Source organism: Pseudopodoces humilis, chromosome 3 (genome assembly GCF_049639895.1).
Source record: "Pseudopodoces humilis isolate 2021_Gansu_Grassland_sample_001 chromosome 3, ASM4963989v1, whole genome shotgun sequence".
NCBI lineage: Eukaryota > Metazoa > Chordata > Aves > Passeriformes > Paridae > Pseudopodoces > Pseudopodoces humilis.
Window position 1 is genome coordinate 38,750,390 of NC_142202.1, and position 72,089 is coordinate 38,822,478.

Below are 72,089 nucleotides of genomic sequence, written 5' to 3' on the forward strand. Positions count from 1 at the left end.
TTTATGACTGTAGAGTCACTTCTGCCTCCCTGGCTGCTTCACGCCGAGTGTGGAGCCAGCCCTGGCAGACGTGAGGCGGTGCCAGCAGCAGCAGGAGCTCTCTGGTGGGTGAAAGCCTTCTGCTCACACAGTAAGTCCCAGCCCTGAGCTGCTGGAGACATGGGGTGTTGCAAACTCCCCGGCTCCTGGAGGCAGGTGCTGCTTTAGAGATCAGCTCTGAACGCAGCGGCAAGCAGTGGGTGAGCATTTCTTCTGCTGCTGCCTGATCACAGCCATGCTAATTTTAAAGTGGTGAGGAAGCGCAGGGAGGTGATAGCAGGATGGTCCCAGCTGTTCCTCCCAAGGATGTGAGTGGCACCTCTATCTGAGAGGGAAGGCAGGAACTCCCATTTCACTGCACAGACTGGGAGAGTGGAGAGAAGAGCGAGAAGAGAAAACCTTCCCTAAATTCCTGTTTCACTTCAGAAAAGAGTTTTTGAAGGCTCATCCTCTCTTCCCCTCCTGCAGGTTATATTTAGTTTTAAGCTTTCCTGGCTGCTGCACTGATAGCTCCTTGCCATTTCTACCACAATTAATCAGAACAGGCTTGATTATGCTTTTGTCTCTGGTTGTGTAAATCAGAATCCTTCTGTCTAAAATGAGGTGACCTTTGTTGCCTGGGTACCCTGCTTTTGTCCATCCCATGCCATCCCATCTCTTCAGCATGGCCAAGCAGCCAGGCCCTCCTGGATTCATGTGGCATATGTTGCTCCTGTGTTGAAATCAGGCTGAGGAGGGCTGAGGTGAAGGACTAAGCAAGCACAGGGGCTTAGGTGAGAGGAGCTGTGAGATGGATGAAGCCACCGTTTTAGGAGGCCTGCTAACCCACTTTCATGCTGTGGTGCAAGGGGGAGATGAGAGGGGCTAGAGGGCTTTGGCTCACTTGCTCTGCAGCACAGCCAAGCTCAGCACTTCAAGCGTACTTCTTCAAAAATCTGCTTGAATAGGGTAACGCTCACACAATATGAACTGAGAAGAAAAAGTAGGTTTGGATAGAAAAATATCATAGTAAAGAAAGCAGCGTGAGGTCCCAGCAGTCTCTTCCAAGAGCCCACAGGGTGCTTCCATCCCTGTTTCACACAAAACATCGTAAGGTGATGTTAGGCTCTCACTGTGGGGCTGTCTGGGTCACCTTGAGGCAGCCAGGCTCTCATTTGAGATCACTGGTCACATTGGGACAACACGAGCACAGAAAGAGCAGTGAGGATGTGAGACACCTTTTGTGTGTTTGGAGAGGTTAATTGAAAGAACAAACCAATTGTAGGAGTCCCAGCACTACAGACACTATTGACTTTGCTGGCTGCTCAGTTTTTTAGCTCTTTTCCTTCCTATGTCACAGCCTACGAGCCTGTCCAGAAGATATCTTCTGTTTCAGAGTGAGCTGTGCCTGCAAATCAAAAAGCTCTTTAAAAATATGTATTTAGACTCAGCACTCCTGTGGGAGCGACTGCTTTGCAGGTTTGTAGTCTCAGGTGCAGAAGGGTTAAAATGATTTGCTCAAAGACTTCAGACACAGAGCAGGCAGCAGGACCTAGGAGCTGCAGTCCTTAAGGGGCTACTCCAAACACTTGTCCATAATCCCTTCTTTTCAGTTAGTAGCAAATGATAATTTGTAATATTGCCTCTTAGGAAAGCAACTGCAGCTTTGCTCTCCAAACCAGCCCAGGTCAGAAATCTTCCAGTTACCCCAGCTAAAACTGCAGGAAGTATTCCTGAAGGTCAGATACACTCTGTGTCTTTTTCTTCCACCTGCCTAAACATTAGGCTGTGCGTTTCTGTTCTGGTCTTAAAGAGGAATGATGAATTGCATCTCCAGCTTGCAGGGTGTAGCATTTGATTTTGCTGTGTGTGTGGTTAGCAGATCACATTCTTAATGCACCCTTACTTGTCAAACAACAGCTCTGCAGGCAGAGATCAAAGGAGCTGGAGAGAACACGTTTCCTTCACTCATATGGGAGAAGATGAGACGTAACATGATCGTGACCTCTGAATGTCAGGGACAGCTCTGAGACTGGGTGACATGAGCCAGGACTCCTGTTGATCATATAACATCAACAAATACTGGTGCCATAACACAGACATGAATTAATTCTTTGGAGGGCATTGTATTTTTGCAGGTCCTAACCCCTGTAAAACTGGAATAAACTGGATAAATGTATACTGTATTATTTGTAATTTTAACTATTTTTTACTATATATTTTTATGTATACAATATAAAATACAAAATATATTTACTGTATTTTTACTATATATGAGCAAAGCAAGCTGATTCTTAGTAGATTGCATTGCTAAATTTTGAGTGGAGAAGAACCAACTCCTTGAGTGAATTACATGTTCAGATTATGTCACAAAGACTGTCTCTGCAGGGTTTTATTGCTCCCTAAGTAATGTACCGTCTGCCCTTTCCCAGGAAGGTTTTATGCCATCAACAAACAGCAGGGGAGTGAAAAATATCATCTGTAGGACATAGTAAACTCACACAAGTAAATGTGGCTATAAACTATAAGTAAGCTAGCACATTTACAGATGTTCATTCTAATCCAGATGCAGCTACTGTACCTCCAAGGCCTCACAGACGTAGTGCAGAAGCTGCTTTGACATGTTACATGGAGAATTAACGAGGTCACATGATGGTGGTGTTGCCATATTTTTTTTTCCCCAGCTGCTAAATTACATTAAAAAGCACTAAATAAACCCTCAATATTTTCCTTAAATAAATTTATCGTGTAGCAATTACTGCAGTTAATCTCAGTCTGGGTATGTGACTGTAAGTGGGAGGTGTCAATCAACGTAATTAGAAAAGATGTGCCTGAAAAACAACCTCTGCACTACAATATTGCCCCCACTATAAACACCCTACCACATGGTGTGTCCCTTCTTAGTTACACAGTGTAAGTCCTGTGTTGATTCAGGCTTGAATTACACAGTAAATCTTGTTTGTGAATTTATAGACTGTCCCTTTGAAGGCAGAATTGTGCCAGCCTATTTATTTAAAGTCCTTTTTTCACAGCAGCAGCATGCTTTGGAGATGTAATACCTTATACACAAAATCCCTGAGTGACAGCAGCTCTGCAAGCTCATGATACTTATAATACATTACATATTATCAATAAAAAGTTGCAAGACATGTCATAGATCTTACTAACATAACTTTAAATTATGGGTGCAAGTTTGACCTATCTATTGATGGATAAGAAGGAAAGCTTAGATTGTTAAACAGAATTAAAAGGTTCAGGGCATCATTAAACAAACTGTTTCAAGTAAAATGTCTGTATTTCACCATAAAAAGTCAAAGAATACCTGAAAAGCTAGCTGTCCCCAAGGTAACTTATAAAGTTTACAGATATCCATAAATAGCTCTCAAGTATTATTTCAAAATTACTTTTGCCATTTTCCTCATCATATTAATTATGCACATCATATTAATTATGATGCAAATTTCTCCCAGAAACTTTGGCCACCCTAAGACATTTTGATCTGTGTCTCTCCCAATCCCCCCAAAGCAAACCAGAGAAAATAAGCTCTGAACTGCCAGGAGATCTAGGCAACACCCAAGCCTTTGGTATCAGTAACATGTAGATTGCCTGCCTGTTGTGTCCCGTTTCTGAGCTGAGATTCATTATGTCAAGACCGGAGAGTGCAGTGACAATGAGGCTCCAAACAGAGATTTACAAGTGACTCCTCAGACATGCAGGAGTCTGTGCTGGCAGATCCAGCTGAAGACTTTGTACATTAGATCACAAATGACTCTTCCGCAAATTTTCAGAGACATTTTGTAAGGTTTTTTTGTTTGTGCACAGTTAGGTAGCTTGACTAATTTTTATTTATGGAGTGGGTTTTGGCATTTTAACTGTGGATTCTTTTCCACGTCTTTTTGTGTTCTCTCTTTGTGTTAGCACTTTGGCAACAGGGAAGAAATTAAGGCAAGTCATTTAAGTGACTTGCCTGAAGTTATGTAGAAGATCAAGGATAGGGCCATAAACAGCTCAGAGATGTCCTGTTTCCTAGCTCTCCACTTTTATCCTGGAAATAGTCCTTTTTTTCCTAGTGTCATTAGGATTGACGGCCTGTAGCAGGGAAAATAAGGCTTCTTCCCTCCACACTTTACTTGCTTAAAACTGAATTTTATTTTTAGACTGCGAATTTCTGTGTTGGGGGGTAGTGGGATGTGCTTAGTCTAATAAAGATGGAAGGCAAGAAGCCCAGAAATTACTGCCTTTTTTTCATTATTTCTATAATATAATTGCTGGATCAAGTACAAAACCATGGCTGAGAGAGAAAGAACTTTTCCATTGACCTGAGAGGGAATGGAGAGAGACATTTAAAAGAAATGTGTCCTGATGATGAGTAAGCTGGCATGCATCACTGATTTGTTAGTTTATTCTATTAGAGTGGACAGTATTTTACTGTTGATAAAAAAAGTCCCAAAACCCAACTACTCAGTCCACTACACATTAAATTAAGAGAACATACATATGCCCCAAATCAGAACTTTCTTTACCTGAGCACTGATCAGTAATAGTGACATTTTGAGTAAGGGGTGGAAGGTGATAGCCTAAATAGTTTTGTGTTAATTATTACTCCTCTGTGCTCTGGAAAATCCTAAAATTTTAACAGCTTTGCTGTGCCTCAGGTCCTCCCTTGAGACCTGACATTGGCAGCAACAAAAGAACATATATATTTAGACAACAGTGCTATAAGTAATTCTGCTGCTTTGTGTTTGTTTTGATTTAGGTTCTTTTGTGTGTTTGTTTGTTTTGTTGTAATCTCTCCTAGAATGAAAAAAAAGCTTTATTTGACAAGTTTAAAAAAAGTTATTTTTCACTCTTATTTATTCAGTCTCATATACTGAATAAATAAAGGCACAAATAAGAGCAGCTTGAGCTCTGCAGTGGACTTCCCTGACTCTTTCAGTTAACCTTAAAGTTCACTGCGCTGAAAACTAATAGCATTTAGCTGTCAAGAAGCCAGAATAATGGCATTTTGTGCCATTATTCTAATGCATTTTTCACTGTGCATTTTCTTTAATTATTTCCATGAGTAATATCATTATGCATTCATGCCAATACAATTCTGATAATTAATTTACATGATGGCAATTTCTTAATGATTTTGATGTCAAAGTTAATAGCAACATCTGATAGTGGATCTGTTTGAGCTGACATAAATTTAACTTTTAATGTATTGATGCCAAAACCAACAGCAGCATCAAATTACATTGCAGAAAAATAAACATCCACAGGGTAAAATCCTCCGTAGAAAAGTCTTGATCCTTACCCGAGGTTTATAGGTTCAAAATAAAACCAAGGCCCCTAGATACGATGCATGTCAGATTTTTACTTCCTCTTGATTTATTTATTTATTTACACATTAATGGTATTGAGATCTCATATTTAAGAGATCAAATTATATGCTATCATATAAAAGATGTTTTACTCTTGCCTCCAGCTTGGTGAATGCATTCCATATATTAAAATTAAAAAAAAAAATGCATTAATTAAGCTTTTATCTTTCTAGTTCTTTAAGCATGAAGTCTAAACTGCTCTGTAGGGGGGGAATTTAGGACTGATGTCTGAACCCAAATTTATGTCTTGGTTTGTGATTTCTGTTTGCATCATGTGGTAATAAAATCAGCAAAACAGACTTTATGTGGAAGCAAATATTGTTAATATCAATAAAACAAGTAACAGAGCAATGCAAAATAATGTTTGAGATCAATATTTTTAGTACATTTTTGCTATATGGAAGTGAGGCGTAGATAAAGACATAATTGTATGTTGCTATATATATGTATCTATCTTTTTAATATTGATTCATGTAAGTATTACAAGACAATTGACACAAACCCACAATCTTCAAGTCTTTGTCCAGGAGATTTGAAGATCTCTTTACAAGTATATAGGTTTTTTATTTACCAGTTAAATATTTTAGTACACCTTAGTATTGAAAAAATATACTGAAACAAATTATGATAGCCATAAAATTGTGATGGTTGTTTTCCCTCTATTTTTTTAATGAAAAGCAAAGCCTCATTCCATGACACAGTCACTAACATAATATTTATTTCCCCCTTCTTCAGCTTGTTAAATGTATAGATGAAATGTTAAAAACCATTAGAAATAAAATTGATCCTGCAGTATAGCTCAGCTTTTCCCAAACTGGCTTTTCGTCAATGATATCCACCAAGGGAGTGCACATTGCATTTTACATCGTGAGAAGATAATTATACAGCCTCAATTAGACCTTTCATTGCTGGAGTATGAAGGGCTGCTATTGCAGACCCAGATAATTTGCCTCTAAAATGCACTACCTTTCCTTCTTCAGGCTCGACAAGCAAAGTGTCTGCCCCCAGCTGCTGAACAAGAAGCTGTGTCTGATTGCTTTAGCCTGTCTTAAACTTGTCTTCACAAACATGAAGACACATACTTGCTTGAAGCCAGCCCCACAATATTCAGGCATGCCAGTGTCCATTTTCTGTGTCCATCCTGTGGAGATGAACACTGCTCCACTCAGAAACAAAGTCTCTTGAATGATTTTAAGTCCAAGTGGTGGTGGTGAAGGTGCAAATGACAGCAGTAGCTTAATCCCTCATGTATATTTCTGGGGAGCTGTGCTTTGGAAGGAGCCTATGGGATGGGAGGGACTATGCTTGCTGAGAATTTTTAATTTTCTTGTGCAGTGTACCATGAGTGCACATGTTCAGCTACACACCTGCAAGAGCTTGTAAATGTAGTGCTGTGGTGGAGTACATGAGAAGAGCATGGATGGGAGGAGATGTCTGAGGGCCCTTGAGTTTCAACCACCCTTTGTTAGGACACACACATCTTCCACACATTCAGACATAAGCAGAGTCTACCTCAGCCTTTTGCTCTTAAAAGAGCATAGGTTTGAGGCAGATACTAATCATACAACTAAGGACAGTGAGAGAGAAGACTGGAAAAGAGTCTGATATATGGAATGGGAATTTTTTTGTTATGCAGGCTTTGTCAAATGTGTTTTCTGCTCACACATTTTTGATGAAGGTATGGGATGCTTTCCCCTAAGAGAAAAATTTAATTTCAAAGTCTTTTTAGGGGGCGGAGAAAAGAAAAGGGAGATTTATTTCTCTGTAACATTACCATATATTAATTAAATTTTATTTTAATTATAAATTTTTAAAATAATAACGCTTCATACTGTGGAGACTGAGAAATGAGTGGAATACTCACTGTCCTTTTTCCTTGGTCTGCAGAAGGTAAGGGTTTTAGCTGTTCAAGCTTCCTTTAGAAATAGGCTAGTCAAGAACACATCTTGGTTTTAAGAATAGTTGCTCAGTGAGGAAGAGCAGTGTAAATGTTATCTTTATTCCAGGTGAGTAGAAAATTTCTGAAAAGCATTTCTGAGGAGTGGTATCTTTGTGGGTTGATTGTTGGAAGGTGTAAGAAATATGACTGTGATTGTGTTTTGCACACTGAGATACTCTCCCCCACAACCCAAATGGCTTTCTTTTGTGTGGCATTTCAGAAACCCCTTTTTTCTGCCTCCAGACATGTGGAATGCCTGTGCAGAAAATATTTTTTTTTGTGCAGGGCTTGTCATGAGTTGGACACAACCTCTTTGGAATGCAATGTAGGAGTTTGAAAGGGAGGTTTTAAAAATTCAGAGCTGCCTGAGGACTGTGAGCATTACTAATGAAAATGTGTTTAATGTTGAAGCTAAATGTCCCATAGAACAGAATGAAATTAACTTCTTCCCTCCCCAAAACTCATACTGAAGTTTCCATAACCTTAAATCTGGCCCAGATAACTTAGCTTCTGAGTCAAAAACTGCTCCCTTTGCCTCACATAAACACCCACACCCAGGCATCTCATATTATCTTCCATTTCTTCAGTCCGCCAATTATTTGCCACACCCCGTTATTGTGGACTATCTTAAATTAGCTCCTAGGTGACTCAAACATTTATTAACTGCTCAGGAACCAGGAGTTCATCGTGTTAAGAAGCTCCCAGGCCTTAATTGTTGCAATAGAATTGTTAGGCCACTGAAGGTGGCCATGAGTCATGGCAGAGGCAGCAGGAGCACCACCTGGCAACAGGGCTGTGTCTCCCAAAGCAGGGGGTGTTCTACTCATCCCCTACGCCAGAGAGACATGGAGTGCTCTGCAGGTGGTGGGATGCATCTCATAGCAGTGTCCCTTTGAGTCATGAAGCCTGAGGGAGGTGGTAGCAACAATCCACTGCTCACTTTCTTTAGTCAGGTGTGAGTGCAGAGGGTGACTGTGGATATGATCTGCCTTGGTCCTTAGTGCAGAGAGCACAGGTCCTTTCTGTAGGAACAGTAATTAGTCAGAAGGCAGCCTAGCTACCAAGTACAACACTCATTGTTTGTCTCCTTGACAGCTAGCTCAGGCTGGTTATTAATACAGAAAAAACCTTTCACTTTGAAAGTAATTTTGTTCCCTCCATCCTCCACTGATACATTTCTTTTGCAAAAACCGTTCTGAGTCACATTACACTGTGGCTAAGATTGTGGGGCCTCTTTAAGGCGCCACTTTGGCATCTTAAACACTGGTTCAGAAGTCTCAGATGGGACCAGAAAAGCAAGCAGTGGAGATAGAGGTAGTCTCTCAGTTCCCATGGCACAGACTGCTGCACAGTGAGCTGGGAGAAATTTTTGTGGGAGAAGTTCCATGACAGCTTTTTAACAGGAAGGAAATTGTGTCCTCTGTTACTTGTTGCACTGGGATTGATTGCACTTAATCCTGTAACCTTCTGGATATCTTAAGTGTGCAGACCACAAAGAGCTTTCGCTGCAACTGGACAGTCACTAATTTCCATTTACTGCACTGTCCTTGTCATCCAGAGCTTTCTGTCATACAGTTTACTGACTAATTGTACCAAGCAATGTGTTTTTAATACAATGGGTATTTGCAATCTGCAATAGTTATATATAAAGCCTTAAAAAATATGCTATGTCTGACTACTAAATCATATGATTTTAAAGGAGGTTGTGTATATTTTTACATCCACTTTAGACTTATACACAGAGAGTATTTCCAATTGTTTACATATGTTAAAATCTCTTGCATTTAAATAGCTCATTATGCAAATATTTACAAAATACATGGATATTTATTTTTACTGTAACCTCTATTCAATCACTGAGCTAAGATTTAATGTCTAAACATTGTCTGCACAGTTGCATGTGCAGTAGTGTATTATGAGTAATTATGTACTATATACAGTTATACAACAAAAATAACAGATGCAAAAAATATTAGCCTTGCAAAGGCAAGCACTTAAGTTTAGGGAGCATCAGAGGTAAGGTGCAATGCTATTTCAACCCCCAGTTATGCACACGTGCCTTATACTGTGGCCTTCACTAGCCATGCTCTGGTTGTCCCCCAGCTGCCTTCAGCTGCGATGGGTGCGTGTGTCCCACTCTGTGTCACAGGCCAAGGCTCTGACCAAGGCTCCAGATTTGCCTTGGGATCATTCCAAGGCAAATTTATAATGTTTCCCAGGCAAGGACTTTTTCCTGGATTTGGTCACCTAAGCAACTGACCTGGCACAGTGAGCATGTTTCTGATTTTCCCACTCCTACAGCAAGAGCTTGCAGAAAGAGAACGCCCTGCATTAATTCACCTCTCTGGCTGGAGCCATACACCAAGCAGGACTAATTTTGCATTTGAGACATTTGAAAGACCACTGTGTTCTCATATAATCAAAGACAGCCTGAAGTAATTGTGTTGAAGGGTTTTCCTGACCAGAATATCTTCCACCAGGAAATGCTGCTTTGTTGGAATTGAAATATTTTGTAGGACATTTTGTTTGTGATGATATTTTTGACAGAAAAAATGTGAGCAATTCAAAATCTGAAGAAAGTTCTTCTCACTGCTGGTTATTTCAATGTAGGCCTGATTTTTTTTTTTTTTTTTTTTTGTTTCAGAGCATATATTATTTATATTTACTATTCATGAGTTAAATATTCTCAAATCCCCTTACAATGTCCTTGGAACATTTCAATCCTGTTGATTCTGAAAGTGACCAATTTGACTATTAGAAGGCTTCAATAAGTTTGGGTTTTAACAGTTATGTGTTTATCAGCCCGTCTGCATGCACAGGGCTTTCCTACATTTTAAGAAAACAAGAAAATTCCAGAAACTTAATTTTAACAGAATTTATAACTACTATGAGGATGACATTCAGCCTAAAAAACCAACAAACCACACAAAGAACCCCTAAAACAAGACAACAACAACAAAAACCCCCAAAATCCTCCCCCCCCCAAAAAAAAAAAAAAAAAAGTGGAAAAAGTTTTCCCTAGTTATAAGCAGCCAGAATAAATCTTAACAATTTTTAAGTGATCTCAATAAAAAATGACAACTTTTGTTCCATCTATTACACAGCAAACAATTTGTCCTTGGAAATTACTCTGAAACCAGTAACTGTATTTAATTTTTTAAATAATACAATTTATAGAGAATTTGTAGCTCGGAGAAAAGGTACTTGAAGCCAGTTTTTTTTTAATGTTAGCTGAATCAGTGATAAATATGATGTATACAATTGCCCACAGTTAAAATTTCCTAAAGCTAATTTATAGCAATATGCATCCTGCATACTGATACTGCCCTAATGAAAAACAGACTAAACAGAAGTTATCTTAAACTGAAGACAAGTTGGACTGTAGTAATATCATTTGTATAAAGATCTTTCAGCATGATTAAATGAATCTGATCCCAAACCTTTTATTTTCAGTTCATTACATTTTTTAACGTACAGTTACATTTCGTAACTTCCTGGATATTTATATTAATTTATTATTTATTATTCATATTAATTGGCATGTCTCACTATGTTCTGATTATGGAAAAAGGTAAAGCAAAACAGTGATGGAGGAGACTCATGTAGACAAGTATCAGGAAATGTGAAAGAGTTTTATTAAAAAGAAACATTTTTTATTTCATATTTAGTATTTCATACTAAATTGTGTTTGGCTAGTGTCTGACATAACAGATCAGGATTTTTCAATTCATTACTCGCTTTCTTTGGAGACATTTGGAAGCAGCAGTGCTCACAGCAGGTGTGCTCACAAGTGTAATGTGGGTAGTAAGAAATCCAGCTCCGTACAGTGCACTAAGACCTTGCTTGGCTGTAGGCTTGTCTGCTTTTTCTGTCAAACATTAATGGGTTGGGCAAAAAGAGATCACCCTGGTTTTCTGCAGACCCTTAGCCTGAGGTGGCTACAACACCTTCCAAGCTTTTTTACATTTAATTTTCTACTAGTCACTTGTTGGGTATTTTAATAGAGAAATCAGCTTCTGATCTTCCAGGGACTGGGATTTTTGAACAACTTTCCTGCAGACATATTGAGGGCCAAGAAAGCTAAGAGGGATTATGAAGTGGATCTCAGTGTGTTTATGAAAGGGATTGTAAACCAAGGTTTCTGCAGAAGCAGCCAACTGTGGTTGGTGGCACAGGAGTTTCTTTTGTTTGCTGAAGCAGACTTGTCCAAACTCAAAAGGACCAAGGTCTTCTCAAAAGCTTCAGATCCTTTCTGGAGGCCAGCAAAAGCTATCTGAAGTATAGGTAGGTTCCTGCTGCTAAAATCCAGGGCCAGAATTCAGACCAACAAGTCTTCACTGGAATGTCACTTCCTGTCTCTTCTGCTGGCTTCCTTCTCCTCCTCCTCCCACCTCTGTCTCACAGAGTGGTCTTGGGAGAGCCAAGCAATGTACACATCACATTTTCACATCTAAAACAATGGGCAAAGCATTCATAAACCAATCTGATGAAGGCAATGATACTTGATCAAAATATGGTAGGTCTGCCAATCATTACTGCAGTAAGGCTGCACCACAGAGTCCACTGCTTGGAAGGCACCAACCCAAGCAATTCTACAGTCTCAGCTTGCTCTGCTCTAAACTTAAGGCTCTCATTCTGTTCCCCTGACCCCCTCTTCTATCACTGGAGATATAGTCCATCACACCAGCTTTGTTCCAGGTGGAAAGAAAAATGCCTTTAAAAAGAAAGAGAAAAAGGAAGGCAAAAAACAGGACACACCTACACATTTGACATGTGACTTCCACCCACCTCCTGCCATATAGCTTCAAAAATGTTGAGTTTATTTATATATAAATAAATAGACTTTTTCATCACTGCAACTTGTAAATAGGAAATGAAGTCACAATCCTCAAAATTATAATGGCAGGCACACAAAGACACAGTTGCTGGCACGGAATTCAATTAACAGATAGCAATCACCCTTGGGTGACTGTGTGAGGTGGAAATATACAGGCATGCTAATAAGTAATATCTTAAAGCCAAGGCGTTTATCAGCCAGCAGCCAGACATGGGCATAAGTGTGGGCAGACAGCACTGCTCTGGGATATTTAATAAAACCTGCTCTCTTCACTTGAGGATTTGTGTTTAATCATTTGGTAACATTTTAGAAGCATCTAGCCCAGGAAGCTTCTCAAATGGAACTGCTTAGGTCAGAAAATATAGAGAGTTATTTACTGATACTAAAATAGCCAAAGGAACAGAGTGGATTCAAGGTAATATTAACAGAATGCTTTGTTGCCATCTTTTTGACCTTTTAAGTTTCTGGGGTATGCCTGCTATGTGAATCACAGTCTTATCTGGGGAAACATGCAGGAGGCGTTCATTAATACTGGAAAAGTGAATGATTGAAATGCTGTTTGAAATAAAATTTTAACTCTTTTTTTGCTTGGTTGAAAGCCTAAAGCTAAAATAGTTTTCTTCTCGGCTCCTTGAACTTTAATTAGCATTGCATTTTGGCCTTTCAAAGGCTTCAGGCAGGCCAAGGTTTGTCATCTGCTGAAAGATGTTCAATTTAGACTTTCTCATCAGGGTTCACTTTGTTCCACAGCAGTAGGGTGAACTCACAGGGCTGTTTTGCATGGCTAAATACTACTGCTTGGAGGAAAGGCAAATCCAGTAGCAAAGTCATGAGTTTCTTTTAAGCAACTTAGGGAGACATTTGTTAGGAGCTTCATAAAGAAGAAATGAAAGGGGTGGTGTTAGTACATTCTTGGGTAACTCCCCAGGGTTAAAGGATTCATGAAATGAAAGATTTGGAGCAGGACACGGGAGTCTGGCCAGCCTAGTGATGGGCCATGCAGGAAGCAACATATATCAGCCCCTACCAAGGAAGGCTGGAGGGTGTTGGCTGTGAAGCAGACAGTGTTGCTGATATGTGCTCTCACAGATTTTGGTTTTGCCTCCAGTATGGATGGGTATGCAGTCATACCTTTTGTGGTCAGTGGCTCTGCCCCTGACCAGCCAACTGAGCTGGTGTCATCAGAAAGTCTGTGGTGCCTTCACTCCTTCCCTGAGAGAGGGGAACACCCTTCTGGGCACACTGCCTCAGCAGCCTGCATTGGCCCTCTCACCAGTGTGGCTAGCTGCTTTGCTTTCTTTGGAAGGTTTCTGATGCCCCTGCAGACCCTGGTGGCCACCAATAGCTGTGTAGCAGCTGAAGCAGTGGACCGATTGCCCAATTTGCAGGGTCTTAGTCATTTTGCTTTGTCAGAGGAATCATCAGTAGGTGGGCTGAAGCAAATGTTAAAGATGGGCAGTGACATGCAGCAAGCACCCCCTAACAGGTGCTCTGAGTACCTGTTCCCTTTCCCCCTGGGGATTCACATGACCCACAAATCAGTGTCCAGAGCCTCTGCCAGCCATTTTCCACATTGCTGGCATGCAGCCCAGCCTGGGCTCTGCTCAGGAAGCTGCAGAGTGGCTCTGAATAGCTGCTGTGAAGCTGTCCCCGTGCTGCCCCTGCCACAAAGAGTTTTCAGTGCCCGCCTCGCTAATGGATGGGTTTCTCCTATACAGAGTGCCAAACAATACAGTGATACATTCAGGTTTTATTAGTGTGAGTTTAGCGGGGCCACATTATTCATAATGGAAGCAGCACAAGAGAACTGCACTGTTCATCCCAAACGCGAGACCATAAATCCTGTGAGCCACGCAGCACCGCCGAATGATGTGTTTTCACCACTTATTTAGCACGAAAGCTATTTGTAGTCCCTCTGTATGTAAACCCAAGCTGTCTTAATATTGCAAGCCCAAACTGTGTTGGAGGAGGCAATAGCAACAAAAAAATAGCAACCGGTACATTTTAGAAAACTCAGTCGTAACTCTACGGCTCAGCCCCCGCTGCCCAGTGAGAGGGGAGCAGGTGCTGTGGATGGGTGCTCTGCTGAGGGGGCTCAGCCCTTGCCCATCTCAGGGCTAGGACAGGGGGGTGCTGCCTTTGCTACAGGACTGAGCATGGATCTGCTTTGTTGAGGAGTGTGTGTGTGTGTGTGGGACACGCGGAGACTTTGTGCTGCTGCTCACTTGGTTTGCCTTCACAGAGCAGCTGCAGCAGCGGGCTGTGCGAAGTACGCCCGGTGGAGGTACATTAATGGCCAAAGTGTGGGCAAGCTGGCCAAGAATTAAGGACAATTGTAGTTTACTGTGATGAGGACACATCACCTGCTCAACATAAATCAGGCTTTTAGGTGTCAGGAAGCAGTACCAGCTGTGCTGATTTGGTGTTACGTGTTTCTTGGGCGATTGTCCCACAGGGAGTCAGCCTGGGCTCACAACGAGCCAGCAGTGGCTTGGGAGGAGCTAAGCTGAAATCACTGTCTCCCTTCATGTAGGCACCGTGTGACTGTAAGAGAAATGAAGCTGACTTTTGTGTGCTTCTACATCCAACCAAGTGACCCAGAAATGAAGGGTCAAAGAAAAGGCTACAGAAGGGTTACCAGCCTTTTCAACTACTGCCTCTTGCAAAACTCCTGTCACCCTGCTTCCATCAGCCTTTGTCAGGCCTGGAAGCTGGGCAGTGCAAGCCCCCATCACCTAAGCACTGCTTCTTTGAAGCTGCACAGCACTCACTGAGGGAAATGTTCACGAGAAGATTCATACACATTTTAGATGTGAGTATTATTAGTTGACTCAGATGTAATTGCTCAGGGAAATTACTGAGCAGGTTCCTGTTACTTTTGCAGGAAATATTGCCTGAACTTGTGGAGATACCTCCCCATCTCTCCTCCCCCTTTCTCTCCTGCATCCACAGGCTCTCCAGTATGGCCAGTAAAGCAATTCACCCTGGGCTGAGAGAGGAATCTCTGATTTCCTAAGCCTTATCTCTGCACTCCTCCAGCTGCTTTGTTCACTGTTGATATTAGCACTGGAAATGCTGACAGCAGCTGCTAAAGGTTAAATGTGTTTGTAGAAAATCAATAGTGTGGTGCCCCATTCTCCCTTTCCCCTCAACTTCTCAGGGGGAAAATGGCCCCTGGATATATGAAGAATATAAGTTCACAATTCTCCATCTCAGAACACATACATTTATGCAAGAGGCTTAGAGAATATCTTTTATGATCCTGGTACAGTGATGCTTCTCTTAATTCAGTGCTTGGAAGAGTGACAGAGGCTTCTGGAAGTGTTGGTTATTATGCAGGGCATGTGTTTTAAAACGTTAAGTACCTTGATTGTCTCTCACATAGCTAGTGCTGTCAGCAGTTTGCGTAGTGCTTTTATGTGTCTTTCTCCTCCCTGAGACACCTGTGTTAAGTTCAGAACTGATTCTGCTTCTGAAGCAATTTATTAAACATCTTCAGTGCACCACTTCTGTGAAGAGGTCAATTTGTTCTTTCTGCCTAGAGATGCAAAACTCTGGGCTTCAGTTGGTAAATGCAAGTATTAGGTGAATTTCTCACTGCTTAACTTCAGCTTTCCTTCAATCTACTCTCTCTAGTGATCCCTTCCTTTAACATAGGAATTTATTATTCATGAAATGTGGAGACATGCTACTGTACCAGATTAGGGCAGGTGCAGTTGGGCAGCCTGGCATGCTCACACTCTGCTCTTCACCCTCTTCTGGAGGACACACTTTCCAGATGACTGAAAACATCTGTTTCTTTCTCTAATATTCCTTTGTCTTGCTTGCAAGGTGCCAGTGTGGTGGTGGTGGTGGGTTGGCACACATTCATTTCGTGAGGTTCCTGGAGCTCAGCCAGCCTGAAGCTGGTCCCTAAAGCAGCTCATTCACAGGCTGCTGGATACACGTGAGGAGCCTGTGGCTTTTGGTTCTCCCTGAGGTGGCTTCCTTGGAGGTTAAAAACAAGACGCTGGGAAGGGGTCCTGCACAAAACCTAATTTTGTAATGTTTTTTCCTTGTCTTACTGCTTGAAGAGAAGTCTTCAGAGAGATGTTATCTATAAATCCTCACTTCCACAGGTCCAAATTCCACTATGTATCCTTGTTTGTGGGTGGGCATTTTATTTTTGTCTGCTTATTTTGTTTTTAATCTGAATATTGCTGATAGGTAAATTGGCCTGGATCACATCTGCACATGCTAGATACAACAAGTATCTTTAGGTGTGATGAACTGGATCCAAATTAAAATTTACTTTGCAAAGCTTCTACATAAACTCTTTTTCCCCCTCTTTTTTTAATGCACCCATCATTCTTATCGTTGTTCTGAGATCACTCTAATTTTGTCATACCAGACAGGAATGTGGCTCATGGTGTTTGGCTAGCCCACCAGTTCTGGAGGGAGCACATTTGCTGAAATAAGGATTGGTAGGTACTCCTAAAGCTACCCCTAGGGCCTTGGTCAATCTTTGATGAGTAGACCTGAGACAGCTGATCTTGAAGTAAGACGGGACATTTCTATTAGAGTATCAAATGTATTAATTAAACTGTCATCCCAAGACAAGTTTGGACATACAAAGTCAATATTTCCCCCAAACAGTGAATATTTTGGTAAAATTCTTATATTAGTTATTACAGAAGTTGCAGTTCTTTGGCAAGATTTTTATTTAATGTGATTTAATATAATTTTCTGAACTGTATTTTGTATGAAGCATAGTTTCAAAGTTGTGGGGTTTTTTTTTTGCAGGGAAGGTGGTCTTTTATTTTTTTTAAAATTTTCTTATTTTCTTTTTTTATTAGACAAAGTCAGACTGAAAATTTAAGAAGCAAAATGATTGCAAAAAGTATCTGGAGAGCATAAGTCAGTGGGAACTTGAGAAGCATTAGACTGTCAGAGCTAGTGATAGAGTAGTATTTTTCTTCTTTCTTTTATCATAGAAAGGGTCTGTAGAAGTATGTACTTGAATCACTAAAAATGTCCAGTTCTCAAGGATGCTGACCAACTTGGTATTCTTGGTTTTGATTTAAATGAAATATTTTCAGCATGTGGTTCATTTCCAAACAAATCAAATCAAAAAAATCTTGAAGTGTAATTGATGCTTCACATTTCCTGTTGGAAAAGATTTCAGAAGTTCATAAAATGTCTCCAGCCCTTACAATATATCAAGTCATATTAATTTATGGTAGTCAATGAACCGTCAGAAGCAGTGGAGGAGAGAGATGGAGAGCGTATAATATTTACTTTTTTTTTCAGAACTGTACATCAGAGAGCTTTCTTTTTTTTTCTTTTTTTTTGTTTTTTGGCCTTTAGACACAACTCAGGCACACCGTCTCTTCTTCCTTGCTTCAGAAAAAAAAGGAAAAAATGAAAGAAAGAAAAAAAAAATCTACATATTTGTATTTTATTATGTTCTCCAAGTAGCAAATTCCCTCTGCCAGCTATCTGTGGGTGTGCAGCCCTTCCTCAGGAACATGCTGTATCTTCTGAGTTCCTGTGTTTTGATATCACAGTGCTTTTGCTCTGAAGAACCATGAATGGGGCCATTATGAGGGGCCGACAGATAATTAAGATTCTGAGAGGGGTAGGCTGCTAAAAGCATGTTTAGTGAGGAAATTACAAGGCCAATAAAAAAATGTCTTTGCGAGTTCTGATGGTATTCTTTTCTTCAGAGGGTCTAATTTTTCAAGGTCTGCCTGGATCATGATGAGGTTTTCTTTCATCCTTTTTTTTTTTTTCTCTCTACAACAGGAGCTGAGGCTGGAATGTAAGTCCAAGTTAATGAAGTAACCTCAAAGTTGAGGAGAAAGAGAATAAACTGCAGCTCTGAGGCACAGACCATTGGAGATTCCTCTCTCAAACCCTGCCTTTGTCACTCACTGGAGTTATTTGATTTGGGAACAAGATAAGAATTCACAATACTTGATTTGCAGAAATAACCTGGAGGAAGGAAAAACAGTCAGAAATACTAATTTCAGATATACTTTTCATCTCTCAGTTTCCTAAAAGTCTTTCTCATGTCTAATAGCATTAAGCAAATACAAAGTACAGATTTTGGGGAAATTGTGCACCAACTGACAAATGCATCTCCAAATAGCCCATGGTTCAGCACTTCTTTTTCTGTCAATACTCCGTGACCAGGAAAGGTTTGGAGCATAATTCTGTCCCAGTAATCCATCTTCTCCCTTTCTCTCTCTCTCTCTCTCTCTCTCTCTCTCTCTATTTTTTTATTTTTTTTTCCTAGTAAGAAATAGACCTGGAAATTCATTGCTGATTTCCCAGGAGTGTTATTCATGCCAGTTTATTTATGTATTTATTATTCAAGTGCAAACTATTGCAGTTCCTTGTGGTAAACTGCAAATAAAACAGGTAGAGGCAGAGGGCTGGCTGTCACAGTAAGTGCCTGAGAGACGAGTGCTGATGCTATGGCTGCTACTGCCCCTAAGTGATGAGGTGTGAGGACAATTCAACCTCCTTGGTGCCCAGGTCTGCCCAGGCCTTGCCTAGAGCTGGGAGAGAGCAGGATTATGCCTTGACAAGGATTTAACTGACTTCAGCAGGACATTTAATACAACTATGTTTTAACATCTGAGCATAATAGTTTATTGTGTTAAAGTGTTGCAACTGCAGCTAGGAGAAATCTATGTTAAGACTGATAAGAAAAGGGCAGCTTCAACTTGGAATGTGGTCAATTGCAAAAATAGAAGATGTCTCTAATGTAGCACCTGATTCTAGGCTTCCTTCTTCTCATTCATGATTTTTCATGACCATTTCTCATAATTTATTCACATCCATGTACACAATCCTTTGTTACTGTGTGAAAAACCTTTGCAAAGGCAGTTCATTGATTACACAGAGGAAAACGTGGAATTCCTGTCAAGTGCTTAAGAAAATCAAATTAAAAGGTTGTCATTTTACTTCATTGACTTAATATTGTTCTCTTTCATAACAAAGTATAAAAATGTGAGTTTGAAATGGTTGTGTTCCTTTGATTGGTATCTTGATTTCCATACAGATATGCTGATTTACACTAACAGAAGTTTTAGATGCTTTTTCGAATGCCATCTTCCTATGTCATCTTGGTAAGATATAGTGTTCCTGTATTTTTCATGTGACCTTGTCTAATCTGCAAAGCTCAAATTTCATTGCCACTCTGGGGAAGGTTACTGGTGAGAAATGTTTGAGCCTTAAATGGATTCTTAAATTTGAATAGGATCCATTTATTTATGTGTTAATAAACAGGCTTAGGTCCAAATACCTCAGAAATTTGCGAAGATTCAGACTTGGATCTAGACTTAATTGTGCAACTTAAATCTGTTTCAAGTACATAAATAATTCTGTGTGCAGAGAATGTAAATCCACATGTACATGTGTGTGTACACATGGAGGCACAACATATGTATGTTGATAAATAACCACACAAATGTACATGTCTTGATTCAGTCTCATACTTGGAAATAATAAGTGACTAATATATATATTTCACTGAAATTCCAGCAGTGTTTACTCTACTTCCTTAAAGAGAACCCAAATTTTAAAAGTTCTTAAAAAATTTCTTGAATAGCTAAAGTAATTACTGGTGGGAAAAAACCAACCAAACAAAAAAACAACAACAGAACAAAACAAAGGAATCAATTTCAGTTGTTTTCTTTTAAATTTCTCTCATTGGCCATGAACTAGATTTTAGACATAAATGTAAGTAGAGTATTTTAAAATGTTTATTAGTTCCTTATCTTTGCTCTATACTGAGGTCAATATAGATTTCAGTTTAAGTAGAACCATAAGAAGAAAACCCTTTTTATAAGTCTCTTTATATGGCTAATACAGGGTAAATAAATTTTGGAAGTCTGAAGTAGTGATTGGCAGGCAGAGGGAAAGGATATTATGTGGATGGCAAATGAGGGAATCAAAATGTGGAAATGAAGTAGACATAGAAACATTCCGGTTGTTTTGGAGAAAATCACTGTCTGACTCCTGGTTCTGCAGAAACAAAGACAGGGTGGCCTGGATTTGAATCATTTTTTACCAGCAAATCCAGTCTTCAGTATAGTTTTCATAACCCATTCCAGCTTTGGCTCATGTCAGTTCTGAATAGGCAGTTAAGCAGTTTGGGTATTTTTCAGTTCCCTGTGGGCTGGCAGAGAAAAGATATGAAGCACAGAGGACTGAGGGAGATGATTTGTTTAACTTTTGCTGGCCTGCACGGATGAACCTCCCTGAAGGCAGCAGCGTTCAGCTACCCTCACTCCCAGTACTGACTGGTGTACTAGGCAGAAGCTGCTGGTCTCACAGACAGAAAACGTTTGGTGCTCAGTGCTTCAAACACCTGTTTACAGAGGTTTTACATCATTTAGGAGCATGAGAGAGCTGTCTGCTAAAAACTAGGGGTGCTCTGAACCTGGTGCTGGTTCCAGCTTGGCAGGAGTGGCTCCAATGGACACAAGAAAAACAGAGGAAGCAGCCAAGTGTTATATGCCTCCCCAAACCCTTTTTCATAAGCTGGTGCTAAACCTCTGCTGTACTGCAGACTCTTTCTATGAAAGTATCCAAATGTGTCATTAGCACACCAAATCACAGGAGCCAAATTTCATCAGAAGGTTTGTGGATGGAGTTTTTTATGTGTGTGATTTTTTTCCATATGATGTGACTTTAAAGCAGGACACAAGCCATTAAAGGGGAGAAAATCAAACTTTGGCTTAATTTTGTCTCACCTATGGACATATATAAGTTTAAAAAAAAAGTGGCTGAGCTGTTGAGAAAGTGCAAGGCTGGTGTAGCTCAGTTAACAAAGATAAATATTTGGTTAATGCCAGCATTCCAAGGACCTGGACAAGACTTCAGTCCCTTGGTGCAAAGTGCCCTGCAAATCCAAGGTGTGAGACAGCTCCTGTCTCCAGGAATTTGCCATCTCTGCTCATAACCTTCGAGGAGGGAAGGTATCCTGCCTGAGGCAGTGCAAGCAGCTAACTGGGAAGCTGAAAGCAGAACCAAGCTCTCCAGTGCCTTGCCTGATGAGCTTCACTCTGGATTGGTTACTGTTTTCCCACAGCAGTGCTCTGCTGCACTAATTGGGATTAGGTCCCAATTAGTGCAGCACTTAATGCTTCCTGAGCAGAGGAGGAAGCAAACTCTGTCATGAAAAGCTTGACAGTTGTAGCTGCTTAATTGATGGGGTTATTTTAAATCCAGTCAGTTAAATTGCTACGGTCACCCTTTATTATAGCCTAGGCAATTTTATTTCAAGTTAGCTTTAATCAATTAGGAATTGATTTTAGCTAAGTCAGTATAAGAACATCTGATCTGGTTTAACGAAATTGGTTTTAGAGAAGTGAAATGGGTGCAGATTCAGCATGAAGCCCAAAGAAGGCTTGCTTTCTCTTTTTGCCTGCTAATGATTAGGTACAGGATATCCCAGTAAAACCCCAGATCCTCAGCAGATCCTATCCCAATCTTAAGCCCTGGCAAAGTAAAACAGACAGAAAGGCACATAATGACGGCTGCCTGAATGAAGGACTCTCTCCTCAGCAACTTTTACACACATGCACAAGCACATCCTCATCCTGACTGGTCAGTGGAGGAGCTTTGGGAGCAGCAAGTGAGATGCAAGTTAAGAATTTGCTAACTCTGCCTGCCCAGGCTGCAGCCCCCCAGGACACTGAGGCAGCAAACCATCTTGGTCTTCTACTATGTGCTTTTAATTCATTTGTTTTCATCCAGTTTAGTGTTTGGTAGAGGTTTGCAAAGATAGCTGTGCTGGAGGTATGGCAAGGAAAGTGCTGGGAGCAAGCGGAGGTAGGAAGAGGAAGCAGCAGCTCTGCTTCTTGGCTGAGATGTGGCACTATATTGTGAAAATGGAAATCCCAGGAGAACTGAGAATTATCAATGGAGAATTTTGAGACGTGACATTTTCTAATGATCTTGCTTTCAGGGCTATGAAACATTTGCAAGACCCTTTTATACTTTTTTCTCCAAATGATTATTCTGATCTTTTTAACATACTGTAAATTGATATTATGATTAAAAAACCTCTTGTTCTCTTCAATTTGCTGCTGTTGTTTTTATCATGACTGTTATGAGTTCTCATATAGGAACTCTTTATCATTGAATGTTGGAATCTTTCATTCCTGCTCTCATAAATGGTAAGAATTAAGCTACTGCAGTCAAGGACCGACTATTTCTGGTATTATCAGAAGAAAAAAGCAGTATTTCTGCCTAGGAGTTGTTTACTTTGTGCCAGAATGGTTCCCATGCTTGACTTCTTCTGTAGGTGCAAGTAGTGTTAATGAGGTGTTAATGTGTATGTAGGCGTGGAATACATAGATTTGCCTTTGATCAGTCAGTGTTATTTCCCTTTTTTCTTCCTTTTTTTTTTTTTTTTTCCTAACCTCGAAAAGCTGTTTGCACTATGAAAGCCTTTTGACTTAACAGAAATTTCTCCAGGAGCTGAAAGAACTTCTGAAAACAATGTCTAGTGAAACTCCCACTGACTGCAGTGGGGTCAGTACTGCTCCTTTGATTGCAATTGTTTGAAGAGCAAAAAACATACTCCCAAGGGTTTGCCTACATGCAGTGTTTGTACTGCTTTAAATATAGGCTTGAAACTGGTATATTGAAAGCAGTATATAAACCCTAGTACAATGCAGTTGTGCTATTATCAGGAAATTATGCTGATCTTGCTTGATCCCACAAATCAGAGCAGAGCAGACCACAGTGTCTCCCTGTCTGTGTTAGTATAATAACTTCAATGTTTTGTTAAAAAAAATGCACACCTAAGGAGCTAACTTGGCACAGAGACTGGGTGTGTTAGTTTCTTGGTTTACAGGAGCACATGAAAAAATGAAAGCAAGGCATTTAAAGTGAGAAAACTCCAGAAAATAGAAAAATTATGCTCTCATCTTATTGATGTGGACTTCCTTCTCCTGTTGCCTTTGTTATCTCTCTTATTCACTCCTGATGATTTAAAGCAGCATCACTTCCTGTTTATCTGAGTCTCATGAAAAAAACCAATTGATTGTGTGTGTGTGTGTGTGTGCGCACGTGGCTTTTGGGAAGTGAACACGTAGGTAGTGGAGTTGAAAAGGTGCCCAGTTCAATGCTCACATCTTCCTCCCCAGACTCTCAAGGCACCCACTTGGGACTCTTAAGGCCTGGCACAATCATATATTCCAGTGGAAGACTGCGTGGGTTTCTGCATCTGTCTCTCTTGGGGCATCCCGTTTGCTGCAGTCATGCCTTATAGGCGGCCAAGAACAGACCCTGCTGTCCCAGGTGCTGCACAGTCCAGCCAGCAGACAGGTCCTGCTCTGCACAGCAGCCTGAGCCGTGGTGCTGGCCTGGCCACACACACAGCAGAAGGGAGACGTGGAGCTCACAGTGGGAGACAGCGCCCTGGTCGCAGCAGCCATGTGCTGGCACTGAGGCTGGTGGAGGGCTGAACATGGGAGATTTCCCAAGAAGAGAAGCTGAAATGGAAAAAGAGGGAAAGTGAAGTGAGAAAGAGAAGCTGAGAAAGATGTATGCTCCAAGAAAACTGTGATGCAGGCTGGAGGAAGCAGCCCACTAGCACAAATTGACAACTCAGTCAAAACTGTATAAAAGGCTCCAGGAGCAGCTGGAGGCTCCCAGTGATGACGGCTCTGTAGCTTTCCCTCCTGGCTCTCTACCTTTTCCTCCTGGCTGGGGTCTCATTCTCAATTCAATTTTCTCCCACAGGCCACATGGCAGGGGAATCAGGCTTGAAACATGGCGAATTGATTTAAACCAGGCAAGCTGGGCTCCCATTTCAAATCCTACTTTAGAGGATGTCTGTCTCTCCCTTGTAACTATAGAAAATCCTGGTTTGATTATCCTTGCCAAACTTCAGTCAACCTTTGGAAGTGCTTCTCTTCCTCTTTTCTCCCAACTCTGAGAATGAGGTAGGAGGGTAGGAGAGGTGGCTCATTGTACAAAGCTATGTCCAAGGGTTGTAAAGATGTAGAGTAGCTGGAGGACTGGGTTCCAGGCCCCTGGGTCTAGGGGTTTTTGCCTTGTCTGCCTGTAGTGACTCCAGTTCTGCCTGTCTGTGTTTGGAAGAACACAACAACTCCTAAAATAGGAGAGGCATAGCAAACTATGCACAACTCTGTGTACAACTTTTATTTATAAGTTTGTTCCCTGAACCTAACCAAGCCTGCTGCAGCAGAGGTGAAGCATGTGGCCCTGGAAGCATTTGCTGTTTCCTACATAAGCAACAGATTCTATTTCTTCCTCCCCCTCCCCAGTTTATGTTTTGGAGTTTAATGTGCTTTGCAGCTTCCTCTATGTTTGTGTGTGTTTTGATTTTTTCATGTTGAAGTCTCTGCCGACAAAAGGTGCCAGCCCGTTTAACAGCTGCTGGGAGACAAGTGCTCAGTGGATACAGACAGCATGGTAGTGTGGGAGGCCAGATGAGACATCCTTGGGGCAGGCAAGCATCATGTGTCCTCAGCCTCTGTGTCCATTTACCCCTTCAGCTGGGCTGCTTAGAGCACATCATGGACAGTGCTGATTTTTGGAATGGGAGCTTAGTGCCCTTGGATGTGAAAGCATTCTGTATGTTTTCACACCTGAAAGCTCTGCAAGTAGAGATCTGAGATCTTTCCTTTTATGCACATACATTTAACTTTCTTTGACTGGCTTCAGACTATTTTTTTTTTACTGCATATGGTGATTGCTTCCAATGTGTGCTTATAGAAACTGGAGACATTTACATTCCTAGTTTAGGGAAGACTTGACAGATATTTGATTTGAGTTGGTTTGTTATTCCTAGTTCTGGCTTATTGCAACCACAATGCCTACTGCTGTATCTCTATTGATTGCAGACAGACATCCTGAGGGATAACTCTGTCTTCTCTTTCATTTAAAAAGGAGAAAAAAAGGCATGTCTCCAGCTCCAGTACTTGTGAAGACAGACACAAATACCTAATTCAGACTGTTTGATGAGCCTGAAAGTGTGTCACTGTGAGTTCTAAAGCGTCATCATTTATTCACCCTGACTTCTCTGTCATTCACTGAGGTACCCACAACACTAATGTGCAGAACTGTGCTAAAAAGGCTGCAATTTTTTGGGTTAAACTACCAAGAGATTGATGAAGTGAAACCCTGAAGGACATCCAATCTGAATTCAAAACTCTGCCAACTCTAAAGCAAAATTGCATCTGACACCCCCTACTCACACTCCCTTATTTCTGTCCAGCCGGGCATTTTCCATTTGACCCCTGGGTTTAGTAGGTTTGGGATCATTTTCTTGAGCCTTATCCAAAGAAGAAACAAGGAGATTTGGTTTATATTTGCATGTCTACAGCACAAAAGTCCCTGGGAGTCTCTCTGGCAGCCCAGATGTTTTTCCTAGTCGAAAAAGACCCTGACCATGTCCCCTTTTCTCAGTAGTGCAGGGGCAAAGGACAAGTATGGTTATCTGCTGGCACTAAATACCTTGCTTCTGTCATTACAGAAACTTAATCAAAGAGTCTGTTCCAGTTCCTCAGCATTGCATTCTGTTGCCTGACATACCTGGGCTGCAGCTCTGACTTTGCTTTAAGACACTGCAGAGTTGACTGCTCTGAAAAGGGAGGCAGCTTGTACAGGTGAAAGTGGGCCACAGTAAAATCCTGGAGCACGGGTAGCAGCAGCAGTGTGACTCCTGTAGCAGGACACTTAGCACAGGTGGGTAGCCCAGGAGTTTTGGTCTGGCCTCTCTGTTGCACGTTGCCTAAGCTTTTGTGAGGGTCTCTGATGTATCAACCCAGGCCTCCTCATTTAAAGACAGCGTGGCCAAGTTCTCAAAATCATTGATGATTCCCACAGACACAGAACTCTAGCTCACAGGATGAGAAGACAATCAGTCTTCAGGTTTTTTTACCTCTTTCCTACAGCTCCTAGAAGTGAAAATGAGGCTAGGAGAAATGGCAAACATCATACTCCAAACCCTAAAAATTTGTGGTTGTCGTGGTACAAATCTTTTAAAGCAACATTCTTACTCTATTTCATTTAATGAATTGATCTGATGGCTTGTGTTCCTGTGAAGCCACTTCCTCTTGCTCATTTAGTTCTCCTTCCTCCCTCTAAGCCCCAGAATTCAGATCTTTCTTATCACACTGCCTGTCTGTTGGAAGGAGATCTCTGCTCATCCTTGCCAAATGAGAGAAAATCAAAGTCCGTGCTGAGCAGCAGTAAAAGAGCAATGTTGCTGCCTGGAATTGCATCAGGAGCTCCTTCCTTATTAGACACTGTAAGTGCTACAGCAGGGAAACAAGTAGCTGAGCCTGTTCAAAAGCCTATGAATTCTTTCTTGCATTAAGTTAATTAGTGAGAAATGAAACAAGAAGCTGGTGCATGAAAGGAAAGGATTAGATATCTTGTATCTTAGTAGCTCAGTGGAATTGCAAGGAAAAGGGATCCAACTTGTCAGTGAAAAGAAATAAGTGTTTTATCCTTGTTTCAATTTTGAGCAAAATTCATTGTATCTTTTACCTGCTGAGGGACAGAGAACATTCAGCTGCTGAGGCAAACGTGCTAACAGATAATCCAGGGAACTTTGTGCTCAAGCACGGTCCTGTCTGAACTACTTCCTACTGGATGAGAAGCGCAGTCTAATTCCCTTCTGCTCTCACTCTAACTGGCTGATTCATGGAGTAGGAAACTCAAAAATGAACACACTCACTCGTCCCCAGCACTTAGCAGCACCAGGAAAATAAGGCAAACAGATGGGAGTCAATGTATCATCCAAATGAAATCCCACCCTTCATGAAAATGTGCCAGCTGAAGAGACGGGATTCTTATTAGTGTCCTTTGCCATAGATAGCAAATGTGATTTTTTTTGGCTCAAAGACAGCAGTGAGTGCTTTGCTTTTTTCCTTCTTTGGGTGCTTGACATCTTGGCCAGGTGGTCTTTGAAGCTTGGGACATGCAGAAGCATCAGACTTTCCAGAGAAAGCTCCAGATGCCCTTGGCAAACTTGTTTCTCTAAAATCCTACTTTCCTGCTGTCTGTGGCTGGGGCTGAAATTTTCACAGAGAAACTAGCAGGGTAGTTAAGAAAAATCTTACAGGCTCTTGAGCTGTATTTTATGTGGACAAGATGTACTTCCATCTGGAATTGGGGTGGCAGCTTTTCCTTGCCTTGCTGGCAGACTTCATGCTGTCATGAACAAAACTTGCTTTTAATGGTTATTGGGATCCCTTTCCCCTTCATGTGTTTCAGTTGTGACATTTGAAAATATTACCCAGGAAATCTCTTGCCATCTGGGTCTCCAGCAGCCTCAACGCCTGTACCACTGACGCACCCTTGTCTTTCTCAACAGCAAGCCCATCTCTTCCCCTGCAGCTGTCCCCTTCAGATTCTCTGCCTCAGTCTGTCGGCAGATTCACCAACAGAAACCAGCTTGTGGATCCTGGCCAGTCCTTTTTCCAGCCTATAAATGTGGCAGGAGACTTCTCTATTTGCTGAATTTCTATTACTTGCCACAAAGTGGAGAACATTCCTGCAACATTTGAGGAGGCATAGATTTACCTGGAAGTCTCCCAACCTTGCTCATAGGGAGCAAGACATCACTTATCTTTAAAACTCACAAGACAAGTACTTCTTCAGTCTGAGTTTTGAATGGGGCAGCTTAGGCCTGCCTCTTTCCCTTCTCAGCTACAGTGCAGCTTCACCATGCCCGTACAAAAGGCTCTTACCCTCAGCTCCAGGATCACCTCTGCTTTGCTGAGCATCCCCATCGGCAGCAAACAGCCTGCTGAACAGCCCTCTTCCCTGCCTTCATCCTCTGCAACGTCAGGTGAGGGTGGCTAGGAGGAAGATCTTCTGCCACCTCTGCAACAGCCCTGCTGATCTCTTCTCAGGCTGATGGTGAAGCTGAGGTCACCCCACGAGGTACAACTGCACACTCATGCACTATGCTAACCTGAACAGCCTGCTGGCACCTTCACTCACTGTGGTAGCTTCCAGCTCTAGCTAAGCTCTGAAGGGCTTGTTATCTGCTCCAGAATAAAGCTGGGGACTGTCAGGAAGCCTTGATGAGCTGTGCTTCTTGGTCTGCACTCAGGGTCCCAAGCAGGGTAAGCTAGCAGACTAAAAGTGGGTAGGTGAGTATGTGTAATTTAAAATTTTATACATATTCATAATTATATGTACTATATATTTATAGATGTATATACTTATATACATATATAAAATATTTGTATATTGTTACTGAGGAGAACTGTGAGCATATCACTCAGAAACCATCCAAATTATAACACCACAGCAGAAAGCTGGATCAGCTCTACTAAAGCCAATGGAACAATGAATCAGATTAATGTGCCATTTTCCTTGGTTAAAGAAGGATATTTACATGAAGTACAGCATTTCAAAATGGTCAAGGGTGCTTTTAAATCTGTGAAACATTGTTGTTTCAATATATGTGTAAAATTTCCTTTTCTAGCCGGTAAGACAGTTGCTAAGGAGTTTACTAGCATGAGTGGTCTTTTCCAAATTAATTTTTCACTTTAATTAGAGTAAGTGCTGTACTGCTAGAAGACAGGGACAATAGGGAAAGATCATTGAGTTCAGTCCAGTTCTAGGTTTCACAGTTAGGTATCATATGTTGAAAAGTGGACATAATATGGGAGTCCTAAGTACTGCTATCAATTTCATCTAGCTAGTGAGTTTATGTAAAATCACTGACCTTGATCTGAGGATAGACCTCTTTAACACAATCAATACAGGTGCAATCAGATAAGAACATTCTACTGTTTTATTAAAGTGCATCTAATTCAAAACTCAATAACTCTCACAAATCCTTAATCAGAGAAGACATCCTGGGAGGTATTTAGGTGAGTGATCTTATAACTCTTGCTCTCTCTCCTTGTTAGGATGGCATTTTACAAACAGACATGTCTGTTTCCTCCTTACCCTCCCCGCCATAATTCTTTCACTATACAGTTGTGTTGATTATCATGAATTTATCAAGTATTTTTTGCCCTCATTTATTTAGAGAGACTGACTCAAGTGACAGCTTCTCTTTACCCGTCCTCCTGCCCTGTATCAGTGTGGCCGAGCATGCAAATGCAAATGAGTCGTTTGTTGGCACGCTGGGTCCTGTGCTCTAGTCCTTGGCTCGAAAGTGTGACACTACAGGAGGTGTAGTGTTAATGCATGCTCTCCAGCTCAGGGTGGCTGGGGATAATGAAAGAAAACAGTCCATGTGCAGAATTATGTGATAATTTACGCAGAAGAAAAGCAAAAGGCAGTGACTGTATTTTTAGAAATTATTTTAGATCAAAATGATGCATACTGAATAAGACAAAATAACCACATGGTTGAGAGCTCTGAGAGCACTGCTTACAGTGAGGTAATTATTGTTCTTTCCAGGTGATCCTTAGCATGTTCCTTGACAATGCTAAACAAACTGTAATTTGGAGCAATTGAGCTGAAGGCAGATTTCTTTTCAGTCATTGAAGTTCATATATGGCAGACCAAGGGGATCAGGTCTTTAGCATGAGTGTGAATGACTACACATGCTTAACTAGACCCCTGGTTCCCTGCATTACACAAAACAGCACTTAGCCAGTCCATAGAATAAAATAAGAAAAAAAATCTAATTGGTTTGTAACTGTGTACAGAGAGGATCAAGAGGCTGCAGCACTGCAACAGTCTCCTTAACATACATATCCGATGAAAAGAAAGGGTGTCTGGACTGTGGCTCCTCACAGTCAGGAATCTTCCAGTTTGATTCTGATCCTTTCACTCCCTCAGACTTGAACCTAGCTATGTGGAGCTTTTATTACAATAACTATACATTAGTTATTGGAATTAATTTTTATATTGTTAAAAACTTACTGTGAAAACATTTTGGGTCTTCCTCAGCTCACTTCCTCACTCTATTTCTGCTTCAGTTGTTTTAAGACCTAAGTTGTTGTTCAAGATAATGCCTACAAAGGACGAAACTACCAAGTTCCAATTCCCACATGTGCAAACACACCAACATCTGTGCTTTCCAGGAGCAGAATTTTGTGTCTTCTATTCCAGTGGACCAAAGTAATATCTCTTGTGGTAGAAACAGGATTTGTAAGGGGATGGACTGAGCTAGTTGGTTGTGTTTTGCTCAAGTTCTGCTGTCTGGGAAAAATTCAACTATCATCTTTCCTTAGCAAGGAATGTGTCCTGGGCCATCTTCTCCTGTTCTAAGGAGACAGACTGAGGGCAAGCAAGAGTGGCAAACAACAGAGAGATGGGCAACCCTCCTGAAACTGGTTTGGTGATGCTACTACAGCTGTTGGCAGCAGAAGTCAATGTATCAATGAAGGAAAGAGTTGATCCTTCCTGCCCAGCCACCACAGTAGCAATTGCCATTGTAGTTGTTCTGACCTTGTTCACACCAAGAGCATGATTTTCCAGGGCCCTGCTGTAGGCAAAGCAGGGAAGGCTCACAGTTCCATTGCTGTTTCTGGCTGCCTGTTCACTTAGATGGCTTTCTGCTTGGCTTGTGCTTCATCCCTGCAGTCTCCATTGCTCTCCATGTCCAGGAGTGTGCTTGCTCCATGCAGTGATGATGACTCAGTGCATCCTGAGACACTACAATACCTCTCAGATACCTCATGATGCTGTGTTGTCTTAGCTTGGGTCCCGAGGTCACAGAAGCATTAGCACTGCATAGTGCAAGACCTAGTCACTTTGTCATTAGCATCATCTCCAAAATGACGAGGTGATTTATCAGATTTCACACAACAAATGGAATTAGAGTACTAACGGAACTGCTATGTATTTGTGTTGGGGTTTTTCTGTGTTTTGTTTGCTTATTTGTTTTAAATTACTGGGATTTTGATTAAGCTCAAATATCTCTTTAAAACACAAAACAGTTTTGAAAGAAAATATGCTGGACAGTGGAATGGTTAAATGCAAAGGCATGCTAAGTATCTTGGCCTTTGCCACAAAAAGCATTGCTGATTCAAGACATTGCATAAAAGCTTCTGTGGCACTGCAATCTCTCAGTAGTTACTCTAGCTAGCCTTTTCACTCTCCTTCTGCAAGGCTAAATAATACTCTTTCTTTTTCTTTTCTTTTTTCTTATATCATATCATCTCTGAAAGGTATTTTTTGTGTGTTTCAACTTTGATAAATGCAGTCCCCATCACCGGTGGAACAGAAATAAAATTAAAATTTATCTCTGCACACTTCTGTGTGCTGGGCCTGAAGTTCAAAAGCAGCTTTATTTTGGAGAGCTTGGGGAGGGGGAGATGCTGGTGTATGGATGTACACAACACTTTAGATGAAGAGTTAAAAAGGAAAATGCTATTTTTTAATACTAAAGGGAGATACAACAGTGAAAGAGACTGAAAAAAACCTGTCCAGATGCTGCATTGTATCCACAAGTATGTGTAACTATTCTGTATTAATGAAATAAAGCCATAGGCTCTGAGTAAGTTTGTGCTTTTTACTGGTGTGTTGGGCTCTGAAGGATTCCCACCCCCAGTGGAAAATAAGGATACAAGAGATCTAATTAAAAACGGGAGCTTGAGAAACACAAGACTTTAAACTCTTCTTCTACTTAATGGAATTTGCTGTGGTGCTAAAATAGTATTCCCCCCTGTCATTCTGACGAGAAAAACATTAGTGAATATTTGATTTTATTGTGGAACAAATTATGGTAATAATGAGTCTTTGAGAGAAAGAAGAAAAAAAAAAGTGCTCCAAATGGTACAATCTCATTTAAAATGTGCATGTGTAAAATAGAGCAGATACACAAAGTGTTGTCTGCTACTTCACCAAGAGACTGTTAGTGACTGTTTGTGAGTTGCATGCCCTTTCATGCAACAGCCTAGTGCTCAACATGTACCATTTACCTGTCTCAACCCCACTCTTACTGCAAACACCTTTCTTTATGTAATTTGGGAATTGGGAACTGTCAGGTTTCAGCTCCTACTCAGCAATCCAAAACTGCAAGGTCAGGTATCAGTGAGCAGAAAATTGTTCCTGTCTTTCCAACTGATTCTCAAACATTATGGCATTAAAGACTGATCACTTCCAGTCAAAATGTGAACAGCCAAGCAACCATTTATGCTGGATTTGTTAAACTTATTAATTTAATTTGCACTTAACTGTTGTAAGAATGACTGAACTCCAGGCAAAAAAAGTAAGGAAGACACACCAGAGATAAATGGACCTAGAAGAATTATTTAAAAAAATTTTTTTTTTTGGTTGCTGATACACCCATTGCTGAAGTGGATGCTGTAAAGAGTGATGTCTCCTGCTACCTTTTGTTTTTAATGTTGTACTGATTTTAGAAAAGTTGATGAGAAAACAGCTTCAGCTTGCTTGATGATGAGATGAAGAGTGTCTCAGCTTCCAAAATCCAGCTCTGGCATGGACACTCTCTATACCCTTGACCAAAGGTTTTTTGATCTCCCTTTGACTTTTTCCTTGGTAAAATGAAAATAACCCTGTACTTGCAATATTTATTAAAAGGGATATGTCAATGAAGATAAGAGGCACTTTCGTGCATGCTGGGGTCAACAGGAAAATTTTCAGTCACTCCAATAGGTCAGGTCACATTGTTAGTATGGGAAGCTGTAAAATAAGTTTTCTTGTCCAAATGAGACAGGTGGATTACTTGGGACATTCTCGGGGAAGCAAAAAGGTGGTTGTGCTCTCACATCTTCTCAGGAGCAATGGCTTCGAGGTTTCATAGGAAATTTCTGTAGTAGAATAGACTGAATTTATATTTTTGATACTTTTTTCCTACCTTGGAATTCTCTATTCAGCAGATTCTGCCAACTTTCCAGAATGTCCTGGCCTTTTTAGCTGTCTGTGAGTATGACTTGAGGAAGGTGTGTGTGGCAGGGATGGGGGAGAACTACTTTTTGCCCCCATAAACTTTTATTTGTCATAGTACCCTTATGATGGCCTTTATCAGAGGACATCTCCAGAAAACTCCAAGGTGAATCTGGCTCAGCCTTTGCAAATTCCTGTGTGCATCTTCAGCATTACTGCTGTTTTTCTTCTGCTGGTTATGAATGAAGATTCCCAGATTCCCTGAAGGTCTTATCTCAAAAAAAAAAAAATAAAAAGAAAAAATTCACGGAGGTTTTTATCAGCATGAGAGGATAATTATGTTTTTCTGTCTTTAAAAATCAGAAGCATGTTCATGTCTCTGTGTTTTGGGTCACATAGATGAACACACATGGACATTTCAGAAGGGATACAATTTTCTTGCTGATGTTATTAAGGTGACTTTTTATTTTGTGAGACAGAGATTCTCAATGTCACTAACTTAATGACAAATGAAAGTGAATGAGGAATGTCAAATGAAAGATCTTTTTGTTACAGCTTGGTTGTCTTATTTTTATAAAAGCATCTAAAAAAATAAAAATAAAGCGGGGTATAAGTATACATTTACTTTCCTCACAATGCATCACATAAGCCCTTTGCACTCTGTTGAGTGATTAAATGAAAATGACTTGGGCCAGCGAAGATGTGAAATGGATTTTTGTCTCTGAGCAAGCCTATTGAAATGACTCTGTTTCATAGAGCCAGCAGCATGATGTTTAAATGGAGATTATTTTGGAGCATGGGTCACTCTGGGGCAGGTTTGCTCACATAAGCTACACACAAATGTAGGCTAAAGGAAACAATAAATGTAAGCTGTCAGGAGATCTTATTAAGAATTTTCAGAAAATCTTACTCTTAAATAGGATGGAGAAAGGAAATATCTCACAATCAAAGGCTTCACTATCTTCACAGTTAGCCTTTGTCCCAGCCAAAAATGTAGGACACATTTAATATAGTCTCACTGTATAATGTAATCAGACTGTCTGAGGGATATCTTATGCTGCTCTGATAGTCAACAATCAAGTGTGGTCAAGGACAGTCAAATTGTTTTATTGCACATAACTTGGCAAAGGCTAAGGAAAAACGTGTATGAATTTAATGGCTCAAGGCTTTTATTACTTTCCCAATAGGTGATTTTAAAAATGTTCTTCCTAGCCTTCATGTCAAATGTAAAATGAAATGGATGGTCTTAAAAATCATAAGTTGGAGAGAGAAAGAGAAAGAATAGCATTCCTCAGATGTGAGCCTGCAAATTGGTCTAAAGAGGACCTGAAGTCCAGCAAAGAATGTCCTAGAAGACTCAGGACAGCTGTAAAGGGTGACACTACAGGACACTTGTCAATTCATGTTCAACAGGCCTGATATTAGAGGACAGGCTCATGGAAATTTCAGTAAACACACAACTGAGGAAAGACTCCTGCTCTGCTGCTGTAGAGGTACAAAGATGTTCTGTCCACGTCATTTAACCTTCCTTTAATGGAGAGAAGTCCACAGGGAATAAATCAGGAAAACAAGGGATTTGCATGACTCATGTATGAGAATGAGAACAAATATTTGATTTGGGAGAGATGTAATAAGTTTGGTGAAATGCATTCCCATTCTGTGGAACTGAAGTTTTTTTCCCTAAATCATCATCAGATTGAGGATACAAGAAGCAAACTAGAATTAATATTTTCCCTTTGATTACAAAGCCCAGGTTACAATGTTAGTAAAGTGAAACTTGAGTTAGTGATTTAATCTTTATTAAAATTCTGCTAACACAATAGAACTAGAAATACTGCTGATACTAGATTTGGAAATAATTATACACTGACCAATATACTGTACTTTTAAAGCATTTGTAAATGTTCTCTTTTCATGTATATCAGGTAGCCAGAACAATTTTTCTGTCAACCCACAGCAGTGCTCCCAAGTATAGAGATTATTTTATTGATTTGAGATGGTAAGGAGCATGACTAACTGGAGTACAGCTACCCAAAGTACAGTTTAAACAGAAGGTCATAGCTGGTATCTTACAACTCCTGCATAAGTGCTACACAGTCTCTGTCAACTGAGAAGAATCAAAACTTGATTTTAATTTCTGTTGCAAAAAAAGGCACAGCTCTGGTGCCCAGCCTCAGACAAGATTTGCCATTGAGTAAGCATTGGTCAAAATGACAGAGCTCCTCCAGTTAGAACATGACCTGCAGAGACAACCCAGTTTTTCAAAGACAGTTTGGTCTTTGACCAAACCCTGTGCACCTTGTAAAACGACAGGATCATGATGAAAAGGCTTTAATGCAGGATTTTGTGGAAGTGACCATTGACTTCAGAATATTCACAGACACATGAGGAAAGTTGGCTGACTTCTATCAGGAGATATGTCCTGGAGGCACTGCTAGAGATATTTCTTTTAGCGGAAACAGACAGGAACATTGAAGACTAATTTGTAGTCCAATTATATTTTTTTCTAGATTATCTCTGACTTTTATCATGAGCTTGACATCTTTCATATGGTCTTTATAAATTTACACCACACAGTTAAAGTTCTTTGAGGAGTTTAAGTTTAAAGCAGGATTGAAATATTTTAAAGGACTTTATAATGACACATTGGAAGCACAGCAAATCCCTTGATAGCCTAAATGGATGGAAACATTCTAGAGTACAAATGAGTTAGAGATTAATTCATGACACCTTTTACAGGTTTGGGGAAGTCTGTGTGTTAGCTCCACAGCACAAGCAATCTGCTGGACAGTAGAAATGTCCTCTCAGCCTCTCCTTACTTCCCACAATGAGTGTTTAGGGGAAAGAGTCTTTCTTCCTTTACTGTCCTCCCCATTGCAGTCTTTTTATTGTCAAAGAAGTTGTAGTAGTGTAGTCTGTGTAGTGCTAGTGATGGAAAACTTGTCATAATAAGAATTCAGAAGCCAGGAAAAAGACTGGTTCACGTTTAAAATTGTAGACTAAAAATGGCTAAATGCAGCTGGCCATAGAAAGAGTGTTCAGGATTATGCATCTGCTGGGACAAGTGACCAAAATGCCCAAATGTCCCATGGTAGTTAGAGCCAGGAAATCTTGCTGTATCCTTAGATGCTCAGTTGAAATTATTTCAGGACTTAGAAGCAGGTTTGCATCTTTTGTTTGAAAGAACAACCTGAAGTAAACAGGATATTTTTAGAATCCAAAAGAACCTCTATATGGTGTCATTGCTGGAAAATCTTCAGTTTTCCTCCATGTTACTTTTTATTTCTAACAGAAAGAACAGCAGGACTGGGGATTCAGGGAGCATTCAGATACCTCTTCTTCCTCCAAATGATCAGCAAAAGCTGAAACAGGTATTTACCCTAGGGAATAATATTTTTATTTATGTATTTATTATTATGTCTGTAGAAGAACTGTGAAATAGCTTTTACCTTTCCCAGTACTTCCTTTGATTGAAACCAAGTACATCCTCTTGCAGAGGCTCCAGGCTGAGAAAGTCCATGTGCTGCTGAGTTTTTGGCACATTGTGATGGGTTCACTTTTGTGATGGGTTAGCTTTGGCAAACACCCAAATTTCCATCTGCCTGCTCACTCATAACCTCCTCTCTATGGGGCATGGGGAGAAAACAGGATAAGAAAGCTCATTGGTCAACATAAAGAAATTGCTCACCAGTTACTGTTGTAGGCAGTACAGACTTGATTTGGAGAAAGCTAATTTAATTTACTGCAAATTAGAATAGAATCTGGCAGTAAGACACAAAGAAATATTAAGATCTATCCTCCTATCCCCTTCTCTTCTCTCCTTTTCTTCTCCTCTCCAGACTCCTGTACATGGTCCCCAGGTGGTTTGTGGGGGGACGGTTATGGCCAGAATGTAGAGGTTTAGTGATTTCTCTCTCCTGCTCTTTTCCTCTCACACTTCTCCTGTGCTTTGATGTGGATTCTCCTTCCAGTCTGCAGTCCCTCAGGAAATACCTGTTCCTTCCTGTGCTCCCCATGGGCTGCAGTTCCCGCAGGTGTACCTGCTCCTCCTCTGACATTGATGTTCCCTCTGCTGTTTCTCATTCCTTTTAGTTCTCCTCTCTGTTACCTTCTCACAGAGGCACCATCTGATGGGCTCCTCTGTGTCCTGCAGTGGGTCTGGTGGAGCCAGCTGGAGTTGGCTGTGTCTGCCACAGGCCAGCTCCTCATCTCTTCACTTGGACTCATCTCTGTAGTCCTGCCTCTGCCAACGACTTGCTTGTGGACACTGAACACTACTTTGAAGGTAGGAAAGTGACGCAAATGTTTGTCTATCCTGACCAGTTAGCTTTGGCAAATGAACAGTTTTGCTCACTGCACTGTGACTATTCAAGACTTCTTTTTGATAAACAGGAGAGCTTTATGTGCTACTGGTTGTGCTAGGTCTAATTGTTTCAAATGTCCTGTTCAATTCAAAGCATGTAGTACCTCACCCAGCCTGCACCCCTGTCCTACTGTGTTCCAGGAGAGCTTTTGTTTGTCCTGCAGCCATGGGGATTTGGGCAGGTGGCACATAGCTGGACTTCTTGGCATTCCTATCTGAAAGCACTCCCTGCTTTTCCTACTAAAAAAAGATATAGAGCTCTTTCCTAAAACAGTGTTTCCCAAGCACCCTTGGGTGATTGTTTTAGATTCTTCATGAATACCACTTTCTGAGCACTAGTCTTCTACCCAGACTGTGCTGGATTTATGATTTATTTGAGCTTTGAGGGAGAACAAGTGGCAGACAGCTGATGAAAGAGTTGCTGTGAGGTGGGCATAGGATCTCCTGCATCACCATTTCCTTTGTGAAGACTAAAGGTGCAAGGGTGTCAATCATCTTTTATGTAAAGGTCTGAAAAAGCTCTCAGAGCTCAGTATTTTTAGCTCTTTAACAGATTATCTCTTTTATTTTTAGAGGCAACAATAGCTCTTAGGTTAAGAGGGAGACAAAAGCTTCATTAGCTTTGGAATTTCAAATGAACTCAATAAGGCATTAAGGAGTTTTTGTTTTTTGTTTTTTTTTTTCCCCAGGAACCTGAAGAATTGCTTAAAGGATGCTGTGAAAAAGACAGGAAAACATCCAGCTTGGGGGTCTCTGTGCTCACGGTATACAAATATAATCAACCTTGGCATGCCACAAGGCAGCTTGGGAGCACATTGTGCCCCAGCCAACACAGCAGCCACCCCTCTCTGCTGGGGTGAAGGCAGTGCCACAGAGGGTTACATCAGCCGAGGCCTCTCTTCTTGGGCAGGTCGAGTTAAAAGGCTGCCAGGCCTTACTGTGCCTGGGCAGACCCTTACCCCTTACCAAGGGCTGGTATATCTTGGATAAGAGACCTTACAGGGTGTGGCTAGACCTCTGCTGCTTGAGGTCCTCTAGAGTGTTACTGCAGCTGCCAGAGTGGTCTCAGGAGGTCTCACATGTCCCACTCATAAACCAAAAAAATGTAACTACATTTCTAATTTGATCAAAATCAAAACTCAGTATGAAGGTGTAGGAGATATTTGTTGAATTTTTTCCTTTTTTCCTAGTCAGGGCCTTGCTAAAGGGATGTTGTCTCCTTACTGTCCTCCAATACTCCTTCTATTCTGTTTCTTATGCTTACCACATCCAGATTTTTGTTGTTGTTATTTATTTTGAGGGCTATTCAGAGTGTTATTTGTTTGAGTTTTTCCTCTCTAGGATATGATAAATTCAACCAATTTCTTGCAGATTCCCTGTATCAGAAAACTGGATTTCCACCATGATGGTGTTTGGGATGGGAAGTACTTTTTTTTTTTTTTAAGTAAAAACTTTTGTGTTGAAGCTAAACTTTTGATGAAGCACATTATTGATGTATGATGCTCATCCAGCAGATCCTGAGTGTATCAGTAAATCAAGTGGCTGCTCCAAGAGAGGACGCTTGGGACAGAGAAGACCAAGCACTTTGGAGTCTACTCAGGAGCATTGCATTTCTATGTGGCATTTTGCTTTTCTTGTCTAGGGAGTGATTTTTACAGGAGCTCCATCTGCTTAGTTTGCCATAACGGAGTAAAATCTTCCTCCTTTGCACTTTCTATAACATGCAAAAGAGAAAGAAGGAAAGCATAAAAATGTATATTAGAATTATACTGAGCACATTTCTTTCGAAACTCTAATTTATAAAAATGGGTACATACGATTTTGCAATTATAAATATAGGAAATAAATGCATTAGTTAAGAAGTTAAGCTTTCAAAGATGCTAATTATTAACCAAATGCATTTTACAGTGTCTTAATGACCACTTTTTCACATTGTGTTAATATCCATTAGCTATATTCATACTAGTAATGCTAATATTGTGCAAAGCCATTAGTTAGCTACAAAGTCAATAATGGATGATAGTGATTCCAAGCCTCCACTGCACTAAAAGATACATACGGTTTTTTGGAGTTTTTTTTTTTTTTTTTGTAGAGTGGGAAAGTTAACCTGAGCTTTCACTTGGATATTGTCAGTGAAGGTGTTTATGCTGATTACACAGATGAATGTGGAGTCAATTACTGAGAGCCTATGGACAAAATACTGATCTGCCTCTGTCTACCCAAAAGCAGGAATTGGGTTCAAAATGAATTGCACTGCCTCCAGAGGAGGGCTCCAAATATATCTCTTCATGGACTTTATCTCAGCTGCCTTGTAGATAGAACTCCTTCACTGATAATTTCTCAATAAGAAGTTTCAGCAACACTTCCTAGACAAGATGTTTTTTACGGATAACTCTGGAATATTTAATTTATTACTTTATCTGAATGGATTTTCAGACAATATATCCTGTTATTTCTCCTCTCAAAAACATTCACTGTTATTTTGCTAAATATCTCTCTAAGATTTAATCATTGCTCAGGTGGTGGATTGACCTAGGAATGGTTTCGTATGTGCCACATTTTGCTCCTTGCTTTAGGAAAACTTTTATAAGATTATTTCCAAGTAAAATATTTTATTATACTAATATCAGGAGCATTTTATGCTACTAGTAAAATGTGTGCATTGTTTTAGAGGCTGGATTGTAAAACTAACCATATATCTTGTAAATCATCAGAAAGAAGAAACCTCAGTGGCTGTCTCAGATATTAAGCATACAGATTTTAGTAACAGGGTGTCTATGTTTAATTTTTCATTTATTTAGACACAATATCTATTCTAACTTAAGGCTTACAAAATGCAAATATTGAAAAATTCTTTAATACAGAACACATACACAGACATTTGACTTCCAGCTTGGTATGTTTCATCTGCTTCATCTCCTTTTGCAGGGCATTAACTTCTGGGAATAAACTGCTCTCAGCTGTAAAATGAACCCTTAGCCCCTGTGTTCATGAAATGGATTGAGTTCATTGTGGCACTGATTTACTGTAACTAGATGCAAGATTGATGCATCCAGGAGAAACCATTCCATGTATCTCATCTGTCTCTGGAACTGCCCCTTTAATCTCTTTACTAGATTTGATTGCTCTCTAACAAACCAACAGACACCTCTAAAGCAGGTGAGATTTTTCTTTCAGTGAAAGACCCAGATGGGATGAACAGAGTTATTGTGGACAGGACAGATTAAAATGTCTCAGCTTAGTGTAAGCATCAGCAGAAATGGGTTTGGGGCAAAAGTCCTTTGTCTTCTTATTCTTGCAGCAGAGGAAAGCCACAGACAACAGGAAAAATGGAGTGGAAGGTAAGAGCCCATGCTGTATTCTCTTCCTGTGATCCTGATGCTCTGTTTCTTTGTCCCCCTTCAGGCTGTGATGTGAAGATGAACTTACGGTGGGACTTTTGCTGAGGCATAGATTTGGGGCTAGGAGGCCCCGTAAGGAAAATAAAAGCATTATGCAGCACAATTAGAGAGTTGATGCCCAACAAATCCTGTGGAGGATCATGGAGTGATTACTTGCCAAAGTGAACTAAATCAGAAGTAACTCCATTAAAGCTGGCATCTTAAAACCTGTTTAGAGGGGATCAGAAGTGGGCCCTGTGTGGGAAAATACAAAGCACTTTAGATAATTGTGTGGAGAGCAGGGAGCAGAAAAAAAAGCAATATCCTACCTGACAGAAATCTTGATAACCTGGAAAACTAGGCGAAAGCCAGGAATATAAACAACCTGTCTTGAAAAAACAAAAAAGCCCCAGACAATCTCTTGACATTTAAGGAGGACTTGGTCTCCTAATGAAATAAATACTAAAGAAGACTTAACATACCAGAGTAGTGCTTGTTGAGGTTCCCCAGGGAAGGAAGAGAATGCATTATGGAGCACCAATCCTTCTTTGATGGTGGGGAAGAAGGGACTGCAGGCTTGAGAGGCCAACCTGGAGGAATCAGACAGAAGTACAACGATAACTTTTTATTTCACCCTGTGAAGTCAATGGCCTGGACTTAGCTCCATTGATCAGAGCATGGTTTTAATAACACCAAGGCTGTATAGGCCATTTACTTAAGAGTTTGGCTTGATGATTCTCATGGGTTCCTTCCAACTCAGAATATTCTGGGAATCTGTGAAAAATTTATTCACAAAAAATGCTTCTACTGAAAAAGGAGGATGGGTATTTATCTCTTGCATATCAAGGAAATACTTTGGAAACAGAAGGCAAGCTTCCTGGTGTTTGGATTCTAGAAGAAAATTCCTCTTTTTTTTTTTTTTTAAAAAAAAAAGACCCCTGAGTTGGGTTTAGTCCATGGTATTGCCATTTGGGGCCCAACTGTAATCTGTTTAGGCTCACATTCTGCATTTGCAAGTACTGGAATCAAATGCTGACAGTTCTCACTAGTGCATAATTAAATTCTTATTCCCAGTTGAAGCCATTGGCAAAACTTTCACTGACTTCAATAGTGCTGGATTAAGCTTTCACTGAATGTCATGAGAATTTGAAAAGCAAAATCAATCCAGATTTTGTAAAGAGCCCCTTGTCTTTGCTGTGGATCAAACCAAAACCATAGAGAAAAAAACAAACAAAAAACAAGCCCAAAAACTTTTCCATGAATGAAATAAGAATAAGGAACCATATTGATATCGTGAATACTTTTCCAGCAGATAGACAATCCAAGTCACTTGGGGGTCTACAGTGATTTTGTAAGTATTGTGTAGCAAATAATATTTCTTGGTTATTCTGCTCTTTTTGGCACAGCCCTTCTGGCAGAAATATATACATTTATTTTGTTGTTGCTCAAGAGCTCCTGGTGAGTAATTCCTGCTCTGCAGATGGTATATGATGTAGATGATTTTTCAAGTCCAATTTCAAACTGTAGTGCTGTGGTTTATCACAAAATGTTTTGCTGTAGTCTAATGTAGTCTAATTTCCACTGCTAATTTTCAAATAAATCCAGTCCCTTCTTAGGTGTATCCATCATTATAAATTTGCAATTTCAAACCAATGAGAAACAGGAGTACCTGGCTATAGAGGAAGTTCTTCCCTTCCAAGCCCCATCTTACACCGTGAGACTGAAAGCTGTAGAAATTTGGGAAACTGGTAAGACAGCAGAGATTTTTCTCAAGGAGAATGATATAAAATAAGTATTGTTCATCTTACAGTAACCCCCTCCAAAAAAAAAAACATAACAAACCACCAAAACCAAACAACTAAACAAATCCAAAACAAATTCAATAGAACAGACTAACCTTATGTAGAAATAGCAAATGTATTCAGTCTATTAATAAACCAGTTAGGGATGTGTGGAATGGAAGGTGACCTGAGCTTCCCTTGATGATTTAGGGGATTATTCTGGTGCTCACTGAACAGAAGCTTGTCAATAACTGCTGTTCCCAAGCCTATGCTTTGTCATAGCAGTGACCTCTGGTCCTTGCTACAATTCCCTTAGGATCAGAAGGAAATTCTGATCAGTAGGAAGTTCAGCCAGGAAAGTTGAAGAGTCCATTTCTTCAGAGATATAAATGCTAGGAGAAAAAGTTCACCCCATTAACAAGATTTGCTCCTGCTCTGTTGCTGTTACAGCCCTGGGAGAGGACTGGACTTTTCACTCTCACCAGCTGAACTATATCAGTAACACTCCATCCTTCAGTCCTGTCTTTGAGTTGTCAACATTTTTCTTTGGCTTTAGTAGTGACATAATGGGCTAAGTAGGGCTCAAAGGGGGCACCAGAATAGGACTGCAACTGCTGTGGTCACTCACCAGTGTTCCAGACCTGGACTGCCCTTCTCTGGCTATCGGCTTTCTCTCCTGTCCCCCACTGCCCCAATATTCTCAGCTCCCCATCCCTAGGATAGAGGCAGTTGTCAGCCTCTATCTTAGCCACACTTCGGTCTCCTTTTGCCTTTTGCTCCTGCATGTCATGGTCCAAGGGTTCCGGGTACACAACTACAGTATGTAAACATGGTTATGCTTTCTGACACATAAAATCGTATCAGCTGTATGTTGTTTATCAGTAATTTCTGATTACACCTGAAGATTGGAAAGCATGTATCCAGTCAAAATGTTTTTACTTAGTGTGTTTTGCCTTCTGAAATACTTAATCCTCGCTTTTACTCCTATTACATTTCCACAGTTTTCTGGCAGGTCTGTTTTCTTTTTCAGAGTGTGTGCATTTTACCTATCAGATTGCACTGGAGAATAAAACATTTATTTTCGATTTTTTATGGGAATAAAATAATAATGCTATTATCTACGCTCTTGATTACCAGGATTATCTCATATATATACAGATCCTCCAGATAGGGAGATTAAGTGATCAGAAGGTTCTTAGTGGGCCCCAGGCTCAGAGTGTACACTAAAGAGGATCAAGCCTGCTTTAATTCATGTACTACTTTGTTAATGCTCCTGTTCTTTCTCAGGATACTTTCTGAAATATGTTATCTGGGTCCCAGTGCGGTCCCACTGAGTTGGACAGACAGTGCTTGGCTTTGATGGACAATAAACTGGGGCTGACTTGGAGCAATAATGTGTAAAGAAGCATGTATTTTGCTCATCTGGGGCTTGAGCTATCTCAGTCTTTCACATGTGTTGGCAGACCTTGAGTATCTTGTTCTTGCTCAGTGTTGCTAACAAATGACTCCAGAATCTAGTGAGCATGCCTCTTTGTAGCCATTCACAAATCCAAGGTGTTTGAGGGAGCATAGGAGAGGGCCAGCTGTGTCCCTTAGAAAAAGAAAGAAAGGAGGTGGAACAAAGGCTTTTGCTGACTGATTGAATAGTTTTTAGGCAGGCAATGGGACTTGCTTATAAAGAAAGTTTCTGAGAAGCTGACATTTCTCCATGGCCCAGCTAGCATGTAGCAATTTGAACAATGAACGTAGGAAACCACCCTGCAAATATGATTTATCCCCCAGATATTTTTTTTTTAAAAAGACATGATTGCTTTCTGACTAGGATATGTGCTCTGAATTGCTTAAGAATTTTGAGAAACTTCTTTTATAGAGCTTGAAAATACAATAACATAGAGATGAAAGACTCCTTTAGAATTAATGATGGGGACAGAACTGAAGTGACATCCATGTTGAAATGCCACTGTCTTAAGTTGTTCTTTTCCAGTGTCATGGAGTTACTTTACCTTTAAGAAAGTTTAAGTTGCTGGGAACTGCCTGGAGTCTTTTCTCCTGACCAATTATCAGTCATTGCTGAGAATTGACAGCAGTTTAGGCCATTGAAAAGTGGGATCAACTTGTGAACCCTACCTTAAAGTGTAAAACCAGAGCTCTCTTGGTTCTCTTTGTTTCCTGGCTGGGAAGGGCGGCAGAGCTCCAGGCCTCCCGTTCCCTGCCCAGGCCATGCGGCCGGGCGGGGACTGGGCTGGGCCCAGCGTCTCCCGGCCGGGGGATGCAGGCCCTGCGGAAAAAGTTTTCTCCGGGCTCCGGCCGGGCCGGGCCGAGCCGATCTCTGGCTCGGCTGCAGGTTTTTTGCTGTAACTAAATTCACTAGAAACTGCTGAGTGAAGAAGGAGAGAGGCTCTGGACCTGCAGTGGGCTGGGCGCGGCGCCTACACTCTCCAGAGCAGCCATGAGGAACTTTCCATCGCAGACGGCTCCAGCTCCTGCACCGGCCGAGGCCACAGAACTACCTACAACAGCCTGGGCAAGATTTTAACTCTTTCATTTCCCAGATGAGACTTGCGGATTAATCTTTTTATCCAGAGAGAGAAAAAGAGAGTGATCAACATGAAAAGAGACTTTATAAACTACCAGTGACAGGAAAGAAAAGAAGCTTCAGAAAAGGTAGAGAATTAAGAAGATGCTTTAATTAAGCTGAAATATCTTTCTGTTAAAACTATGGAAATGGACAATAAGGTCTTGAAAACACTCCTTTAATTCATGACAGTAAATAGGGAGGAATAGAGTGTTCAAAGTGTAAATTTTGAGTAAAAAAGTAATTATGGTACAGTGAAGTGCTGGAAGATTTGAAGCCTTGAGAGGCAATGAGAAAACTGTTTTCTGGTGAAGCTCACAGAAACAGATGAAGAAGACTTTTTGCCTTTGAATAACTTATCCTTAAAAATCCCATCCCTAGACTCATGGCCCATACACACTTGAGAGTGATGTGAAAATGGGAGGAGTGGGCTCTAATAACAGCAGCTCTGGGCAGCTAACATTAGAGCAATGGAAAACTATAACAAAAATAGTTTTTATTGTGAGAAACTCCATAAATTAACAGGAAGAAACTTCTGTTTCTCTATAAAGACTGGTGAAAAGACTGTAGCAAGAATTGGGACTGTTTTAACCATCAAAGTTCCAAAGTTTTTGTCTCTTTTGTCATGTGAACAAGGGAATAGTGGGTAGACAGGGGATGAAAAGGTTTTTCTGGAAGTTTATTCTGGTGTTCTTATTGTAGTTTGTCAATAAACTTTCTTTTTTTTTCCTTTTAAGTTTTATGCCTGTTTTGCTCTTGTTCTAATCCATATCTCACAGCAAGAAATAAGTAATTTTCTTAGTTATTAGTTTAAAACCACGACATCCAGTTACTGTGTTTCTGAATGTGCCTGTGGCTCCCAGTCTTTGTCATGTCTGCTAGCAAATATCAGAGCTAGAAGATGACAAGAAATGTGCAGCAGTGGAGAGTGCTATGGGGTAGGAGTGGGCTTTTGACACTGAGTATAAGAAAAAAGAAATTGAAAGATCTTTTTACTTAAGAATATAAAATTATGTGAAAATTTGGGCTGATAAAAGAGAAGTAGACAAGAACAGATGAATAGATAAAGTGCCTTGAAAGGAACAATGGGGGTGGATGCAACTGTTGAGGAAGGGAGGTCCTGTGAATGTGAGAAAGACTTCACTGTACCTCATAAAGAGAGGTAGAAGACCTGAGTTTAAAATTCAAGAGTAGGAAATCATTGAAAAAGGGCTCTAGAATGTCTAGGCAGCCAAGAAGAAATGACAGTAGTATGAGCTCAGTAGCAGTGTTTCGAAAAGATTAGGCTGTAGTTATTTCATCAAGTAACATTCCTTTCCTCACTTCTCTTGTTTCACAGGGAGGACGGTAATCTCTAATTTATTTATAACTATCCCACGTGTGAAATGAAAGTCAGAGCTGGTTATGTTTGGCTCCAGAGTCTACCACAGGTATAGGATCCTGTGAGAAATCCTTACTTGTCAGGCCTCTAATTTTATGCTCTGACAACCTTATGCCACAGCAATAATCTCTCTTAAGACTCAGCAACCAACCCAGTTGCAGTGCCAAGCTGCCCAGTTTAATTTGATCTTCCATGAACACTGGCTTTCCATGTAGGAACAGCACTATGAGGCTGAGGTGCACTTGTATGACTACATCCACAGAGTGAAAACACAGCCTTCCAAAATAGCTTGTGTCTGTCCTTTCGGTGGTCTGTCCAATGACCTCGCCCAAAGAAAAGGAGCATACCTTCCAAAAATATTATAATGGAGGCAGAAAGCAGTGTTCACTCCCAAGGGCAAAGCTGAGAATTAAAAAAAAAAAAAAAAATCACTGTCAAGCAAGACCCTTCTTTCTGTTTTTAATTTCAGAAAAGCTAGTTTGGTAAAGCTTGGGCTGGATGGCTTTCAAATGCAAATCCTCCAGGCTACTTTAGGTGAACTTGATATCATCTTTGAGTCAGACTCGTCTCTTAAAATGCAGCAGGACCAAAAAAGGACTTGTGATTAAGGAGACCTCACATCCTTGGTGTCCTGGAAGCATGCCAGAGTATGAGATGATATTTCAGTCCTTTGCATTCCTGAGAATGTCCTTTTGTCCCATGAAAGGCTGACATCTTCCTGTGTCATAACGAAATGATGAGACAGGGAGGGAGGTGTCTGTCTAATGAATCAGTCTAGAGAGCAGCTAGCAGACTGCTGGTAGGGTGATTGACTGTTGCTTTTTTGGGCTCTGTGATGAAGGGGTGTCAGACTCTGATGTTCATTCCTGTCCTCTGGCTGCCCCCTGTTGGCTGGCCCACCAGGTCTGCAATGGACCTGGCATCCCCCATGAGCAGTACTTGGAAGGGCTGGACGCAAATGGGAAGGATGTTCCATAGAAGCCATCACTTAAATTACAAAATAGTCTTTTTGTGTCCTTTAATGTGACATAAAGTGTTGTGGTGGTGTTTTTTTTTTTATATATATTTGTTCTTGTTTCTGTTTTTTCTCTTGCTAAACTATACAGTTTAAGTTGAAAAGGGTGATGACTGCATAATTAAGCTTTTGGAATTCTGTGCTGGAAGCTGGCAGCTGCTTTCATTTCTGCTTAGATTTACTTTCATTTCTGATTCATATTTTCTTTCAGTGGCTTTCTCGCACACAAAACCTCCTGTGCCAAAATCATTGCTAACTTTATAAGTATAAAATGGCTACATCTGCTAAAAATCACCCTTGTATGAAATAGCTGCATCCAAAACTCCAGACAGGTAAATTCTTCTCAGGTTATATTAAACATATAGAAATGTGAATTCCAGAAGTTCTACCCTCAGCTATTCAAACTCAAATTTTACTGTGGTGGGTGGGAACTTCAACAAGCTTCCTGAGGGGAGAATTGAGGCATTTCTGCTGTAAAGGAGATGGGAAAAATGTCATTTTTCTGCTAGCATAACCCATCTCCCCATAGATCCTCCTTTAGAAGGACATGAGAACTCTCCTCCTAGACTAGAGGGCCATCTAGCTCAGTACACTAGACTGACAGGGCTATCAGCAGATGCTTAGGAAAAGTGTATCAGCACAGGGCACATACAGCATGATCTTTCCTTTGGTGCATCCTCTTACCATCCAGAAGCCACCGTTTTTGAGACTTACTATGCAGAGGCTGGACAAGGCCTGTCACTTTTATAGCCACCAATGAACAAACTCAGTGTCTAAAAGTTGCCCTGTTACTCATAGATATTCACCTGTAGCCCTGCTAACTTTGTGAACTCCATGCAGCTCTAGATGCTTGTCTCTAGCATGATTTGACTAATGTATCATAAGTAATGCAGTGAACTAATCTCCCATTCTGGAGCACATTCCAATTCTATTATCTCAGCAAAGATCCCCTCATGCTCCTCCTCCTCCTCACCATGGTGTATGCAGGCAATTCACATCCAGCTGTGGATGGCAGCTTGTCCACCTTACAAGACAGCTGTGTGCAGCTGTTTTTTCAAGTAAGTTGTCAGTCGATATTGTCAGATATGGGCAGAAATAGTGTTCTGTGAGTCTCTGCAGTGGGGATATTCATGGAATGGCAGTCTTGTTTTGTCCCTTTGAGCATACAGAAGGAGCAGGAAGATCGCCCTTCATGACTCCATGCTGTGTGTAATGGACATCTCTCCATGAGGGATCCTAAGGTGTCTCTCTTGATGATCACAGTAACTTAGATGTTAACCTTATCAGCCTTATCCTGTGTGACTATTTTTCAAGCTCAGTTAGATTCCTGGAGACAGGAGCAATCCAAGATGCAGGACTTTCCCAGGCCTCCAATTTAAGGTGATCATGAAGTGAAATGGAGCCAAGAAGAGCCAAGTAAGAACCTCCAAATGCTCATGCTGTCATAAAGACCATGTCCTTTTAGCAGAGGATGCATAGGAGGCCAAGAGAAGTTGCATAACAGTGCTATGACACGTTTTCCCATGAGAAGCACAGCCCTGCTTTCCAGGCTTTCCAAGAATCTTCTCTAGTGGCTGTGCCAATACATTCTGCACTGCACCCCAAGACAGCTGGAGGCCAAGTAATCTGACCTACCTGTAGCTATATGAGACTTTCAGCAACTGTTGACTTCAGAAGACAAAGATCATGCTGTAAGGCTGAATTACTCTTTTGAGATGGGAAATGAACAGAAATAGGATTCAAAGCTGATGCCCAGAAAAGGTAATGGAAAAAAAACATGCATGCAATCTGTGAGCATGGATTCTTTACTCCAGCAGGTGCCAGTCTGCTGCATTTGCAGATGGTATATCAAGAGTGCCCCGATGGCTAGTTAGAGCAATTCCTGCACTAATGTGAACAGAGATTTTGATTTCACGGTCTGAAATAAAATGACCCAAATATAATTATGCAAGCTTATTAATTTATTTGCTATGGGTCGGTAGCCCTTCATAGTCTATAACACCAGTTACATGAAGGGCCAGGGGGATTAAAGCTCAAATTTAGCAGAGTTGGATTCCTATATGGAAATTGGAAGAAACGAAGCACTAAATTGCATGTTTTATGATGATATCTTATTAAGAAAAAAATTAATGCCCAACTTTGAAAGCACCAAATTCATTCTGAACAGAAGCAGTACAAAACAGCCTCATGAAGGTTTGAACTGAATGATATATAAGCAAGTTATGTCCCCCTGTCCAAGTGCTGGAAACATGGACAAATCTTGAAAGTTACCAGCTCAGGATGGCAAATATAACATGGACTTTCTCCTTGCAGAGGGAAATTCTACAATGGTGCCAGAGGCATTACCGGCAGATTTAGTAAAGCTAGGGTACTGCGTAAAGCATGTGTCTTGGTTTTGAGACAAATTTCAGGAGAAAACACCCTAGAATGAGCATTTCCTCTAAGGAGAAAGGGTTTCAATATTTTCCTTTTCTTTTACCAGTGAGAGAAATGGATACCAGGAGCTGAAAGTGAAAAAAATGGAGTTTATTAAGAGAGAGAAAAAAACAAACAGGGTTTCTGCAAGGCACAGAAAAAGAAAGAAAAAGGAAATTGAATAAATGCTAGATATTGAAATTGTGCATGGCAGCCTATGTTCTTCTTGATGACATCTGATGCTTTGTCCTCAGGGTTCTGTGAGCATTTCAGAGTTTAGTATATGGAAGTATTAGATCCTTCTCCTACAAAACAGAAGGGGGGTTATTGGATCAGACCCTTCCATTCCCAATGTAATAGGCTGTTATGATATAAGAATTGTGAGAATTGAGTGAATGACTATGGTTTAATCACACTGCACTGTATTTGGGGGCTTAAACAAGACAAAGAGCCTGTCCCACACAAAGTCAAATGCAGCAGGGATGAAAGGAGTTGGGCATTTAGTCTGGGTGCTGCCAAACACATGTGGAGTCTTTGTTGACTTTCTCAGTAAACTATTACATCTGTGTGCCAGAGTGGAGGAGCCACTGGATCAATGCATAGATCACAGAATCCATTAGGATCACGGAATGTTCTGCATTGGAAGGGACCCCAAGGATCATCAAGTCCAACTCTTAAGTGGATGGCTCAGATATCACAGTATACTTTTCTCACATGCAAAAGCTGGCCCTGTAGGCCCTCCCAGCTAGCGCTAGAGGTAATCAGGACCTTCACTTAGAGCACCTCAAAAGGGCACAAACTTTGACCATTGTGAACTTGATTTGAGCCAGAGAGCCAAAAGCAAGGGAAAAGCACACCTGCCTCAACTCTTCAAACTACCTCTTAAGGGCTTTTATCTTACATGGGGATATAAAACACTACTTTGTGTTTCCTCCTTCAAAACTGTCTTGATATGTGTAGTGGAAAATCAAGGAATAAAACTTTCCATCAGGGATAAAAATTAAACCTCATTCATTTTTTTCCATTAGTTTTTCTCCCTGCTTTCTCCGTTCATGAGAAGGATACATATGATGGCTATGTCTGTGTCAATGGTGGAGTTCATGGCTTCACCTCAAAAGACACTTCATACCTAAGTGACATTCTGGTGGCCTTCATAACATAGCCCAGCTCATACACTTAATATTAGATAAGATGGCTAAGTGTCTTTCCTCAGAAGAGGGAGCTGTGAGGTTGAACCCTCTTAGGTATAAAGAATATGAAACTGGAGCTCACTTCCTGGATAAGCATCCCAAGGTGATGGGAAAGGATTGTGCCTGAGGTGTGATAATGTACCAGCTCCTCTTCCAGAGTTACTACTAGATTGGTTTTTTGAGGTACATGCAGCCAATGGGAGATAGCAAGTTCTGAAGCTCAGCATACACACTAGTATTTATAGAATGTTTTGTGCCATATCCTGTAATTAGGACTAACCTTGATAATGCTGATTTACCTAGCCTTTTAATGGAAAAAAGCCTTGCTGTTAAATTAAATGACTGCCCTATTTTTTTATTTTTTTTTTTAAGAGTGTCTGGACTACTACACATGGCTGTAATGCTCTCCCAAATTGGAGTAAAGATGATGCATTTGACTTAGGCAATAAAAGTGAATCCTGCATGTGATTATTTGATTGCAATTCATAGAAGTTTATTATAGAAATGTAAGAAGGAATAACAGCATCACTTTAGAGGAAGATAAAAAAACCCTGACCCTAATCTTCTCTCTGCACTGAAATGAAACCCAAAGTTATTCCAAATTAATTTTATAGAAGGAGTCTTATCAGGTCTCTACTCATGCTTGACATCTTACCAAGTTCTTTCCCTCCTGGTGCTTTTCTCACAGGACACAATGAAATTTAGCATTCATAAATTGCTCAGGGCCTTTTGTAAAATCCCAGCCCATGATATCAGGACCTTCTTTCCTTGTTCTGAAGATCTTGACGCTGGACTCAGATTTTTCATCAGTCTCTAGCTGGGGTCTGCATGCCACTGCATCCAAATCACACATCTTCCAGGGCAGAGAAGTTTCTGAGGATGCTTCAGCACCATAAGACATGGTGAGTAATGGGTTTTTTGATAGTGATGATAAGGGGCATGTAGAGAAGTGTGAGGATCACTTTACGCCTCAGTGGCTTCTGTGCAGTATAGAATCATAAGATAGAGTGGTTTATGTTGGAAAAGAGCCTTAAGAACATTGAGTCCAAATGTAAACCAAACACTACCAAGGCCACCCATAAACCATGTCCCTAAGAGAGCATACCGTCATTTACCTTCCTACAGTAGGTAGCCCAGATAAACTAGTTTTGCAATACCAAGCTGGAGGGATGCTCAGTGCAGCTGCAGCAGAATGCAGCAAGGCATGGATTGCACCTTAGGATGGAGGTGCTGAAGTAGCTCACACAGCCCCGTGCCATATCAGCTTCACCCTTTAGGAGTATACAAGCTGTCTGGTTTAAAGCTCTGCCTGCATGATCTCTGCCTTCAGTGCTGTATACCCCACGCTTGTAGAGAAAGAATGGCAACAGGGATAATAGAAGGCTTTGGTTAAGCATTGAGCTAAGGAATAGATGTAAGCCTTCAATTTTCCCCTGGCTCTTGAGATGTTCCCATACAGCTCAGCTTGTATGAAGGAAACTGTAGGAGCGAAAAACTATCTCTGCTAGGGGAAGAGGTTGGGTTGACAATGGTTAAGTTAAACTCTTACTCTCGGGAAAACACTTAGGAGAAGTCCACTTACCATGGCTGTGTGGGCTGGTCATTTTAAAAGTGGGGTTCTTATCTGACAGCCTTTCCACAATTTTTTTCCCCTAGAACTTGCATTTGTCTGCCAAAGGACAGCTGATGTACTGGTGCTGTTGCTCCCACAGTGCCACAGTCATAATTCTTCTTGTATTGCATAACAGAACTCCTCATCAACACCTCATGGCTGCAGGGTCAGGATTTAATTAAAACATCATAAAGATGTCTTTGGGGAACTGGACACAAGATTATTCTGAATGCAATGCAGTATTGCAGGAAAAATGTGACTCTGTCTACTCGAGTGTAACCAGGGCACAATTTAGGTGACCAAGAAAGAGCAGCCAAAACATATAGGATCAAGCAGATGATATAGAGTAAGCTTGTTTTAATGAAAATATACATAAGATGTGCTTATTTCCAGTATGCTTTTGTGAGCAGCATTTGCTTGAATTCTACTAGAAAATTAAAAGGTGCTGCCAAAGTAAGAGTGCTGAAGCCTGGGAAGGGGAAGGAGCAAAATCAGTATATCTACTCGAAATCTTGTTTGAAACACCTTAAAAGGTCTCTGATGTCAGGAAGAGGTTGTAAATGAAACTCCCAAATAATCCTAGGAATACTTTGTGTCTAATTTAATTAATTTCATTTTGTTATACCAGATTATGAAGTGAGAAAGACAAACTTCTACCACAGTTATCACTGTGCCTTCACCTAGAAAATTACAAGGACTGTGTTTGTATCTGTCTCACTTCTGTTAAGTTGGATCTGCGGTAACTCCTACACCCCTGGTTTTGAGCTTTAGTCCTGAAAGGTTTGATTCACCACCAAATACCTTCCATTTCATTGTCATAATTGCATTGATTTCAGCTAAATTCTGTGAAGTTATTTTGCGATGATAGAGCAGTAATTTAAAAAAAAAAAAAATCCTGTAAAAGTCTTATGGATCCTTTTTGATTTTAAAAAGTTCATTTTAGTGGTTCTGTCTCTTAAGAATTAAAATGATCCAATCAACAGATTGACAACAATGCCTTTGTCACCTTTTCTATGGTCTGTATGTGTGTGAGAGAGGGAGGGGACAGGATGGGGGGGTGTCCCTGGGTTATGTCTTTCCAGCCTGTCTGGCTTCCACTGATCCCTGGTTCCAGCAGCGGTGCTAGTTCACTGCCCAAAGGATAGGACACTTTCTTTTTGGTTTTGAGCCAGAGCTGCGGACTGCCAGGGAAGAGAAGGACCTGACACTGCCTGCCACTGCTGCAAATGGTGATAACTCTATTGATTTCAGTGGCATCAGGCAGCTTCAGAGCCAGAGAGAATGCCTGGCCTGACAGGATTGGTTCCTGTGTGAGGAAGGACAATTTTATTCTCCCAGCATTCCTGGATCATACACAAGGAGTTACAAAAGGAAATGCTAAAGAGAAGGTGATACATCAACTCTTTGGGATTGGTGATTCATTTTGTATGACATTTACTATTTTTCTTAAAGTAAAAATTGGATAACAGTGTTTCCTTTCTACCCCAAACTAAGGTTCATGGCCAAGTTTTTAAATATACATATTCAAATCAGCCATTTAGGAAATTCATAGCATAAGCCAGTCAACACTCACTAAGCCATTTTTCCTCTAGTAGGAAAAATCAAATCTCTGGGGAAATATTCCATTTATTAGGTTCTCAGGAGAAATAAAGGATAAGAACTGTAAAGATGAAGTTGGCAGCCAAGGATGAGGGTAAGGACTCAAAAGAAACCCATCAATTCCCGAGGGAATGTGCAAATTCCTCTAATAGACTTGTGTCATCTTTACTGGAAGCTGTTTAAACATGGCTAAGATTGTCAATGTTTGGCTGTACTACTGTGCCTCTGCTAGAGACTAACAGTGGTTTCAGTGGGTCAAATGCCTGACATAATTACTGCCTGGGTTCAGGGTGCTTGGGAGGGCTTTTCTCATCCTTCATACAAATTCTCCCATGCCATGGTGATGAAAGACTGGCTACTTCACTTCCTCAGCACCACCAGCTCTTTGCTCACACCAGCCAAGGGACTTTCTCTGCTCCATTGAGTCTGAAGGATTTAAAGTGGAGGCTTTTATCGGAGGTCCACGAAATGCCTTTCTGCTCCCTGCACTCCTTCATAAACCATGACTGGCCTACTTGCCTTTCATCACATGAAACTCCATTTCCAGTGCATAGATTCCTTGGATCTCAAGCAAGTGTGTGTTCTGAAGCATTAAAATGCAAACCTCAGCATGGGACTTATGAGGGTCACATGTCATCTTGCTGTCATCGTCTTCCTTGGGCTTTTCATGCTCATAACTGTACTGTTTTTTCCAACACTTTAAGATGTAAATTTGAGTATTAAATATTATATTCACTGCTTGGGTTTTGCTTTCTCCTATCTCACCTGTGGTTCATTTTCACAAGTTGTTGTTTGTTGTATAAAAGATTCTGCCTCATTTTTTCCTGAATATATTTCTGTCCTGGTTAATAGGCAATGTTAATTATGTCAGCATAAAGAGAGGTACATTTTTTTCTTCATATTGTACACATTGCTTAACTGCATTTGGCTTGCCTCTAATCAGAAGCTGGTTTTATGTGCTCCTTAAGGAATAATTAAAAAGTTTTTTTTTTCTGTTTGTTTGGTCAATTGGTTTGGTGGGGGTTTTTTCAGCAAGCAGCAAGGAAAAGTTTTCTCCATTCCACAGGCTGGCTATGAACTCACCTGTACAGGCAATGCTTCTTTATCCAAATTTGTAATTAATTCTATAGACATTCATCTGTCTGTCTATCCATGCATCTATTCTTTGCCACAATTATTTATATTGCCCCATCTGGAAAGGTTTCTATGAGCATTTAAGGGACACAATATTCTCACTGTACTGAGAGGGTTTGTCAGTCAAATGTGGCTGGGAGTGTGCATTGCTGTGCAGAATGTGGATGCTTAACCTTCTTTGCAGCTCCCAAGAAGGTCCCATATATTTGATAGTTCATGGTCCTGCTAATTGAAAATAGTTCTAAATTTACGTTCTGAGGTAATCTATTAGCGTTTTCCTCAAGATTTTTCATCCCCCTGTGTCTTCTTGAATTTGCATCTGGTTAGTATGCCAGAGAGTAAACAAATCGTGCCTGCCTGGTTCTTACCTCCCATCCTTCTGTCCCCCTCTCAGGATAGATTCTTTCTAGTCTCCGCTTCTCTTCTTTTTCTCTGATTTTTGCAGGAGTGCAAAGGACATGGAGAGAAAGAGATGGGTGACCACACTTTCTGAGATGAAGAAAAGAATCTGCATTTTTTAAATATAAGGATGGAATAAAGTGGTTTCTTCTTTGTGTATGTAATGGGGATTTGGGATCTCATCCATCCCTTCTGGAACTATGTGTTATGACCTCTGGGAAGGTTCTCTGAAGATGAATATGGTTCTGTCACAGGAGTAAGTTTTGTTTCTAAGTTTTTTGTATTTTTTTAAAATTAGAGTGTGACACGACATTTGAAGTCTAAATGATGCAGTAGTTTCAGAGGTGATGACCATCAAAAGGTCTAACTGGCTTCATTTACAGTTGTGATCCTCAAGTGATCAGACTAACTGAGAAGGTCCCCTAAGTCCTGAAATGTGTAACTGAAGTCCTACACATTTGAAAACTCAGCTCTTGGTGTTTCCAGGTCATCAGCAAAGTTTTACCACATGACATAGAATTAAAGAAATTAATACCTAGAGAATGAGGCCAAATGCTTTCTCTAGATGCTTCTAATGTATTTACTACTGCAAAAATCACGAAACATAGAGTAAGGGTTTCCCTGATTTTCTTAAATGTTTAAACTTTTTATAACTTTCATGAAAAAGCCCCGAAGAAATATAACAAATAAATAATGTTGAATGTTGTTAACAATCGAAATATAAAATGCTTTTATTTTACAATAAGGCAGGGATAAAACTAACAGAATAACAGTCAGACATAAAAGATTAAACAAAATGAGGTGTCCTTGGCCAAGGACAGGTTAATTTTTGTGTAGCAGCCATGTGGAGGCAGAGGCGGAAGCTGTGTGGGTGTGGCCAAGACTCTGATTTTATTCCATACCATCTTAAGTCATTGCCAGGAGCTAAGGGGAAAGGGACTCTTTTGCTTTCAGGAAAAAAGGTCATGGGAAAGCATGGTGGGAAAATGGTCTATCCTCCAATTTTTTCCATCATCCTGGGTTTGGTGAGCATTTTGTATGTAAATCACCCTCTGTACATTTTTATTACTAGTATGTTGCTGCTACTGTTAGTTTTCTTACCTCATTGCTTTCCAGTAAATTGTCCCTATCTCAGGGATAGGGACAATGGAACTTCCCCAGTTCAGTACTACACCTAAAAGAAAAGCAAACCACTCCTGCACATCAGTTCCTTTCAGTTAGGGGTCTTCCAGAACCAGGAGGACTGCATCACTGTGTCACCCTGGGGCAAGGGAGGAAGTCTAGTGCTTGCTCTACACCCAAGATGAAGTGAAACTCTTGAGGGAGCAGAATAGACTTGACTTCTCCTTGTCTATTCATATAACATGAAACTAGACATTGTCTGTCAGTACTTGTATTGTAAATCCCTTAAGCAGAGCCAGATACCTTTGCATTCTACACAGATACTCAGAGTTTATGTGGATAAAAGCTCCCTAAGGGGGGACCGTGGCTCAGATCCGATAAAATATTCAGGTTTCTCACTTCCCACTTAAATCAATGATCAGCTATTAACTGCCAAGCATTTCAGAAGTAATCCTAGTGCCATGGAAAGATCAAAGAGGAGCAAGACCTTAACTTGGTTGTGAGATATTTGTACAAGGAATGAGGTATTTCTGGAGACCAAGACATATAAAAGGTAGAAAAAGAGACCAATATAAAGAAAAGAGCCATAAACTAGATTTTGGAATTAATGAAGGAATTCTGTGCATCCAGAGTATTGTTTGTGTGGACAATGATTAGAAGAAGAATGAGAACAAGAAAGATCAAGAGAAATATTACTTCTGATTTAGCTCAATTATATAATTCTTGCATTACCACAGAAAATCAATCTGAATGTGGATTATCATAACAGTTTAATTTACATTAAAGCACCAACAAAGCAACACCAATGACGATAACTTCTTAAAAATCTCCATCTTGGATTGTTTTGAGTAGCAACATAAAATACTATAACAATTGATGTGGCATCCAAGTACACTTAGAAGAAGCAGGAAAGCAGGAAAGAAGGTGATCTGAGGAATATCAGAGATTTGAAGTTTATCAAAAATGAGAAGTTTCTAGAGAAAAAAAGTGGAAGACTGAGGAGATAAGAGACATAAAAGCCAATGGAGAATAGGATTTGAGGTATGTTGAAGTCACCTGAGAGAGCCAGAAGGGTGATATATTTCACAATTATAAGATTACTTTGCTATGATGAGGTACTTTTTTTTTTGTGGATTGCTAGAGAGGTATTGGAAAGAGACTAGGGTAGAAGTGGAGGAAAGGACTTCTGATGTTTACTGCAAGAAGCATATTCAATAAAGCTGAAGGGGAAATGGAGAGGTTAATGGGAAAGCAGGGAGAGGAGGATCAGAGACAATATTATTTTTTCTTTTTTTTTTTTTCCCCCAAGACATGCTGTGAAAGAGGAGTCCGAAGAGACTAAGCTGCTGAGGAGTAAGCTACAGAAAGGTCATACAAGAGTTTGTGTCATGAATTGAAGCATCTGTGGCAGCTAGATGGGCTGTAAGAGCAGGGGAAGCATCAGTGTTTGGCTGAGAGCTGTGTTTGGCTAAGAGGAAGTAAAGTGGATGGTCCTTTCCATGGGCAAGAGGAGTTATGAAGGAGCTACAAATGTGGTAAAAACATGAGGGAACAACACGTGAAGCTGCAGGTGAAGAAACTTCATTGATAACTGAGGATGACATCTCAGATGAAAGACTGAGTTGTAAAGAACCAGGAGAATCCAGAGCTAAAATTAGAGGGAAAGGCTGCTGGGAGAGAAATTGGAGAGATAAGAGAAGGATTGAGGTGAAAAGAAGTATCAGCTATGGTGTTGTGTAGTGGATAAAGAATGAGAAAGGGAAGGAGGAAAGGCTTAGAGGGAAGCTCAAACTTTTCCACCACAGTCAAAACCAGGAAGGGGAGAGGGAGAAAAGTCTTCTGTAAGTGAAGGTAGTTGCAGACAACAGACAGAGACTTAATCTTTGCCAGGAGGAGGTTTTAGTAACTCCTGATGGAAAATTGGAAAAGCCTGCTTCCTCAGCTCCCAGAGGGTAAAGAGGGGGATGGAGACAGAATAAACTTAACAGTGTCTGTGAAAAGCTTAGATACAAGGGGATAGGAATGTGCCATAAGGAAAGAAGGTAGATTATAATCCTTAAGATTTATTTTCAAAACCTTATTAACCATATTCACAGCAAAGCTGTGAGAGATTGAAGCATAGAAAGAAGATTTCAGGAGACACTGCTTTAAAATATACCTGCCAGGATCCAGTTCTTGTAAAATCATCTTAATTTCCCCTGATTTTGTCTGGATAGAGTTCAAAAGCCTTTTAAATCTTGCTTTGGCCTTCTGCCTTCATAGCTGTTTATTTCCTATGACTTTTATCCAACTCAAACTTTGGGGCCTATTTCACTGAGCTGTGCTTTGAAATTTAGCTGAGACATTCTGTCCTTCTTAGACCAATATCTTAAATGACTGGAACTCCATAATGGTATGAACCTTTTTGTGATTAGTGAAAGAAAACAGTGACGCTGGCTGCTTACTAAAAGCCTGGTGTCAGACAAGACAGTCCGACTTATAGACAACCTTCAAACAGAGCTGACAGCAGATGGGACCTTCTGTTCTGCAGGCTTTTGATATAGTTCCACATTTTTTTTCATCTAAAATCAAGACTAAAAAGTAAAAATATAAAATCTGACACTTCTTATAACACAGTAAAGTTCTGTGAAAAATTCTGTTGTAACTCAAATTTTCTAAACATTAACCTCTACTTAGTCACATATTTACCACCAAACCTGAATGAATATCTCCAGAGCAGATATCTCCAGGTGCATATCTGCTGCAGATGACACCTCACAGCTTCAGAGTAGAGGTTTTCCCAAGCGCCATGGTAGGGAATTGTTGGTACATCACAGCAATTATGTGGAAAACCCAAGGCTGTTCAAACAGAGAAGGGCTTTCTAAACAGAGCAAAATATTTTTCTGTAGGAGTTTGTGGAACGAGTGTTTTTCTCGGTGATCTTTCCTGGATAGCTTCATCTCAGAGGCATTTCATCCCAAGAAAGAGCATCTCTTCCCGTGAGGGCTTGGCTCACCTCAGCCAGGGCTGGGTGGCGGAGGAGGCACCAGAGGTGGCCTTGCACCTTGGGCTCCAGAGGACTTGGAAGAATCTGACCCATTATACTTAGAACCAGAGTAGGAAATTAGAGGTGACCAAGAAAATAGCTGTGCCCTTTAGGTTTTTATTTTTATTTTTTTTTCTTAGCATATAAAAAAAAGACCTGAAAAGTAATTTCCTTTTTCAACTGTTTACATTGACAAATATTTTTTAAATTGTTCATTGAAACCTGTTGTAGATCAGAAGAGAACTAATGAAATGGAGAAGTCAGAAAACTCAAGAGGAGGGAAGCTGAGGAGAGAAAACACCTCAGGCAGGCAGTTTAAAATTCCAGTGGTGCTTTTCCTAACACCTATTCATCTTTAGTGGATTAACAATTTAGGTAAATGGCACTAGGGTCAAAGAATTGCCACCTCAGTCCCTGCAGCTGTGGAGACACAGAGACCACAGAAGTTCTCAGTGGGCATGTCCACCTGATTGATGATAGTGAAACACCTGTATCACCTGCTGGTTTTTATTTTGGCTGAAATCTGTATAAAGAAACTTTCCTGTTGGCACTCTGTAAGTTTATTGAAGCCAGTGAGTTGGTTTATAATTAACTGGTATGTTTGTATTAATGTTGTTTGCACCAGCCTGCACCAGCCCAGGAAGCAAAAGATGTCTAAGGGAGGACAGGGTAGGACACCTACCAGTCAGGGTAGGTTCATTGGAGACTGTCTTGCCATCAGGAACCATAAGCTTACCCTCCACAAGCAAAGGCACAACTTGTGTCCAGGGCTGAGTGCCCCTCAGCAGCAGTTTAACCACAAACTGTCCTAAACCACCCATGAAATCACAGTCTCCTAAGCTTTCCTTGATCTTTGGGTTTTACCACATGGACAAGATCTGAGACCTGAAATCCCCTGCTAGATGGAAGCAGAACAAAATAAGGTGTTAGAATCTTTGTAAGCAAAAGAAAGAGGAGGAAATACTGCCTTAGGTAAATAAATGTCCCTCACTTTGTCTCATAAGATTGGTTAGAAATATGTTTAGTGGATCATCCCCGTAACAGGAACCTTCAGAAGGACCTCAGGACCTCTGGTGCACATATCTCCTCATCAGGTCAAAAAAGGAATTTCATATTTGAGCCTAGCTGCAGGTGGTTCTGGACATGTTGATAGTTTTGAAAAAGGTAGGGTTTGTGTTTGCTCTATTAAGCTATGGCGTAAAGGTTTGATTTGGTTTTCTCCAGACGACAGCTAATGTGGTGAAAGTACCTCCCTGTTAAATCCTCTCTTGAGACAGGGAGCCTGTGTTTAGCAGGAGATAGCCACAGAGCTTTCCCTTTTAAGCATAAAAAGCTGTGTCTTTTACCATACACAAGAATTATTGTACAATAAAAACACAAGTGTAGACAAGGTTCGTAAGTTTTACCAGATGAAAACTTACTGAATTGGGCCTCATAGTGGGTACAGGGCTGATCTTACTGAATTTACTCTATGGCAAAACTACAGCACATTGTTTGTGCTGTGCTTTTACCTCTGGCTGCGCAGAAGTGTTGCCTGGCTGGGGGTGGTAACAGAAAGGACCGATATATAGATAGTTTAGGTGAAGCCAGAAATCTCTCCTCACCTGTTTTATGGGAAATCAAACTGTCTTGGTCTCTGCTACTATTATTGCAGCAAGATTGGGAATTTGTGCCAATTATGCATCAGCAAAATAATCTCGCTGCAACAGGGCTGCAGCTCAGGCAGAGGGCAGGAAAGCCTTCACGAGGGGATTGCTGCTACTTGTGTGTGCAGCACGTACATCTGCATTCTTAGACACATTAAAAACAAAAAACCCCTGCAGACTGAGAACTTAGTGTGGGCTAAGCTTTAATGCTCGATCTCTGAGCAATGCTGTTATCCTATAATTTTGCCTCAGGACAGGCTTAGCCAAGCCTGCATACATTTATCCGTATGAATAGCAAGTATTTCATGGAAAGCAGGAAGCAAAGCAGGTGGGCTTGCTGGCAGGGGACTCTTGGTTTTATTTACAAGGAGCGAGTGCGTACCGAGTGCCTCGCTCCGTATTCCCTTGTTACTTACAAGTCCATCTGGTTTTTGCAAAGGCTCTTTCCAGGGCTTGTTGGTGGAATCCTGCATGTTGCTGACAACGGGGAGGTCTGGGACGGTGGGCCACACCGGTTTGAAGTATGTCGGCTTAGCTGCTGTTCACTCGCTACCATGGGTAAATGCACTTAGGAGCCTTCTCCCTCTTTCACTTCTCCACTATTTTTTCCCCCCTTTTGCTCGTAGACAGAGGAGCCTTTGAAAGCTTTTGATAAACTTATGTAATTGGGTATGTTTTCCAAAGCACGTCTCTGTTCTTTCTGAGGGCTTAGCTAAGAACATTATTCCAATTCTTCTCTAGGCCTTCAAAAGTGCCGATCCTTTCAAACATGTGCAGTGTGAAGGATTACAAATTTGTTTTTCAAAGGACCCCAAATCCCTGCTGCTTTCATCAGTTCCTCTCCTTGTGCTCCCAGTTTTCTCCTCTCACCCGTCTCATAGCCCCAGCGGCTGCAGGATGCTGATGCTCCCTCTTCTCCTGTCCCTCCACCTCTCACTTTTTCTTCCCCTTTTCAGCTTCCCCCCACTGCCCATACTCCCCAATATTTTTTTTTTAATATGAAACAAAAGTGCGGAGAAGCATTGCCATGGCAGCAATGCTGCAGCGGGCCCTCCCGTCCGTGTGCATGCGAGCTCTAAACTTTTAATATAATGGCCTGAAAAGAACAGGAAGGGGACAGCTTGAGGCAGAGAAAAAGAGTGAGGGAGAGTGCAAAAGCAATGAAAAGTGGGACAAAACCATTGGAAATGCATTCAGGCTGACATCACCACCCTTTCCCACAGTGGTCATTCACTTAGGAGGCTCCAGTGTCCATTCACTGTCTTAAAGCTAGCTTTCTAGAGCCCTGGGAGACCATCTTTCCCGGCCTGAATGCCTTTTTTGTTGTGAAACAGTGAACTGTTTCTGAAACCCTGCATAAAGGGCTGAGTAATTCACTGCAGTTGCCAGGAAGTCTGAGCCACTTGTGAGCTAACAATAGTTAACTTTATCTGCCGGCCCGAGCCCCCCTTCCAGCTGTAGGTCCTGAATTCTAATAAGGGCTTTACTCATGCCTCTGAGGTTATGGTAATATTTTATACATCTTTTTTCATTAAGACACAGTCATAGCTACTGTTGAGGCACCGGAGGCAAGTGCTGTCAGATGATGTGGGGTGGGGGGGGAAAGGAGGGGAAAGAAAGAAAATAGCTTTTTACATCAGGCAGGCAGTTTGGTCATTTTATACTAGAAATATAAACTTCGTTTGGGCAAAATCATAATTTAAAAAAAAATTCACATTACAGAACCCAGAGTCAAGCAAGAGGTTATGATTGTTTTCTAGCTGTGAAACAACCTCAGCTTTCCATAATTCAGGGTTGCTGGTTTTATTTTTTGCTCTCCTTCTCTGTCCCTGCACTGCAGGCATGATGGTGACAAGTGAGTGAATCATGAAGGAAATAGATGAATTTGTTTGGGTTTCCCTTTTAATCCAGATTTGGATGTTGATGCACAGAAAAATTCTTCACGGTGACAGCACAGCTGTGTATAAGCAGTGACACAAAACAGTGATTCATGCAGTGGTTCTGCAATGCCGATAATGACTGTGTGTCTTTGAGAGATGTGGATCATCAGTTTTTTTCTTTACCTTCTGAACTAGTTGCTTTCTTGAGAACTGAAAAAGATCAAGTGTAAGAGGAGTTCTAAATTGTCCCTTTGGCCTCTGGTGTTTTGAAAAAGGAAAGAAAAATTGCTTATTTCTCACTTTTAAGCAAATGATCACTCAGAGTGGAATTTATTTCAGAGCATCACTGTGACCATTCCTGTTCAAGGTGAGAGCACAGCTTGAAAAACTCTTCCATGTCTTTGGTGTCTGTGCCTTGAGAAATAGCGTTAGATATGCCTGGATGGAAATAAAAGCACGTATTTCAAAGTCCCACACAATACTTTATTAATGTTTATAAAAAGTGATGAAAGATGCGAACAGGTTTTGTAAATCTAAACCGCAGAAATGTTCCCGATGTATTCCCCTATCACAGCAATAATTTTTCTGTCTGTGCTCATGACACCAACTGATGCCAGTGGGAGCTGCATGTGCTGTGGATGAGGTCACTGCAGGGTCAGTGCATAGTAAATAAGTTGCTTGGTGTTTTGGTTAAGTTCAAGTATTGAATTGCTTTCATATCTTCTCTCCAAGTGACCTTTACTGGGGGGAATACCGTGCTCTGATGGAGTGACAGATTTGAACTGGCCCTTTTACTGTCTAACAGCAATGGCTTCTGAACTCTGCTGTGGGTTTGTCTTGCTGAGAATGAAAAGCTGCTTTTGGCAGGTGGAGGCTCACAAGCCATGTGTTGTGTGCACACACGGAGGTGTGCATACATCCACCCCTCCCCAGAAAATCTCTTTTTCCCTTAGCCAGATGAACTGTGAGAGCAGTCAGATATCAGAATTGACAGAGTCCACAGGTTGCAGGCAGAGGGGAGAGCGGGGATGTGGGAGAGACATTTTATAGAGACTTCTATTAATAGTGAACTAACTGTAAAGTCATCAAAGCTATCCCCATGGTCCTGACCGAAAGCTCTGATCTACTGGTAGTGTGGCTTTCTCTCAGCATGGACTGCTTCTGCTCTTGAGCTGAAACATGTGAGCTGAAGCTGACTGTGTTGCGTTTTGACAACCCATTTAAATAAAATTAATCTATTTGCTAATCCTTTGTAGGGAGGGAGTATAAATTAGAGGGACTAAGACCATATGATGGAGAGAAAAGGAATCCAGCTTTCTAATTTACAGTGACCTTCAGGATTCACTATAAACCTTTACCATCCATAAATGAACATTTCTTCTAATTCTGGAGGTAAGTTTTGAAGCATGAAAAAAGTCTGTCCACTTTTTTACATGTCCAAATGCAGACCAAGCACTTTTGAAAGTCGTGACCTGTGATCTGGACTTAAAATTTGTCCCTTAATATATTAATTTGTCAGATGTGTCTGTATGATGCAATCCCTCTCCAATCATCTCCTCCATTTCAGAGCAATGTAAATACTCAGAGTAACTACATGCCTCAACTAGATCCAAAAGGATTTCATTCTCTCACTTCAGGGGCTATCTACCCACCAAAAAGTGCAATATTGAAGAAACGCCATCAAATTTGGGTGTGATAGAATGCCAGAGAGAAGCCAAAACAGACCGTGAAAAATATAAAGTAACACTCCTGTATTTCAAACTGATAGGCATGACTTCTTCTGGAAAAAGATAGTGACCAAGAATTTTTTTTAAATTTCTTCATAATCAAGTCAAATATTTTGCACCCTGTATTGTGAAACCTCAAAACCTCAGCTGTGGGGTTACCTGGGATGGAATGTCTCTGGGCTTTTATGTCTTACTTGTGCTTTCAAGTTCCATAAATCAGTCTCTTTCATTTCAGTGCCCTACTCAACCCCTTTTGGCTTCTAATGCTTTGTCCCCTGCTTTTAGTGACTTGTTTTTTCCTATTTCTAAACCTGGTGTCTCTTTTCTTCTCATCTGACAGGCCTTTCTCTCACTCTCAGAGTTTTCATTATTTAGCAGGATTCTTTATCCTCTTCTGCCACCTGGACTGTGTCTCACTTGCTCTTGCTCACTCCCACTTCAAAGGCTTCTTTGTCTCCAAACCTCTCCTGTTGGACCTGGCTTTCTGTTTTATTAGAAAGTTCTGACTCAGAAAGCCTCAGCATGCTGTGAAGTGCCATCTTAGCTCCTGGTAATGGTGTTCTATAGCCCCAGAAGTGCTCAGGGTTACCTTGGAATCCAGAACTCTGGGGAGAACAAATAGCTAGCAGCTCACTCAGAGCTCTGCTCTTCTGACAGCCTCTGTCCTGGGAGCAGAGATGTTCAGGTTTGCCTTTCCACGGGACTCCTGTGTGACAAGATCCAACAGCTCTGCACCCATCTGTGGCTTGGGGACAGCATGGAACCCCAGAAGCTGAGCTGAAAGAAAAGACTAACTTTTCTGGCACTGCTGTTCCATCAGACCTCAACGGCTCCCCAGGCTTTTCTACATCTGGCTTAAGAGAAATCAACTCTAAGCCAGAAATGGCAGGGGAACCTTAGCTATAGTACTTGATACTGGTAGCCACAACATTCCTCCTCACTCTCCTCCTCGTAAAAGGGCCAAGCAAAAGCAAGTGTCATGAAAGATATAAGAGAGTTTTATATATGAGTAAAGGAATGTTTCACTCTGTGACAGTTCTTAGTTAGAACTGCTCTTACAAGGAAAATTGAGGCAGGAAAAGCCTTTTCTCTTTTTACATCTTTAGAGAGTAAATATTCTAAAATAAAACTGTGCAAGAGACAGTAAAGCCAGTGAACGTCTCTGTTATATCCAGCATTAGCATACCAAAGTCAACGGCATGAAGCCAGCATGTGGAGTTTGCCTGTTCATTAGCTGAATTGCTCTATTTTGATGGTGCACTGGTTTAGCACTGATGTAACACCTTCACAGTCAAACACTGTGAGCCTGGTTTGAAAGACTGTAAGCATTTCCTTCAGGTGGCCAGGCAAGCAAAGCAAAATGAAAGCTGCTGGTGGGTGACAGGAATAAAAATACAGGATAAGAGAGTGTGATATTTCTCAGAGCCACTCTGGGAACTCTGCAGGAATCCTAAAGAACACATCCAAGCTGAAAGGAGAGAAGAAGAATTTTTGGCGAGAGGTGATGCAAACAATTACTGTGTAAGAACCAAGAGCAGGCCTGCCTCTTGGGTTTTTGTTTTTTTTTTGTTTTTTTTTTTTTTAATGGCTCAGGGAATAGATTTGGCAACCCTGTTTTCTAATTTTTAATGCTCTAACACAACCAGAAGACTTGATGGAAAATGCCACTTAAGAATTGAGCCATTGGCCTTCATTCAGAAACTTGATGTTTGTCCAGCTACTCTCAATTCATCTTTGCCGGTGAAGTTTAATTTCAACTTCATGTGTGTCTTTCGTTTCTGAAGCAGGAAATATTAATCACTAAATCTGATTGGTCTCACTGCTGCTTACCCCAGGGCAGCTTTTTTAGCTTATGAAAACTAGTGTCAGTTGACATTGTCATACACATGGCTTGATAACTAAGAGCTGAAGATAGGCTATTTCCATTTTAACTAGACAATAAAGCAGAGAAGCTGATAAACGCTGAGATAGGGCAGATTTCAGCAAGGAGGTTTTATAAAATGAAGTTTGTCATTGGCCTCATAACCACCCTATCACTGGAAATGGAGCTGCCTATGCTTATCCTTTTAATGTTTTTATTAAGAGATGTCACCAAATGCAGGAGAAGACTGTGCAGCCAGCTGAGACAATTAAGGGGGAAAAGGCTTATTGTTATATAAATGTCCTTTCCTCCCACTTTTGCAGAGCTGCTCTTGATCCTTTCAAAGCAGTCTCCCTTCGAGAAAAGAAGATGCTGTTAGCTGGAATCATACAAAGAAGAAATTACAACAGTCAGTCTTTTATGTTAATATTTTAGTCCATTAATGCTATTATTACTTATCTAGCACAAACTGAATGCTAGAGGCTTTTCAGATAGCAAACTTATAGTGCACGGGTGACCTATGCAAGAGGATGTGTTGAGTTGGCATCTGAATTAGGTGCTGGCATGTACCTGAGGAGATGGACACTTGCCTCCTAGCTCTGCAGCACGGGGGTAAGCCAGACTAAACAAGCTTTTTCAAGTTGATCTGCTCTCAGCTTTGAGGTACAAGGCCTGATCTCTTCTCGGTGTGTTACTTTTCCTGCTGGTAAAAGAGATGCTACTGTGCTTTGTCTCTGTGTCTTTAGATTTCAGAAGGTGTCACGAAACGTAACTTCCCATGTAGATAAGGACTACTTAGCATACTGGGACATGCTCTCATTAAAGGCCTTCCTGCACCGCTACTGCATGATACCTCAATAAATGCATTTCTTTCTCTTCCAGAACACCTTTTCATTTTCTGTACTCAGTTCCACAAACAAGCACTGAAATTTAGCCTGTATTTTTAATGAGTTTGCTCCATACCTCCATTTAATTTTATTTATTTGTTTGTTTATTTATTTATATTTGAAAGATGAATATTTTAAACTAAACAGAAATGGAAAGGGGCCTGCCAAGTAAAGGGCTTACAATGCTTAGGATGAAGTTTATTGTAATTTTGTCCATTTTTCCCTCTCATGCACTTCCTTGAAGAGAAGTTTGAATGGAAAATCAGGCAGAGTTGATTCTTGATTTCTCTGGTTACCACTGTAGAGGAAAATTCATTACACCTAATTGCCTAAGCAATTGCCTAAGCAGGTAATACCTTCAGCTCTCAATAGATAGAATTTTCTAAGCTGATGTACTCACCTGTCCTCAAACAAAATCTCTGAGAACTGGAGATGAATAGTTGACCTGGTCCAGAGGCTCTTCACCATTTTGCATGGGAGGACTGAGGTTAAGCACCTCCACAGGGTTATTGCCACACATTCACACTTCAGAGACCTCCCTTCAACAGACGCAGCAGGTTAAAAACAGGGCAGAAAGGAAGAAGTAGCTGTGTTTCTTCTGAGCCTTCCCACCTGCTCCAGGCATTGCACATGCCGAAACAGAGCTCACACAGCAGGAGCAGCAGGAGTGGACTCCTCTTTGCTTTTTGAGGAGGATCAGGGCTGGTCCTGATGAACTGGAAAGAGGTTTTTCAAGTGCCCTGGGGCATCCTGTGGCTTCACAGACAGAAAAATGCTAAACAGGGATGTGTTCAATTTTGAGTCTAACACAGCCCTTTCCAAAGCTGAATCCCTGCATGACATTGTCCTGTAAACTCTGACATTAAAGACCATGAGACCCAAGGTTCTATGTAGGGGCAACTCTGGGCAGCCATCTCTCACTCCTAAGCCAGTCCCCTTGGGAATAGCTGCTGGCATATTGGGGAACACGGGTTGGGTGGTCACTGGCCCTGACCACACCACCTCTATACAGATCTAGGAGATACAGACATATAAACACAGAGCCTGTGCTTAAACTGAACATCTCTGAAGTCCTTGGGCATATAATGCAATTCAGGGTTTGGTTTAGCTCAAACAAACAAGCAAACAAACAAACAAAAAAAACATGTTTGGTTTGGAACACTTGCCTGTGGCTGAACCATATCACAGTTTTGGCCCTGTGTCGCTGACTGCAAACTAATCTTCCTTTACATGCAGGTTGATGCCTGCCTGTGTGTACACACAGGCAAATGCAGAGAAGCCTCGGGGGAAGGCGAGCAGTCAAGTGGGGAATTCTGCATGTTGGGAGCCCACACAGAGCCCAGCTGATGAATAAATAAAGGAGTGCTGGCTTCTGACTGTGCCAATTTCTTAACCTTTGGGATCATTAACGACTTCTCTCTTCCACTGGAAAAAAAAAAAAATAAGAAAAAAAAGCCAGCAGTTCCTGTATTTTTCTGAGACACAAGAAAAGCATTTAGCACCACAAATAAGCTCATAATTTGACAGGCAAAATGCCCGGAAAAGTGAAAGCAGATTTCTCCCTCCAGGTCCCTGAATATCATAGTGATCCTTTACTTGGTTTTCAAGTGATGTTTCCTTTTTGTTTAATCACAGGTTTGGGTCAAACCACTCCAAAACACCATGCCTTGCCCATGTGCATTTTCTTAACCTTAAGTATGTTCATAGTTTCCTGCTTTGCCAGTAAAAACAGACACCACACAGAAATACCTACACATGTCCAGAGCTGTTGCTGAGTAGCTCTCATTTTTAATTTACCTATCATCCATCCATGTATTTTTTTCCCTTACGTGCAAATCCAGCATTCACAGAGTTGGCATAACAAGTATTCAAGAAGCTGTATTTGCTGTGAAACTCAGCAAAAAGAATTACAGTATGTAAACAATAACTTTATAAAGAGCTGAGGCTGATAAAGGCCACGACCAGGCAGAATGTTCAAGCCTCTAGAAAAAGAAGTAATGCTGTGTCTTTCCCAAGAGACTTCCAGCCAAGGAACACAGTGTATTCTCAAACGGGCTGAGGAAGCAGGTGGCACCCCAGGATAGGGTCTGCCTGCCTCAGTTTCCTTGTTGGAGATAAGCCTTTGGGTGCTCTCTTGGAAGAGATCTAGGAGGATTATTGTACATCCCCAGCCTCTCTGAAGGACCAGACTTCCCTGTCACATCCAGTCCTGGATAAAAATGATACTTCAGCACACTGGGTTTCCAAGGGTTCATCTAGGCTCATCAAGGGATCATCTAGGGAGGTGTTTCAGGACAGACAGTAATGGGCCATGGGGCTTTGCTGCCTTGCTGTGTGCCTGCTGCTGCATCAGAGAAAAGTGATAGTTGTGTTTGCATTGAGTCACAGTAAGTGAAATTCTGACTGAGTATGGAGAAAAAAAGAGCAATGTGAGAGTGGTTCAGCAATGAAGCAAGTGCCCACCAAGGCTGTGCACCTTCCTTTCTTGGACAGACAAAACTCAACTGGACAGGCCTCAGCAGCCTGCTTTAAGTTTAAATTTAGCCATGCTTGAATGGGGTTTGGACTGGAGACCTACAAGCCCCATACAACCTAAACTCTGCCATCATTATATGAGAGAGAAGGACAAGATGAGTGTCCCCTTTCCATGACTCCCCTCCCATATGCTCTCCCTCCCTCCCCCTTGCCTATACATATTTTGGATTAGCATTTGACTACTTTTCTGTTATAAAGGAAAGTTTTGAAGGTAACTTCACATTTTGAGGAGATTTTGAGGAGAAACCCACATCCCAGTGGCAATTTTATGCAAAGTTTTCAATATTAAATGACTTACTGAAGACTATGCAGTACACTGGCAGCAGAATGTGACTCTGGCCTGGTAGTCTGAGCACTGACAGTTTGTAGCCAGATTCACACTTCTTTCTGCCCCTCTGAGGAAAGGAGAAGGACATTTCTCTGGGCAGCCTCTGTGAGGAGCCTGGCACCATGGTGAAATGCCAGTTGTGATTATCCTGTGTAAACCACCCAAAATCCATGTGATAAAGGGGCAAAAAGTTAACCTTAAAAGTAACCCCTACCAATCACATTAAAGGGAGAAGAATGGCATATTTAATTTTGTTTAGTAGTCATCAGGGGAGGAACAGATTTCAGTCTTTTCAATTAATGTTTAATAAAAACTTTATAAATTTTCTTAAATAAATTTTTAATGTCTCACACCTACTTCTTGTATTCCAGATGAACTCGTCTTCTTTGTTATCAGATTTTGCATTTGCTTCTGGGATCTCTTTTCATTTTTTTTTTTTTTTAGCTGTTTTTTGTCCTCTTCTTCCTCTTTTTGCCAGTAGGTTCTAGAGAAGTTTTCAGGCTGCAGGACAGCTGGTTGAGTTGCGAGTAGACGTGGAGCTGCTTCCCCTGCAGCCCTTGGGAGCCCCCCGAGCTGCTCGTACTCGGCGCAGAGCGGTACCCAGCAGCGCCGTGCCATAATTCATTCATTAATTAATCGCACCCTAATGAGATGCATGGCTGAGGTGACTGCTGCAGGAGTGCTTTAGGGAGTAAATACAAAGCCAAGCCCTGCTGCCATGTGGGCACAGCCTCACGGATGGCTTGTGTGTCCCAGCTGGTGGCAAGCACATCCCAAAGGGCAAAGCAGGAGCAGCAGCGGGGCGGCCCGGAGCCAGTCCTGCTTCCCCAAAAAGAATTTCTTGAAATGAAGGATAAGCCCCTCACGATGGGACACCAGGGGCAGGGAGGGGTGGAAAGGGATATTTTATTTTGATCAGTGTTAATTCTTGTATTTCAGATGAATTTGTAAGCATCTTCTTGCCACTCTAGATTTTCATTTTTTGCCCTTCCTTGAAGCTGTGAATTTTCCTGAATTGTGCAAAACACAGGTCCTTACTCAGGTTTTCAGGTCAGCAAGAAATCTGTGATCGTCTAAGATGAAATTGCTGTGACTTTTCCCGGAATTAGTTTGTGATATGCCACATTCAGGGAATGCATTGCCTGCACCTTCGAAGCTGAAAGATGAAGTCGAGGGAATATTCTGAATTTGCCTGCATGTAACAGTGGCTTATTTGGCCAAAAGATTGTTATAACGGGAAATCAAAAATTATTTCTGAAGTTGATTGTATT

At 41.0% G+C, this 72,089-nt stretch overlaps 2 long non-coding RNA genes across 3 annotated transcripts; one reads left to right on the forward strand and one right to left on the reverse strand.

Annotated features, from left to right (window-relative positions):
* Positions 1-40,162: 40,162 nt before the first annotated feature.
* On the reverse strand, positions 40,163-42,915 carry LOC106628370 (uncharacterized). Its single transcript, XR_001331747.2, has 4 exons — positions 42,603-42,915; positions 41,188-41,295; positions 41,035-41,090; positions 40,163-40,960 (listed from the first exon to the last, which is right to left on the reverse strand). It is a non-coding gene; the product is annotated as an uncharacterized LOC106628370 (long non-coding RNA).
* A 6,205-nt stretch (positions 42,916-49,120) lies between these two features.
* On the forward strand, positions 49,121-55,957 carry LOC106628371 (uncharacterized). 2 transcript variants are annotated; one of them, XR_001331748.2, is made up of 3 exons: positions 49,121-49,218; positions 51,751-51,964; positions 55,853-55,957. It is a non-coding gene; the product is annotated as an uncharacterized LOC106628371 (long non-coding RNA). The 2 variants fall into 2 exon arrangements; XR_001331749.2 differs by lacking the exon at positions 55,853-55,957 and adding an exon at positions 53,303-53,611.
* The last annotated feature ends 16,132 nt before the right edge of the window (positions 55,958-72,089 follow it).